Source organism: Trifolium pratense, linkage group LG2 (genome assembly GCF_020283565.1).
Source record: "Trifolium pratense cultivar HEN17-A07 linkage group LG2, ARS_RC_1.1, whole genome shotgun sequence".
Taxonomy (NCBI): Eukaryota; Viridiplantae; Streptophyta; class Magnoliopsida; order Fabales; family Fabaceae; genus Trifolium; species Trifolium pratense.
Window position 1 is genome coordinate 28356896 of NC_060060.1, and position 71857 is coordinate 28428752.

General features: G+C 32.4%; 7 protein-coding genes across 13 annotated transcripts; 5 read left to right on the forward strand and 2 right to left on the reverse strand.

Moving 5' to 3' along the window:
* Window positions 1–2197: 2197 nt before the first annotated feature.
* On the forward strand, window positions 2198–9406 carry LOC123905511 (protein FRIGIDA-ESSENTIAL 1-like). Of its 4 annotated transcripts, XM_045955144.1 has the most exons (9): window positions 2797–2814; window positions 2845–2956; window positions 3871–4125; window positions 5108–5275; window positions 6551–7076; window positions 7253–7461; window positions 7544–7575; window positions 7664–8827; window positions 8930–9406. In XM_045955144.1, exons 2-9 carry the CDS (start codon window positions 2875–2877, stop codon window positions 8957–8959), a joined length of 2466 nt encoding a protein of 821 aa, XP_045811100.1. In that variant the 5' UTR covers window positions 2797–2814; window positions 2845–2874; the 3' UTR covers window positions 8960–9406. The 4 variants fall into 4 exon arrangements, with proteins under 4 accessions (XP_045811099.1, XP_045811097.1, XP_045811098.1 ...); XM_045955143.1 differs by having other exon boundaries at window positions 2198–2956; window positions 3877–4125; XM_045955141.1 differs by having other exon boundaries at window positions 2199–2956.
* A 2582-nt stretch (window positions 9407–11988) lies between these two features.
* LOC123905512 lies at window positions 11989–12926 on the reverse strand. The gene has a single exon (XM_045955145.1). The coding sequence runs from the start codon at window positions 12872–12874 to the stop codon at window positions 12266–12268; it is 609 nt and encodes a 202-aa protein (XP_045811101.1). The 5' UTR covers window positions 12875–12926; the 3' UTR covers window positions 11989–12265.
* Window positions 12927–14930: 2004 nt separating this feature from the next.
* Window positions 14931–18483, forward strand: LOC123905513 (DNA-directed RNA polymerase I subunit rpa49-like). Its single transcript, XM_045955146.1, is given in 7 exon segments — window positions 14931–15059; window positions 15659–15835; window positions 15837–15882; window positions 15884–16045; window positions 16136–16282; window positions 17214–17528; window positions 17846–18483. Coding segments are annotated over 6 exon segments (1260 nt in total). The 5' UTR covers window positions 14931–15059; window position 15659; the 3' UTR covers window positions 18260–18483.
* Window positions 18484–19202: 719 nt separating this feature from the next.
* LOC123905514 (dormancy-associated protein 1) lies at window positions 19203–20650 on the forward strand. Its single transcript, XM_045955147.1, has 3 exons — window positions 19203–19543; window positions 19697–19907; window positions 20413–20650. Exons 1-3 carry the CDS (start codon window positions 19453–19455, stop codon window positions 20447–20449), a joined length of 339 nt encoding a protein of 112 aa, XP_045811103.1. The 5' UTR covers window positions 19203–19452; the 3' UTR covers window positions 20450–20650.
* A 3993-nt stretch (window positions 20651–24643) lies between these two features.
* On the forward strand, window positions 24644–31708 carry LOC123905516 (glyoxysomal processing protease, glyoxysomal). Of its 3 annotated transcripts, XM_045955148.1 has the most exons (13): window positions 24645–24820; window positions 24897–24943; window positions 25056–25230; window positions 26168–26278; window positions 26684–26827; window positions 28310–28402; window positions 28550–28653; window positions 28864–28949; window positions 29033–29127; window positions 29427–30174; window positions 30450–30654; window positions 30947–31038; window positions 31230–31708. In XM_045955148.1, exons 1-13 carry the CDS (start codon window positions 24755–24757, stop codon window positions 31490–31492), a joined length of 2229 nt encoding a protein of 742 aa, XP_045811104.1. In that variant the 5' UTR covers window positions 24645–24754; the 3' UTR covers window positions 31493–31708. The 3 variants fall into 3 exon arrangements, with proteins under 3 accessions (XP_045811106.1, XP_045811104.1, XP_045811105.1); XM_045955150.1 differs by lacking the exon at window positions 30947–31038 and having other exon boundaries at window positions 24644–24820; XM_045955149.1 differs by lacking the exons at window positions 24645–24820; window positions 24897–24943; window positions 25056–25230 and adding an exon at window positions 26001–26083.
* Window positions 31709–36429: 4721 nt separating this feature from the next.
* LOC123905517 (squamosa promoter-binding protein 1-like) lies at window positions 36430–38918 on the reverse strand. Its single transcript, XM_045955151.1, has 2 exons — window positions 38463–38918; window positions 36430–36869 (listed from the first exon to the last, which is right to left on the reverse strand). The coding sequence occupies exons 1-2, from the start codon at window positions 38762–38764 to the stop codon at window positions 36755–36757; spliced, it is 417 nt and encodes a 138-aa protein (XP_045811107.1). The 5' UTR covers window positions 38765–38918; the 3' UTR covers window positions 36430–36754.
* A 14974-nt stretch (window positions 38919–53892) lies between these two features.
* LOC123905518 (dof zinc finger protein DOF1.4) lies at window positions 53893–55936 on the forward strand. Of its 2 annotated transcripts, none has more exons than XM_045955153.1 (2): window positions 53893–54180; window positions 54458–55936. In XM_045955153.1, the coding sequence occupies exons 1-2, from the start codon at window positions 54121–54123 to the stop codon at window positions 55268–55270; spliced, it is 873 nt and encodes a 290-aa protein (XP_045811109.1). In that variant the 5' UTR covers window positions 53893–54120; the 3' UTR covers window positions 55271–55936. The 2 variants fall into 2 exon arrangements, with proteins under 2 accessions (XP_045811109.1, XP_045811110.1); XM_045955154.1 differs by lacking the exon at window positions 53893–54180 and adding an exon at window positions 54238–54332.
* Window positions 55937–71857: the final 15921 nt, after the last annotated feature.

The window sequence follows — 71857 nt, forward strand, 5'->3', positions numbered from 1 at the left end:
GTAGATATTTTAAGGTGAAAAGAGAGTCTAGTCTACCTCGGTTTAAGTGAAAAGGGTATCTATATTCTATCGGATGTGAAAAGGCATACTTATATTGGCTCGGACCAGGGACGGATCTGGCGGGGGGTAAACAGTGGCCAAGCCCCCCCCTCCCCACCATCTCTTACATACATAAGCATATATTATATATATTATATATTTGTATTTCACTCCAACTCTAATACAATATATACTTAGTATTAGTATATTATAATTTATTTTTGTAAATATTGTTTAGTTAATAGGAGTATTACATGTAATATGTATGAACCGGTATTAGAACTCTTGTACAATCATTTTTTTCATCTTAAAAGATGAAATTATAATCACTAGACTACTTAACAAAAAAAAAAAATACACTCTTATCAACTGTTTGGTCCCTTAAGTAGGTGTGATCAAAGGTTCAATATCGGACTTATGCGTATGAAAAAAATCATTCGAGAGAAAACTCCATACTTATAACATGGTAAAATAGGTTAGATAGTTTTTGGCCCCCGGTGTGATATGTTTTTGGATCCGTCCGAGCCTCGGACATAAGCTATTAACGTGTAATGGAGGGGCCATTACAAACATCGCCTTTAAATGTCTGATTTGATAACTGCTAAGAAGTGTTATGAGCTTCTGAGACATTACATATATGAGAGGATCTGAAGCAAGAAGTTTTTTAGGTAAAATGAAAGTGTATATCTCTATTGGATGTGAAAAGGCGTAAGAGTGCTAATTAGGAGTTGTTTGAGAGTAATGGAGGGGCCGTTACGAACATCATCTTTCAATGTCTCATCTGGTAGCCATTAAGAAGTATTATGAGCCGCTAAAACATTGGATAAATTAAATATTATTTTTAAGCGTAAAAAACTTATAAAAATTCAAAGATACACATAAACCAAGGACTGAAAATGCTAATTGAAAACATTTGAAGAACCATTGTTTAATAAATAAATAAATCAGGGGGACTAAAAAAATACTATATTTATAGGAACTAAAAAATTATTTAACTCGTTATTTTTTAATAACTTCATTTATTTATTATAATTATTTTTTGACATTTTTTATATAGTTTTATTTAGTAATTTACCCCCTTTTTTTTTTAATCTAAATCAATTATCCACTCTATTTGTTTTAAATATACGTTTTACTTGTGTCAAAAAGACAAATATAGGTTTTACTAAAAACTTAAATGTTGACTAAGTTATTTTACTTTCAATTCTCAATGACCGAATCATTGCGGCCGCTCCGTTCTCTTTTATCGTGCAAAAGTGCTTTAGTCGCCATCGTTTTGTTCCCTTAAAAAAATGTATTGCAACCACTCGTTCAACTTTTCAGGTTTCCCAATCCACTGTCTCTTCTCTACTACTTACAATTTATATTACCTAATATATTCGATACACGTCTGAACATCATAAAATCAAAGCACTTAATGTTAACATTTACGATGCCTCCTATTTTTTTTTTAGGGTTTCTGGATATCTATTTGTTAGATTCACATCACATCTTCAATATTCTTGATTCGTCTATTTTTTTAAATACTTATTTTTCTAATATATGATTTTATGAATTCCACGTTTGAAATTATTGCAATTCCTAATTTTATCCATACAATTACTCCTGCAAAAGGAATATTGAAGCATTATTGTCGGAGTTGTTCGTTTATGGTTTGTTCCTTATTTAAATGCATATACAAATTTTTTTGCTATTGCTATGCAAATGGTTCTTATGTTTGACTACAACTTTAGGTGCGCCCTTTGCCCGATTTGGGCGAGGGTTCTTATGGTATGTCCGTTAGGTTTTTTTGCTATTGCTATGCAAATGATTCTTATTGTCTATTTATTATTATACACCACTTTGCTTTCAATTTTTTAGGCTAATACTCAATAAGCACTAAATTCTTCTATATGCGATCATTCTAACACTAATACATCATATCCCATCAAAACTCCACAATTAAATTGTCTTTGTAATAGATTAATAGCATGATGAACAATCTTATGAAAAGTCTTTATATTGAACCTACCCGTGCTCGTGAAAAAAAGGAGGAGATAGAGTGGTGCTACCTGTAACAGCCCCCGGGCCCCATCATAACTATCTCTTCTAACCGTCGTTCTGGTCATAAAATATGTTTTAAAGTAGTTGTTCGACCATTCAATGTATTTTTTGTCAATCAAACTAGTCAATAAAAAAATTCTAATAAAATAGATACTAAAAATATATTTCCAATTTTAACACATTTAGAAATCAATATGACCTTCAACAAATATGAAGGGAAGTGCAAAAATGACATAGTATGGTGAGAATAACAAAAAATGGCTAAATAGGATGAAATAAATGGGCTTGAAGGTGACAGATATTGTCGGTGGGGTCCACCTGTTGAACAAGGATTCTGATGTGTTTGCTGAGTGTGTGTTTCTTTGATTCATTCATTCATTCGTTGTTTTTTTGTTTCTGTTGTGTTGGGTTTGGGCGAAACCTCTGTACACTGTAACCCTTTCATCCCCTCTCTTTCGATTTGGGGGTTATTGCATTTCAATTCGGCAACCCTCTTTTTCGATTTCTGCAATGTCAAATTCAGATTCTCCTGTAGAAGATGACCCATCTCTTCAAGAAGAAGAGGATGATGATGACGAAGAAGAAGAAGAAATTGAACAAGTAGAAGAAGAAGAAGAAGAGGATCAAGAAGAGGAAGAGCAAGTTGAAGAAGAAGAAGAAGAAGAAGAAGAAGAAGAAGAAGTTGAAGAGGAAGAGGAAGAGGAAGAAGAAGTTGAAGAGGAGGAGGAGGAAGTAGAAACGGTGGAGGTTGAAGAGGAGGAGGAGGAAGATGAGGAAGAAGAAGCAATAGAGATGGAAGAGGATGAAGAACAAGAAACAGTAGTAGAGGACAAAGATGAAGTTCTAGATTCCATGCCTGTTCAACATAGAAAAGGTTTTTATGTTCATTCCTTTATGTTTTGATTATTGATTTAATTCATTACTTGCACATTTATTTTCTGTTTTAATTCATTTATTATGCCTGTTATTATTGATTAAATCCAGTACCTGCACATTTGATTTCCTTAATAAGTTTGGTAATCCGGTTTTGACACTGTATTGTGTCGAGTCGTTACAATTACAACTGAAACCGCTGCACCGGGGTTTCCCTTCAAACACCTTTACTAGTTAATTAGTTAATGGCATTGAATTTTGACAGGTAGTAGTATTGTGGAATGACTAGGTATGCCTTATAGAATAGGACATAGCCATGTTGAATATATCCTGGTTTTGTCTTAGGATCAGCTTGTTGTGTTTCTCCTAATTGAACCGATATCAGGTCTTGCTATACTTTGTCCTTGACCTTGGCAAAATCAAATATGTAGTGGCTTGAAGAAAGGCGATACAATCTTTTGCAGTTTATATAGAAGGAACTGGAGCTGAAGAAGAACCTCAGAGGTTATCAATGGCAAACTTCTGTAGCGTTCCACTCCATAGATGCATCTGACGTCCAACTTGAATCCATCTGCAAAGGAGGTGAACAACTCTGCATTGAGGCTGAACCACATAGTTATAGTTCTCAGAACAAATGAAGTTATAGACAAGATAACATTGAACCTGATAGGTCAATGTGGTGAAAGAACCTGATTCCGCTGAGCTGGAACCGGCTCATCAAAATTGCTTAGCTTTATTCAGTTGAATCCAGCTCCAATGAGTGAAGCCCAATTCTTCAATCAATTCTAAATTCATCATGTTCTTTTTACATGTTTAGCTGTGAACCTATCTTGTGTTTTACTGCTCTATGAAATTTTCATCATTTTTGAATTGTGATGTCGGTCTGGTCTGAATTTTTAAATTTTACCATTGCAGAAACAGTAGAGGTGGAAGAAGAAGAGGAGGAGGAGGAGGAGGAGGAGGAGGAGGAGGAGGAAGAGGAGCAGGAAGAGGAGGAGGAGGAGGAAGAAGAAGAAGAACTACAACAACAAGAAGAAGAAGAAGGAAAAGAAAAAGAAGAGGCAATAGTGATGGAAGAGGAGGAAGAACAAGAAACAGTAGTTGAGGAGAAAGATAAAGACAAAGATGAGGTTCCAGATTCTCTTCCCAATGCGGATAAACACAGCAAAGGTTTTTATATTCATTCCTTTATGTTTTTATTCTTGATTTAATCCATTACTTGCACATTTGTATTTTCTATTAATTCATTTATTATGCTTTTAATTATTGACTTGATCCAGTACTTGCACATTTGTTTTCCTTAATAAACCCTGTAACCTGGTTTTGACACTGTATTGTGGGTCATAACAGCTGCAACCGTTGCACCGAGGTTTCCCTTCAAGAACCTTTATTAGTTAATTAGTTAGTGGTATTGAATATTGATAGATAGTATGAGGGAGTAATTTTACGGAATGAGTAGGCATCCCTTATAGAATAGGAAATGGCACTGTTGAGTATATCCTGGGTTTGCCTTAGGATCAACTTGTGTTGTTTCTCTTAATTGAACCAATGCCAGATCTTGCTATACTTTGTCCATACTTTGTCCTTGCATTGGCAAAATCAATTCTCTAGTGTCTCGAAGAAAGGTGATACAGTTCTTTTGCAGTTCATATAGAAGGGACTGGAGCTGAAGAAGAACCTCAGAGGCTGGCAATACTAAACTTCTGTAGCGACTGACTCCATAGATGCATCTAACACCCAACTTGAATCCATCTGCAAAGGAGGTTGAAAACACGGCATTGAGGCTCAACAACATAGTTTTCGTAACAAACTAAGTCATAGACAATAAAACATGAATAAATTCATTTTTGCAAGTTTCAATGAACTTGATAGGTCAATGTGGTGAAAGAACCCAATTATGATGACCTGAAACCAGCTCATCAGAATTGCCTAGCTTTATTCAGTTGAATCCAGCTCCTTATGAGTGAAGCCCAATCCTTCAATCTTTAGTAATTTTAAATGTTGTGAATGTCAATTTGTCTATTAGTTCTAAACTCATCATGCTCTTTTTACATGTTTAGCTGTGAACCTATCTTGTGATTTATGAATTTTTTTCATCATTTTTGAATTGTGATGTTGGTCTGGGCTGAAGTTTTAAATTTTACTGCTGTAGAAATAGTAAAGGTGGAAGAAGAGGAAAAAGAAGCAATAAAGACGGAGGAGGAGGAAGAACAAGAAACAGCAATTGAGGAGGAAGAACCAGAAACAGCAGTTGAGGAGAAAGACAAAGACAAAGACGAGGTTCCAGATTCTCTTCCCGATGCGGATAAACATAGCAAAGGTTTTTCTATTAATAAGTTATTGGTTATGCTTTTATTCTTGATTTAGTCCACTACTTGGACATTTGTTTTCTTTGATAAATAAATCTTGTAACCTGGTTTTGACACTATTTTGCAAGTCGTAACAGCTGCAACGGTTGCACCATGATTTCCCTTCAAGCACCTTCATTAGTTAATGGCATTTTTTTGACCAAAGTATTAGTTAATGGTATTGAATATTGATAGGTATTGTATTGAATATATCCTGGTTTTGCCTTAGGATCAGTGTGTGTAGTTTCTCCTAATTGAACCAACTGTGGTTCTTGCTATAATTCATCCTTGAACTAAGGGAAAATCAACCCTGTAGGGGCTCAAAGAAAGATGATACAATTCTTTGCAGCTCATATAAAAGGGAGGGATTGAACCCAAAGAACCTCAGACAGAGGCTGCCAATACCAAACTTCTGTAGCATCCGATTCCACAGATGCATCTAACATCCAATCTGAACCTATCTGCAAAGGAGGTGAACAATGCTGCATTGAGGCTCAACCACATAGTTCTCATAATAAACGAAGCCATACACTAGAAAACATGTATAAACTCATCATTGCAAGTTTGCAATGGACCTGTTAGGTCAATGTTGTGAAAGATCCCACCTCTCATGTGCTGAAACCTAGCTTTATTTAGTTGAATCCAGCTCCAATGTGTGGAACTCAATCCTTCAATCTTTTGTAATTTTGAATGTTGTGATTGTCAATTTGTACATCAGTTCTAAACTCGTCATGCTATTTTACATGTTTAGTTGTGAACCTATCTTGTGCTTCATGAATTTTCCCATCATTTTTGAATTGTGATGTTGGTCTGGTCTGAATTTTAAATTTTTATAATTGTGGTTTGCTTTATTACTAAGTTCGAATTTTGAATATTTGCTGCCACATCATAAACTGTGTTTACATACTGTGATGTGTATTTTAAATATCACTTTTTGTATCAAGTAAACTTGTAAATTCAAAAGTTTACGAGTCAGGTCTTGTGGGAGATAATACACTTCCATCTACTGTCTCTTTGAATTGATTTTTTTTTTAAATGTTAGATTATTAGTTTTTCTACTGAGGATGTGGATTGAATCCTTGACCTTCTTATCACTCTACTCCTCTTTTTTTTTTTATAAGCATTATCACTCCACTCCTTAACTCTTCCACCCAAACCACCAAGTCATCCTTATATTCCCCTATATGAAATGCTTTATAGAAGAGGATTTGTTCCCTTCATAATTTAGCTCTTATTTTCTATTGTAGATTCAAGCCAGCATATGGAGCTTGATGAGAAAGAGGACAATTTGGGGTCAGTTTCTTCTGTGCCCGAGAACCCTGAAGTAATACGGCCAGAACATGATATGGACGGGAATGATGCCATGCTTAAAGCATCTGTTCCGTCACATGAGGAATTGACATTGAAAAAGGAGGAGTTCCCCTTGAAACAAGAAGTTTCGAGTCCTCCAAAACCAAGTGAAAACTTGATTCCTGCTGAAGATGGGAAAAATCAAGGCTTAAACGTTGATGTTGAAAATTCCGGACATCTTCAGAGGAAAATCTTTGGAGGATGCAGTGAACCAGATTGCAATACCAAAGTTTCTTTATCTGATGTTAAGGACATGGATTCTAGGGCCACCAAGTCATCTAGTGATATGGAAAAAGATGCGGTTACTGGAATCACGCCGAGGGGTAATTTTGTTGAAGATGCTGATGGCGGTCAGAACTCTCGGGAGAAAATTATGCAGTCAGAGACGGAGCCACGGGTTGATGTAAAACAAAAGCAGTCAAGGTCTGGTCACGGTAGTTCAGAATGTTCTTTTAAGTTTAATTACAATATGACCAAATTTAGTTTTCACTGCATGCCTTCTCTTTCAGAAGTAGCTTCTTTTACTTTAAAACCATGTTTAAATTAGTCCACACATAGTCTCTAACCAATATGTTTTGCTGATCAACTCTTCCTGGTAGTAGGATTAGAAGTCTGTCCCCCAGTGCTGCGATTAAAGATGGAAACAAAAGGCCTGCAATTACATGTGCTTTTTTCGCTCAAGGTTGGTGCATCAGAGGCAGTTCATGTAGCTTTCTTCATATAAAGGATAGTGTGAATAATACCGACCAGGGGGTTGAAGGAGATCTAGTTACTGCACATCAGAAGAGAGAATTGAAATTGGAAAAAGGTATAACAAATAACTTGTTTGGCCAACCTCTTCAGGTATCCCCTCTATGCATGTTTCTAATAAAAGTATTGCCCTGTAACAGGTGTTAAGGAAAATGTTGATAGGTCAAGAACGGTTAGTACTCCAGTTCCATTTACTGCTTTACAATTACATATAAGCATAGCTTTGCATTCTTCTGATTTTTCTTGCAAATGAGCTGCAGAATGAGGGAGAAGCAAGTCCAAGTTGGCATTCATCTCGTGAAAAGGAGAAGTTTCCAATGAGGGACAGCTTGTTTCCAGAGAATAGATCTGCATTTAATACATCAAACAATTATTTCGGCTCAAATCTTTCCTCATTTTCATCCCGTGAAGAGGGAATGACTGCTATTCGAAACCATCATATGTACAGAGGATATACATCCAGAGAAGATTTTAGTTCATCTTTAGGTGCAAGTGCTTTGGACTCTCAAAAGCTTTTGAACAGTGAGAAGGAATATCACACTCATAAGTCCTCTTTCTCTTCAGATTGGGAAGATTTGCATCGAGTTGGTTCATCTAGGGTTCCACCACATGCTAATGGATATAAACTAAAAACTGGCTCTCATGATTGGGAACCTTCTGTTCCATTTCGACCATCCTTTTTTATCACTTCTATGAATGTATCATCCCCCGGAGATCTTTATGACCCTCTACGTGATAGCGTTGAGATACCTAATATTGGAGACGGGTCTTTGAAAGCTTTTCTAATTCGAGGGTCATCTATCCAGGCTTCATCACAGGTACGGACATATGATGATTCTGCTGCAGGTGGGAAACACATGTCTGATCTTAATGATGAGAAAAGTTCTGTATCTTCACATAATAAAATTTATGAAAATGAGCCAAACAGAAGTTCTGTTCCTCGTGGGAACGATTCTCTTGCAACCAAAACAGAGATAACATCAGGAACTTGTGCAAACTACCATAATGGTAACATAGGTGTGGGACGACATGCCTTTGGTGCTGAAGATAGGACGGAAACAGTGAAAAAACGGACTGAGCCTGATGCCATGCATCATGGTGATGGATCAGAGCACAGAAAGAAGAAAGTAGCAAAGGATAATAAAATTCATGAAATGGAGGTTGACTTTCCGACGGATAGCAGTGTGCACAAAGAAACAAAGGCGCTGAAATTTTTTCGGCCAACCCTTGTTGATCTAGTGAAAGAGTTGCTAAAACCATTTTGGCACGAGGGTCGTGTCAGCAAGGATGCACATGTACTGATAGTTAAAAAATCAGTTGACAAGGTTATTAGCACTTTAGAGCCACACCAAATTCCGACCACTGAAGATACTGCTAAGCAATATGTTTCTTCATGTCGGCAGAAAATTGCGAAGTTAGTCCAGGTAAGTGTCCTTTTTTGTGCAGTGGTTGTGATTAAGAGTACACAGACTTTGTTGTTTGAATGTGGCTTGTCCTCCATTTGACAGAATATATTTTATTTGCAGGGATATGTCAATAAATATAGCAAACCTTGATATGCTAGCCCAAACACCTTTTTTGTACAGTTTCTGATAAGTTTGGCTGATTCCAATTCATGACAACTTCGGTCAGAGACTATCTGTTTCAAAGTCAAGGTTGATTTGGAATATTTTGAATTCTCTTTCAAGATGTTTGCTTCATTTTTTTCCCCGCACTTTCTCTTGCTTGTTCCATTCTAAAGTAAACTGGCTTGAATTGCATGGTTTATAAGGATATCTTATTTATTTTAATTTGCATAATTATGGTACTTATTTAGATATACTAGAAAATACCCGTGCATTCGCACGGGTCCGTGGATTTGTTTTTGTAAATATATTGGTGTACTGTGCTGTAGAGTTTAACAAATTGTGACATAGCTAGAGCTAGGGTTTTAAAAGTTGCAATATGTTGGAAAGGTTTCAAGGTCCCAATTGTCAATCTTAGCATTTATATTTTTCCCTGTTTCATATGTGTTTCTTGTTATCCCTATTGTTGCCGGAGAAAATTTTGTCAAGTAGCGGCAAGTGTAGTTTGGAAGTGTAGTTTTAAACTCAATAGTATTTATCATCTGAAAATATGAAGTGTAGTTTTGTTCTCGTATCAATTTATAAGGAAAAACTCAACTTTATGCACAAAGGTACTTGTTTCATTGTGCTTATTCGCAAATACTAATTTGTTTCATCATTTACACACAAGCTCATGTAGATGCTATTTTTCTCTTAAAACATAGTTTGGTAATTTTTTTATTTGGTTTATGACATTGGCATGTATAGTCTTGCTAGTTTGTGTGATGCATTATGTTCTAAATATTGTCTCCAATTTGTGAATTTCTAAAAGAAGTTTCATTTTGTCCCCATATAATACGATCTTGCTGTTCATATTTGAAACTACATATCACATCACATCACAGTTAAGACACACAGAAAAATCATTTTCAGCTATTAGATGATTTTTAGAATTTATCCTGATACAAATTTGAGCGGGAAAAAGTGATAAACAGGAATTCCAATGAAATGGATGTCTTTGATTATTAATCAAGGTACAATTTAACCATACACATTTTGGATCTTTTACTTTACCATTTTTTTTCCACATTTGGCCATCCCATAGTATCTCTTTAAATTAATTTAGGGTGTATTTAAATGATCAGTTCCACATGACATTCTTGGAATTTGATCATCTCATGTTATTTTGTAGGAAATGGCTTGATTCCATTAGATCAAAACATGATAAGGTAAATAATAATCAAAATTTTTCCATTCTGTTAATTTTTCGTGTATCTTTAATTCTTTTATGTATTCGTGATTATAATTGTTGAAGTTAGAGTTTTATTGGAAAGGAAGAAAAAAGACTTTGAGTTTTGAATATAGTTTTGATGTGATTAGTTATACTAACAGAAGACGCCAAACCATAATTAAATAGCGAAATAGATTATGATAGTAAATAAGAAATATGGAAACTGATCTTAATATGAAAACAATCCCATGAGAAGGAGAACAGAGGTTCAAGGTTTGCAAGAAGAAAGTTCTTATGGCTTCATGGAGAAGGAGAAGAACAGTGTTCTTCTGGGTTCGCGCAGAAGGAGACATACAGAGGAAAGCACACAAACTAGTGAGAACTGTACACGGAAGAAAGAGAAACAGAGTAAGAAGAAGAAATATGAGGAGTTGAGGACCTGTCGTTTGCTCGAGAAGAAGATATAAGTCACTTAAAATATATATATATATATATATATATATATATATATATATATATATATATATATATATATATATATATATAAAACCAATGTACCTTAAAAAAGGAACAATGGTTAAAATAAAGGATAATTCAGGGGTTTCGTTTGCAAACCCTTATAGCAGATGTGAAACGCGCAAACTAGGCACAATTTCTTTGCCATCTTGTCATGATTTATGGCTGTGACCGCCATACCTCTTTAATGTGCACAGCTGACCAAACGCTTTGCACCGGCCGCCGCCACACTGCTTTTCCGCGATCACCCGCTATAGCGGCATGATTGAAAATATAGTTGCCATTGGCAAGAAGAGTGAAGTTTCAAACTTTGGGGAACTCGTTAAAGAAAATAGTCAGACAGACCGCAAAGATGATAAGGATCTGATGCCATGTTGGAGTTAAATATGATTGATGATGATGATGATGATGTGATGTAAACAAAGCACTAAGCCTTATTTATACTTATACAAGACTCTGAATCCTAATTAAACAGGGAAACAAATAACCAAAAAGGATAGGATGAATTTGTAGAGAAGTTCTTTGCACAAAGAGAAAACTTGGGAGAGAAAAGAGGCATGACTTAGTGTGGGACTGTCGTTCTTTGAATAAAGAAAGAAGAGAAAGGATAAAATCTTTGAATCATGAATATAGTTAAATATGATAGTTGATCACGATTTGATGCGAACAAAGCACTGAGCCTTATTTACAAGACTCCAAATCTAAGCTTGTCTAAGATAATATCAAGATGTTATATAATATTTTCATATATGCTTAACAATAATAACTTGTAAAATGAATAAAAATAAAATTTATATGTATTTAATGATTAGAGAGAAGAGAGAACTTAATGAATTTGAGAAACTGAATGTATCTAATGATTACTGATAAGTTCTGTTAGTGTGAGTCTATATATAGTAAGTTAAAGACTAACTATTAGAGGTAGTTAGCCTAGGCTACAGCACTCCTAGAGTCGAAAAGAGAACCCAGGTTCAGACAACAGTTTTTCAATTCAAATAATGTAAATCAGTAGCTTGAGCTAAGATTGCATATTAAGCTTCAATGCTAGAACTTGCCACAGCTGTCTGTTTCTGTGATCACCTGGATTCCAGGAAATCAGATTGGGCTGATAATTAATTGCAGCCCCTGTAGCGGACTTGTGGGTCAGCAGCACAGTCCTTGAACCCAACGTGCGTCGTGAACTAGAGTGCTTCTCAGTCGTTCAAACCGGGTTGTTTGGGAGCCATATAATCACAGAAAAATAGTATATAAAAAAGTATTATCACAGAAAAATAGTATTATCACAGAAAAATAGTCAATAGCAAGCCATATAATCAGCAAGTTTATATAAAAAAGAACGTTTATAGCTTCGACTAAACCAAATAATATAGAAATGATAGAAAATATCCATAGCATAGAGGTTTATTATTTTGATCAGTTGATGCTAATATAACCTAATACTGCAGTAACTGACGCTGAAATGAAGCATGTCACTCGTACGCACACTTTTCACTTATAACTATAAAAAGGCAGATTCCTGATGACATTTTCTTGTCTTGCAAGAAATAATTGCATAAAGGATTAGTCTTGCATCAGTATATTTTGATGTTTTCTCTTTGAACAGTTTGTGCTTTAACAGCACCAGGCTTAACAGTTCGGCATTCTCGACATGGTGATAGAAAATTCTTTATTTTCTTGAAAAATCCTGTCTTCATCACACTGTTTTGCTTGTTAGTATGTTTGCTTGCTTTGCCAAGTTCATGATATTTCATATTGCTGCCTGTTTTCCCACTTGACATTTCACTACCAATATGAGTTGCTAGTAATGATCTCGAGGAACTGGTCGGATTTATGATCAAATTCTGAGTTGTTTGAAATGCAAATGCTTGTGGTTGAAGTTGACCATTGGAAATAAGCTGATCAGCAGGTGTGGTCTTGATTGGATTGACAGCCGAATTCAAGTTTGCTTTCGTGTTAGTAAACTCGAATTCTAGTTCATTTTTGCTTACTTGGAAGTGTTTAGTTTGGTTAGGTGGAGAAGGGAGTTTTGTTTGTTGGTCTTGAATAGAAACATAGCCACTAAAAGAAAGTGAGTCCATTGAAATGCTATCAGACACAAGTTTTGAGGGAAGCTTGTTTCCTTTTCGGGTATCCATTGATTCATGATCCAAAATGGTTATGCTGGTTGAAAACTTATACATGATGAAACTTGCCTCCTTCAAATTGTTTTATTTCTATTGACCCTTTTGAGAAGGAGGAAGGGTAAGCTCATTTATACAATTTACATTGTCAATTCTCTTTGATGCTGACAATTTAAGTACTTTCCGCCGTTCCGGCCTCTAATTTAAGTAGCCAATTGAACTGAGTTTATGAATGAAGTTTGTCATCTATCATTGGGGTTGTCACATAGAAGATTTGGCCCATACATATCTATAGAAGTGTCACAGTATTTGTGGATATTACCAAAGTATAGATAGTGGTATATCATAGTTATTTCTTTCTCAAGGTCATTGTCAAATCTTAAAATCTTAATAATCATATATGACATATTTATATCTTAAACTCTTGTCTTTATTGTGAGTGTCTTTTGGGTTTATGTGAGGCATTTCCACCCATAGCTTTTACTCAAACGGCTGATCCCACGAGGATGTTTGGCTAGTCTTGCTATTTGAAGAGTGAAGTGTGTTTTTTTGTTTTTTTTTTGTTTTTCACCACCAGTTGAATCTAGTTCGGGGGTCAGTTCTGGCATCAAGTAGTTCCAGCCCTCTCCCGATCGCAGTTGCGGGGGATCGAACCGCGGTCCTCCCTACCAAGTTCAGCGTCAATCACCACCGAACCAACTAACGATTGATAGAGTGAAGTGTGTTTTGTTTATTCATCTTTGATGTTTAATTATTATTGTTGAATGTTCACTGTCTTCTCCTATTATGGTTTTTAATTAACCTTGTTACATCACCGAGCGGCGGTGACGATTGTGGCTGAAACCAGGCTCTAGCCTTCATTCAAATGTTAGGTTGATTTCCATTTGCTAACAAGTGTATATGCTTGATTTCTTGAAGAGATACAAGTCTATTTGTGACTCTTCCTAGAGTTGAGAAATAATATTGCAATTGCACAATTTTTCATATATATAAACAAATTTAGCAAGGGAGCCACATCTCTATGTAAGACTAATGAAAATCACATAATCTCATTGAGAGCTTATTGTTAAATTGATGTATAGTTTTCAATGGAAGAATTTCATATTAAAATCTTAAGTTAAAACTAGTTTGAGTGAAATTTTCAATCAATTATCTAAGTCAATGTTTATTTTTTTGGGAGAAATAAATATGATTGTTACTCCTATAGTTTGTTGTTCATTTGGATTTCACAAGACTCGAAAGATTAATTTATGCAATTGTGCGTAAAAAATACCTAATTTACATTAAAAAATAACGTACCACAATTTTTTTTTATATTTTTCCAAATTAAATGTACAACCTAGAGATACCATCAAAAGTACTTAAGAGGAGGTTATTCTTGAAACCTACATAAGAATTTCTACATTTTTAACAAAGAAGTAAGCCATTGCCAACAGTTGGCTTCTTGAACTAGAGAGGTGTGACATCTCTCTTACCCTTTTTTAAATAATAAATGGACAAAACTTACATGCATTTTCATACATGCATTTCTTACTTTTCCACTCATAAAGAGGTGGTTATTTGTGTTTTTTCATTTTAAAAAAATAAAAGAAAATTTTTTTTAATAAAAAAAACTACCTCTTTGTGAGAGGAAAAGTAAGAAATGCATGTATGGAAATGCATGTAAGTTTTGTCCATAATAAATTTATCTCTTGCCTTTGCGGGGTTGCAGTTTCTTGCCGTAAAATTAGTCACAAATCTTTTAAAAAAATCTTTAAAAGTAATGATCATAAATCTTTTTAAAAAAAAATCTGAAAAAAATTCTTTAAAAGTGTAAAATTCCTTGTAATAATAATATATATTTTTTTTACATTGTTCACCCGTACTTCACAATTTCAACGCATTCTCTTATCATCCCATTAAGTCCTTACTCTTCGACTTTCTTTAATCAATAAAAAATTTGTTTATACACATTTGTGCATATCTTTACAAAAAAAAAACTGTGCATATACTTTTTTAAATAAAAATAGTTAAATAAAAATGTAATCTAAGAAAATAGTTAAAATAAGTTATTTTTTTTTAAATAAAAATATTGAGTTTTGGTTTTGATTAAACCCAACACTACAGTACATGTAACAAAAAAAAAAAAAACCGACAGTACACAATCCGTCCAGAGTCAAACTGCAAAACGGCGGTCTTGTATCCTTCACCAGTCGCCGCCGCCACTGGAACACAGGAAACCACCTCACCATCTCCTCTTGCCACTGTAAGTTGTGTTTTTAATCTCTTTCCATTTTGAATCTCCACTGCGTTGGTTTAATCTCCACCCTCTCCTCATGAATTTTAAATAGTGATGATTTTTTTTTTTTAAAGCCATATTGATGTTAGAACAAATTAGGGGTTTCATGAATTCCATGTGGTGATGAATTTGTCTTTAAGTGTCTGTCTAGATATTGAGTTCATTTGTTCTATTTCAGAACTATAGAGTAACAAAATTGAATGAATTTTATGTAATATGTTACAAACATTGTGATTTGTTTTCTGAGTTATGAGCTTAAACATTGTGAGTTATTACAACTTAGATGTTTCATTTTTTTGTATATTGCATACTTCGGTTTATTACTTTTAAGTATTACTTGCTTTATAAGTTTTAGTTTATTTTAGTGGCTATCCCTAACTTTTTGGCCTGTCTCCGCCACCGACATTAGGGATTTTTGCTGTTGAGGATCTGTTTCCATTACTTATTATTATTATTATTATTATTATTATTATTATTATTATTATTATTATTATTATTATTATTATTATCATGTGAAAGGTAAACCCTAGCTTGATTCTCATAAATTTTGCCATTTTATGGTGCAGCATGATGGAAAACTCCGAGCCACAGTCAAAGAAGAAAATGAAAAACAAAATGAAAATCAATACTGAACCAATGCCTGAACAGGTTCAAGCTAAAGTTGAAGTTGTCCGTTCCGATCCAGACAAAATGCCTCCATTTGTTGGTTATTTTCCTTCTGGATTTGATCCTGTTAAGCAAACGTTTGACTGGTATCCAAGTTTATCGAAACAAGCATATGGATAAGAGGGCTGAGCAGTGAGCTTGTTGTTTGTCCTGATGGGTGCTCGGTTGAATTCGTTGGAACGAGTCATGCGGGCGAGGCATCGGCTGGAAACCAATCAATGTATGCGCTTGGTGTCTTTGACAGGGAAGCTCAGACACTTAAAATTATGCATGTTGGTGCTAATAAGGTAAGCTTGCGACGAAATGTAAAGAAATAAGTTATTGTTGATGTTTCGGAATTTGTTATTGTGTTGTGTTGATTTGTTGGTGTTGTGTAGATATTCAGATTGGAACCAAAAGTTAAAGGTTTGGAATGTAGCATGCCGCCTCCGACTCCAACTGTGGAAGAGATGAGTCCGGATCAGTGGACAGAGAAAAGGCGAAAGACTGATGCTATTTTCGGAAGTATGAGGCAAATTGTGATGGTATATTTTGATTCCTGTTTTTACCTTATTTTCTAGCTGTGCTAACAAGTAATTACATGACAATCCTTATTTCAGTGTGATTTTTTTTTGGCAAATTTAGCAAGTGACACATGAATCTAAGCTTAGAGGTGAAAAATAAGAGAATACTAGTATACAATACCACAAATTTATGGTTGGATTGGAAAAACACTTTAAATTTCAAAATCATTGGACTTCACTTTTCAATACTGCCAACCAATTGTTTATTTTAAGATTTGACTTGCACATTTTGATCACAACCAAAACACCCTTTGTAGGATAAGATTGTACTTTGTATGATTTGACCGCTGATCGTTAGAAAGGGAAAATATTGTGTTCTTATTTATTTTAATTAGCCCGTTGGTGATGTTTGTTGTCTTGGATGAATTTTTGTTCTCAACATATTGTCGGTAATTCAATCTCAAAAGTTAGCTTAAGAATTGCAAGGATTAATTGGGCCATATCTCTAGTCCATGTGGGATCTCAACATTCAGAATATGTTCTGCTGTTGAGCTTGTTCTGTTTTAAGTTGCAATTTGATATCCTAGTAGCTTTGTTAAATTATCTGCTTTAATTCCCATAAAGGAGTTGAATAGTTTTGCATGAATTCTACAACTCTTAACTTTGGGCAACAACTGTAAGTTCTGGTTTTCTCCTTACATGATTTCTTTGATATAGTAAACCTTCCTAGAGTACGTAATTTATCTTGTGATTATTGGAAAGGGTTGGAATACATGACCAAAAAGAAAAATAGGAGACATATTATGCCGTGGCATTAGGTAGTATTTATAGGTGAGGATATCACTGTTGAATTTAAGTGATCGAGTCTTCTATTAATTAGCATTCAACAAGGTATACCTGATTTTTATTGGAATTGTTTTATACTAATATTGGAATTTGTATTATTCTGCAGAATAATAAGTGGGAGGAAATCAGAATAGATGAAGAACCTGAAGCTAAAGAGAATCTGGCTGAGAAAATGAAAAATGTTGAAGTAAAAGAATCTGTTCTCGCAAATACAGAAGCTCATGTTACTCGCCATATACCACCATATAATGCTTCTGCAACTACACCTCAGGAGGCTTATGTATTGGACCAAATCATCCTTTCAGAAGAATGGAATCATCTTCAAGACATTTATTATACTTTGCGGAAGGGAGAAGCAGCAGACTTCAGTATTTATCCAACTTTTATCCGCAACAGGATTGACAGATTAAAGAAGATTGAGGTATTTATACAGATATGAACATTTTGCTTAAAAGATAACTTTGGAGTTCCTAATCATTGGTCACTGGAACCGTAAAATAGTTTTGCTTTGCCAGTAATACTATACTTGCTTATATTGTTATTGAACGACTTGTATTACAAAATATATTTTAAAAGCGTCCAATCTTTAATCAACGATCAATATACCTTGACCTGCTTGTTTTTTGTTTTAATGGCAGGGAATCTGTGTCTGTGCTTTTTAGCATAAAGTTTTATTTTCTGAGATTTGTTTTTCCTTGTTAAATTATTATATCCGTAATCTATTGTCTATATTTACAGGACGAGTCTGAAAAGATGAAGCTTTCTTGCATACTCTCATTCATCAATCATCTTGTCAAATTCAAAGATCAACACAGCATGGATGGTGTTTCTTCTTCAAAGCAACATAAGATTCCCAACATTCTACGTCATAGATTTTCGACAATGTTTGCTGTTTCTGAATCAAGAAGGATGCCACCTGAAAAGATTAATCTTCTCATTTCTTATATTTTGGTGCTGACACTTTTCTCCGACGAATTTCAGACTGACTACAGCGATATATCAAAGGATTTAAGGATGAATAAAGGACCGGTGAAACAAATCTATGAGCATTTGGGTTGCAAAATTTTAAAACAGAGGCCTTTCTATGCCACACTTCCTATCCCTCTTACATTTCCTCAGTTAAGGCAAAAGAAGAGGCTGAAAAAGAATTGATCACTTTTTAAGTCTGCTTTTGTTACTATTAAGCAAATCAAGTTGTTTGTTAGTCATTTTGATGCAGTGATGTCAAATTTTGTTATCAACCTTAGGAGTTGTTAGATACTTTAGTTTCTTTTTTTTTTTTTTTTTTAATTTGATAACACTTGAACTAGGATATTCTTCAAAGGTAAATTGCCCCATCTATTTTGCCACTCCTATAAATTATCTTTGAAAGTTTACCTGATATTTAATTAAAACTAGTTATATGACTAAATTTGCAAGTGATATCTTCAAGCTAACTTGACTTCACTTGAATTTTTTTTGTTTTCACCACCAATTTAATCTGGTTCAGAGGTTAGTTCTGACATCAATTACTTGAAAATTTATTTCCAACTAATTTACCTACAATGCCTAAGTCCATCATACTATACTAATTTAACACAAACAAATTCATTATTCTAATCAAGTTGATGATGGGATAATGGTCACTTTTCTTCCTTGGGGGGTAATTATGATAATTCACACTATTGCATGATTAATGTCTGCATTATTATTAAAATGGAGTGTATTGATTATGTCTTTCCCACAAAGATTAAATCTATTAAAATGGTTGTGGAAATTCTATACCAATAACATCATAAAAGAAGAAAATGTGGGGTGTATTGATTATGATTTCAAATAGTTAATTATAAATGATCCTTGCATCTTGCTATTATAGTAGAAAATTCAAATAAATCTAATGCTAATGCATATACACACATCTCCCTAAAAGAAAACATATCAACAAGAGTGGATCCATATCAACTATCCCACATATATCCAATTTCGGTGGACCCCACATTGTTATCAAGAATAGGGCAAAGGACAAGCCAAGTGTACATTTTTATTTGTACATTTGTGAGGTGACCCACAACTCACTATAAAGATATTAATATAGAGGGTCCCTAGTCTTCATCCTTATCTAATTTCCTCTCACTATTTCCAACCCTTGTTAATTTTACTATATTGCCACTCAATAATATCTCCTCAAAATAACTTACACTTGGAAGCAAGATAACACTTGATCAATTTTAACCGTAGATATTTTAAGCATCACTCTCTCTAGTTTCTATATATAGAGTGTGTATACACATACCTTTGTTATAAGAACCCTCTCATATTAGATATTTATCATCAATATTAATTTCATACAAAGTCTTAATTCCAAAATGTTAGACAAACTTTGGGATGATGTTGTTGCTGGCCCTCAACCTGAGCGTGGCCTTGACAAGCTTAGGAGACTCACAACCAACATCAAAGGTATAATAAAAACATTAAATTCATAATAATTTTCCTAAGTCCTAACCATAATATATAAATATATGCACAACTAAATATAATTTTAGATCTATGTCATGATGTACATGTTGTATGATATTAAGGTTGTATAATTAAATTTGAATTTGGATGTAGTGGATGAAGGAGGAAGTAGTCAATTAGTGAGGAATTCATCGTTGCCGACAACACCGACGACACCAGCGACTCCGACGACGCCTCAATCGGCACGTAAAGTTGACAACGTTTGGAGGAGCGTGTTCAATCCTGGAAGTAACTCTGCTACTAGGAGAATTGGTGCTGATGTTTTTGACAAACCACTCCCCAACACCCCCACTGTCTATGATTGGTATGATCTACATATTTACTTATCCAACCACTTATATTTTCATGCATATACTCCATCCGATCTTTAGTATGAGATTTTCTATATTTATGAATCAGACACATTAAATATTCTATAAAATTAAAAAGTAAATTTTTTCTTATATGCCCCAAATAAATAGAGTATATGAGTATATAATTATGATCATGATATTAATATTGCTTATTTTGCACTCCTTTTCTTACTAGAGAAAGAAGTTGGGGATCAAGTAAATTTTATTTATAATCAAATTATTAAATTTAAATTATTAAGCTTGAGATCTGAACCATATGATTTGATAATTACACGAGTGCATTTAGTTAGTGACAATAAAGAATCTTTCTCGAAAGAAGAACTATATATGGGATATGAACCGTTAGATCTTTCGAAAATCTTCGATCTAGGCTCCGATTTCATGATGTATTAAATTTAAAGAGCTGTTTGTGATTATGGTTGGTGCTAATATGAATTGGGTTGTATGTAATTGCAGGATGTACAGTGGAGACACAAGGAGCAACCATCGCTAAGGTGGCGGTCAACCTCCCATATGGCATGTAAATATCGTTGTGCTGTTCATCGTCTTGCCACGTGTCTGCATCAACATCACGTGTCGTGATCTGATTGTTCGTTGTATCGTGTTCTTTTTTCTTCATATAAGCATCTAATCTGAATCTCTGAATGTAAAATGCTTAAAATAATAATTAGTAGTATGCTTTAATTTCCTTGTATTTGAGTTTTGTTATATCTAGTTCTTCCCTTAATCGGTTTATCTTGCTTCTTTGCTTTTTCTCCTTCAGTTAAGTGATGGTTAATCTACTATAGAATTAAAATAAAAGTGTGTTAGCCTCTATCCTAATATTGTAAGACATGTGGCGAGTAGTGACATGGTGTGATAATGAATGTAACTATGCAATTTGGTAAAAGATTGGATTGTAACAATTTTATAGATTGGACATTGGAGTTATAATAACTCATACTGAAGTGTCATGACTCATGATACAAGTTTCATCTTGACCGTCTATTATAATAATTCAGCTGAGATATATACTTATCCTAATCTCTTAGCAATAATTAAAGTTTTGCAGGCAAAGTCACTAGGCTTGATCTAGTGGTGAGAAGTTTGAGTAGTATCTTATAAGTTTGAGGTTCGATTCCCAGCTCATTGTAAATAAAAAAAAATAAAGTTTTGCGGGCCACCAACACCAAGTCCTTTTATAAGTGACAAATAAAATATGATGTAATGGAGATACTGAGAGCTTCATCTTATCCTTCATTTTTTTTAAAAAAATAATTTGGTGGTGAATTTTTTTACTCTTAAGATGAATAAGTTAAATGTTAAGAGTTTAAATCTCAATTCTTACATATATATATATATATATATATATATATATATATATATATATATATATATATATAATGTAATGTTTGTACCAATTAAACTAAATTTATAAAAATATTCTTAGGATCTGTTTGGTTCGGAGGTTTTGGAAGGGAGGAGATATTTTAAATTAAGGTGACTACTTCTCTACCCTCACATAAATTGAGGGTATATGCCCTATGCTGACATGACCAATCAAATTCAGCCATATATGTGTCCAAGTCAAACATAAATATTTTTTTATCAAAATATAATTTTGACTACTTTAATTTTCAAATAATTATACTTTAGGTTACTACTTTTCATTAATTATATTTTAGGTTACACATATTCTTATCATTTACTAAAAAACACTTTTCACAAATCATATTCATCTTTTCTTACGTATTCATCTTTTCTTAAGATCAAATTTTTTCATCGGCGCTTCGCTTGTCGCCGCCGCTTCACTTGTCGTCGTCGCTTCGATTTAATTCCTTGAGGAATTTGTAATTGCTATTTGAATTGTTAAATTGACAAATAATGATTAAAACGTACAAGAGAATAAAAAATAAAATCAATGTTATCTAGATGAACCGATTCTGGAACAAACGTAGCCGAAACAAAATTCTGAAAGACAATTGTGAAGAGACCGATGATGGAGAAGTGATTCCGGAGCCTAAGGAAGCGGCGATCTTCAAGGATCACAAGTGAAGCAGGGACGACGACAAGTGAAGCAGCGGCGACAAGCGAAGCGCCGACGAAAAATTTGATCTTACGAAAAAAAAAAGATGAATCCGTAAGAAAAGATGAATAATATTTTTGAAAAGTGTTTTTTTAGTAAAGGATAAGAATATGTGTAAGCTAAAATATAATTAGTAACAAGTAGTTATTTAAAAATTAAAGTAGTCAAAATTATTTTTGGTAAAAAATGATTTGTGTTTGACTTGGATACATATGGCTGAATTTAATTGGTGTCATGTCAGCATAGGGTACTTAGCTCCATTTATGTGAGGGTTAATTAGAAAAAACCTTAAATTAATTGTGTTTGATTCAATTTTTAGGAGAGGAGGGGAGGTGAGAGGAGGTGAGCAAAATCCCTCAAAATCCCAATTTTTGTTTCACCCCAAATTGGGGGGATTTGGAGGGGAGGGGAGTGAAGGAGAAAGATATCATTACAATTTTAATTATTTTGACATAATTGTCCTCATAATTATTTTAAAATGTCAAAATCATCTCATGTTGACTTTTATATGTTTTGCAGTTTTGCTAATACAATTTATTTACTTTTTGTTTATTTTTAATGAGCCTCCTAAAGAGTGTATTAAGAGTATTATTTAAAGTTTTATATAAATAAATTATTTATTGAAAAATTAAATATTTGATTTTAATGTACAATTTTTTATAAAAATTTACACACAATTTTGGATTTAGATAAAGATGCTCAATCTAATAAAATTATCAGCTGAGTTAGAATTCACAAATTTACACTTAGTATTTTTATTATTTTTTGGGAGGATCTTATTGCTAATTTGAATATTGACGATAAGAGATTTGTCACCGGTATCATCTAATCCTTGACTTTTATTTTGTTGAGCTACTTCATTTTATTTTATTCTTTGTAAAAAATAACCTCCTAAGGAGTGTATTAAGATTTAAGAGTATTATTTAAAGATATTTTTAAGTAAATATTATTAAAAATATCAACGATGAATTGATCAAAGTGGTAAGGGTCTTGGTTCTTTTAAATATGTGATCATATGTTCGATTTCTGGCTCATGCGTATGAAAAAAATTCGGTTGGAAGAGAGAACTCACCTTGTGTGTCTCACAGGTTCCCCGATGGAGATTAATCATTGCTAATGACGGTGGTAACTTCGTACCCAATGTCTTTGGCCAGCAAGAGGCCCTTGAATGTCAGATGAACCTTGAATGAAGCCTGAGAAGTTTGCAAGATAGTGACCAAATGTGTTTCTAATAATGCCTCCAAATCCAGATCGAACGGCAGAATCGAGGCAACTTCCGTCCACATTAAAAATGACACAAGAATAGTTATTATTGTTCCACTTGATATATCTATCAACTAGCCCGTCACTTGAAGTGGGGGAGAAACAATTTCTGAAGGATTCAACCAAAGTTCAGATGTTGAAGGAGAGCCGGCCGAAGGACCAAGTCTCACTGTTTATGTACATCAGGTTGCAATGTCTGCAAGACCACCAGACACCGACCAAGAAAGTGAGAGCCGGTGAACCTATGACACTCAACATGAGCCAATCGTACACATCCAAATTTGAGAAGAAATCCTGATTGTGAAAATTAATGTGGTTCCAAAGGCTACGAGAAAACTCGCAACCCCAAATGCATTGACGAAAAGATTCATATTGGAAGCCACAACGAGTGCAAGTGGCAGAAGGACTCATTTTCCGATGATTGAATAAGGGGAGGTAGGCACAAAATTGTGACAAGCCAGCTAAAAGAAGAATATGATCTTTTCAGGAAGTTGAAGTTTCCATATCCAAGATCAAAAGTGTAAAAGATTATGATTTATTACCGGGTCTGTTAGGAAATGTTGTCAGTTATAACCATATTTAGTAGTGTAAGTGTGACTCTTGTTATTGATCCAAATGAATGCGTCTTCGATTGAATCATTGAACTCGATGTTAGTGTTGTTAATGACATAAAAAACCAATGGAGGGAGCTGAGTGTATAGACTTTAAGTACGAGAATTTCGTGTGGAAAACACATCTTTTACTTAGAAATACATCTTTTCAAATTATAATGTAACATTTTTTTGGTTACAAGAGAGAAAGAAAATAAAACAAACAAAGGGACTAGTCCTTAACAACAGTCATGCCCCAACATCAGCAAGGAGTAATGTAGACATGTCAGAAGGTGGAGCTTTTAATATCACAAGAGAAGATTTCGACGAAGCTCTTAACTTGGCCAAGAAATCAACACATGCATTTCCTTCCCGAAGAGTGTGATCAATTGACATATTTCAATCCCTGCCTATGAGTTGCTGAATTTTGTGAATCTCATTTGCAAAAATATGATACGGCGAGACACCATTCTTTATCAAACTGATAGCTTGTAAGGAGTCGGAGAAACAAACAAAATTTGTGTATCCATCATTCCAGCATAATTCGAGGCCGTGCAGGATCACCATGATCTCGGCATGAAGAATGCTCGGCAGCATCGATGCAACATCATAAAAACCTCCCAGGAATAATGTAACATTTTAAAAATACAATATTTATAAAAATATTAATGGATATGTGTACCAAAAAAAAGTAACATATTTATCAACAAATTATAAAAGAAATTGTTACATATTTAAATTAAAAAAATAGTAAATAAATAATTTTATATTGAACCATTTGAGTCTATACACTGTTGCATAGCTCCTGCTTCAGATTGAAACGCACCTCACCTCACCTCACCTCCAACATCAACTTCAATCCTGATTCATTCTTCACAGAATGGATCACTCTGAAATCTTCAATTTTGCTCGGAATTTCGCAGTTATGGTCAGAGTTCGTGGTCCTGTAAGTCTCTCTTCCTCTCTTTACAACCCCATTAATGCATAATCATGATCACTCACCTTTCAATTTCCTTTTTCAGGACCCAAAAGGGATGAAGATGAGAACACACGCTTTTCATCATTACCGGTTCATATACTTACTCATTTATCGAATAAATTTCATTTTTTTTCAATCAAAGTTTCGTTTTTTTGCATTTATGGTTATGTGAGTTTTGTTTTCTTTTTCTGGGTATGTGTAGTTCTGGTGAAACAACTCTTTCAGCTTCTGGGTTTCTTGTTCCTGATACCCTTTTTGATACTCAAGTAGCTAAGCGTATATATGGTGATAATTTTGAGGATAGGGTATTGGTTGTGACTGTTGCTTCTGTTGTTGAGCCTTTTCTATCTCCTCAACACAGAGAGAGTATTCCTCAGGTTGGTGTTAATGGATTCAGTTATAGATAAAATATGCTAAGTTTAGTTGATTTCATGTTTATATTAGGGATGGCAAAAAAATCCAAACCCGAGAGATCCACCCGAACCCAAACCCAAGTCAACGGGCGAAACCCGATTTGACTGGGTTTGGGTTTGGGTTCGGGTGACACCCGATAATATGGGTGTGGGTTTGGTATCAGTCAAACCCACACCCGAAACCCATACACCCACCCGAAATATTTTATAATTACCTAATTACCCCCATAGTCTCCCTCAATTTCCTTGGAAGACCTTAAATTTTAGTTGTAATTTAATTTCTTGAAAGTCTATGTTTGAATTTTCTTGGAAGACCTTAATTTTAGTTGTAATTTAATTCAAAGTCTATGTTGAAATTTAATTTCTTAAATTTTCAAATTATTTTCAAATGTGTTGCGGGTTTGGGTGGAAAAAACCCGAACCCAATGGGTGTGGGCGTGGGTGTTGTTTTGCCACCCGAACAGCCTTTGGGTTTGAGTTTGGGTTTGGGTGATGATTTCGGGTGTGGGTTTGGTAAGTGTCAAACCCGCACCCATGGGCGCCCGTTGCCATCCCTAGTTTATATTTAGAGTCTTGCTAACAAGTGCCCTAAGCACACAAGTTAAGGAATCAAAAATAGAAGTTTTAGGTTGAAAAAAAATCACTTTTTTAGTTAAGGAATCAAAAATAGAAGTTTTAGGTTGAAAAAAAAATCACTTTTTTAAACTGTTAAGAGTCCCACATCGGTTTTGTAGGGTCGAGTTAGATCCAATTCTAAGATGGTATCAGAGCCTTTTGAGGAATTGACTACACAAGTTCCAAGACAAAATTACTATATGTAATTTCTTAACTGTGCCCTTAAGAAACTTGTTAGCATTATCCTTATATTTATTTTGATTAATTTGTGTTTTATGATTTTCAGGGTAGGCCTGACTTGATTTCTGGCGTTCGGATTGATATTATGACTGAGAAAACCAACGAAGGATCTGATCAAGGCAACCCTTGTTTGCTTGAGGGGAAGCTTTTGTCATTAGTAGGCTTTTTGAATTTCCTTATGTAGTTTCTTACTATGTGATTTTCTTAAAAATTGATAATGTGGTGCTCCTTATAGTTTATAATTTTAATTGACTGATTTAGTTTTATAATGCGGTCGTCCATTTGAATTGCATGTGTTTAGTTAGTGAGACTCGTTAATGTAAATGACTAGCTTAGTCTGTTGTCATTTAATAGTTTCTGGATTTGTATATGGATATTATTCATGATTTCTGGAGTGTTTGGATTTCATTTTCTTAGAAAGATAACAATATATTTTCATTCCATCGGGTCATAAGAATTAAGTATTTCATGAATAGTCGTTGTGTACAGCTCATATAATTACATCTGTGGTTAAATTTGATTGTTTGTTATCCACAATTTGTAATCATTTATTTTCACACAGGTTGACATTCCTGCTTCAGCCCATTGTGTCCAGTCACTTGTTGAAGCATCTCTAGGCTTGTCAGAGCATGAATGGGAGGTTGGTTGGTCTTTGGCATCTCACAATAACGATTCTCAATCCTCCAAAGATAATTTTCAAACTCAGGTTATCCCTCTTTGTTATTCATAAGCGTGTTTTATTTTTTCGCCATTAATTAGTTTACTTTATGAATTTATACGTGGAGTGATATCCCTATTCAACAAAAACACTGGAAGCATGATCCTCGTACCGTAAGAAAAGTGCACTTATAAAGTTGATGGTATGACTTATGTGCAACTTTGTATTTTATTTGGCCAAGTCTAAGTGAATTAGTTAATTTCTGAAATTAGATTATAGCATGCATACAATTTTGCTTTAGGAAGAAAACACTCAATTTAAACAACCGCAAAGTTTTGTTTGTTGGTTATGATATGATAATGATATCAAAGAATGTTAATCCTTCCATAACTTTAGTGGAATAATTTGCAAAATGTTTTGTTAACAGATGAAAATGAGAAAAAATAGCCCAGGTGTAAGGCGTGTACTTTTGAACTCAATTACAGCTCGGGCCCTAGCTTGTTGTAGTTCTTGCCTATCTGCATTTGTTTCTCTTTATTTTTCTCCTTCATATGAAGTGCTTAATGAATTTAATATTACTTTCCATATGGATTATTATGAACGAAAGGGTTAGGAAGTTATGCCATGATAATTATGTTTAACAGACATAATGTTTTTTTTGCTGAATATTAAGTTAAACCGATCATGTAGTTTCTGTATCAGATCCAAATCCAGGATTTACCATTGTTAGAAAAGAAACTTGTATTGAAATGTTAATGTCTAGGTTCTAAAAGGTGGATGAAGGTATCCTTTTTTTTGGATAAATTTATCTTGATTCTTAGAGAGATTGGAATAATGAATGACCAGTATGCTATATTCATGAATGAAAGACATGTAATTTAATATAAAGAGGAGGACTTGTGAAGAGTTGAAGCATCTCCAAATGAGTGGGTGATCAATTGCAGTGAGACAATTGTATTTATCATTTCTTGTAACTCGAATGTGGTACTTGGGTTTGTAGGGTGATACATATGTTGAGTGAGTTACGGTGATGTAGTCTTATTTGAGATATAAATAGTTGAATACATTTTATTGAGGCGTTTCTGTGAATGTAGGCAAGAGATGTTGTACCTTCAACCACCCAATTTTCTGTGTTCTCTTTGCGTTGTGCTCATGTGTGATCTATCAAAGATCCTTAGGTATGAGGGTTAATTCTTGGAGTGTGAAGGTCAACATAGTATCATAGCCTCTATCATCTAGCAGTCTAGAGTTTAATCATTCCTGCCCTATCTTCCAATTAAAAGTTTGATTAAAAACACAAGTTAAATTGATTCACACTTCATCTAAAATTTTTGTTAATTTGTAAATGGATTCACACTTCATCTAAAAATTTGTGTTCTTAACACTTCCGGTCCTTTGCTTATATTAAAGTTTCGTTATTATTCTACCTTTTGATATTTGGAAATATCGTCCCCATAATCTGATGCATAAAAGCAAACTCATTATTTCGGATGGACTATGGAGAATGATAAATCATCTTCGAAATGTCAGGGGAGGTTGGCAGTCGGTGGATCTGGAAGTGCAAGTATTATGTGCAAATCACTAACTAGAATGGCCATTCTTAGCGTTTCTTTATCTTTCAAGGTATTTTTCTGCATTTATTAATCTTATTTTTCTCATGCAAACAATAATAACATAATGATTGCACGTGGAATTATTTTTCTACTGGTGTTCTTTCTTTTTTAGTCTATCTAGACTCATGAGAATAACAAGTTGATGCTTGTAACATAGGATATGCTGAACTATAAAAAATCTTCCATAAATAAAAGGGGTGACTTTCTTCTGGCAGTTGGCTCTCCATTTGGAGTCCTCTCACCAACACATTTCTTTAACAGGTATTATTTTCTTGTCTAGCTAAAAGAAAATAAAATAATATAGATTAACCTGATCTGGTAGTTACTTACCAAATGGTATCTTCTAATGGTAAATTTTCTTAGTCACCTTGATGTAACACGTTTGTTGTTATTATATGTCAAAAAGTTTTGGCAAGCTGTTGGGATCACTCAGTCATTTGATTTGGTTGCTTGCTTGCTTGCTTGAATCAGTTTATCTGTTGGTTGTATCGCAAATTGTTATCCTCCTAATTCATCTGACGGATCATTGCTGATGGCGGACATACGCAGTCTTCCTGGTGTGAGCTGTTTCTCTGTTGCATAAATAATTCGTCATTTATGCAATTGGTTGTTGCTCGATTTTGACACTTTTATCTGCCAGGAATGGAAGGCAGTCCAGTTTTCAATGAGCACGCATGTCTTACTGGTGTCCTGACCAGACCATTGAGGCAAAAGACAAGTGGAGCGGAAATTCAGGTAGTCCCTTGAATGTGTTCTCCTCTTGGGCCTGTTTGGATTCACTTATTTAAGCTTTTCTACTGACATTAGCATCTGTGGAACTATTTGATTGAGAGGGCTTATCGAAACAACTTATGACATGTCATAAGCTCTCCAGGATAGCTTATGAAATCAATTGTTGCTATTTTATCTTTTGTAAAAGAAATAGCAACTTATCCTATAAGCACTTAATTAAGCTGTTGATCCAAATAGTGCCTATATTATATAAACCTTCTCAAATTTAACTCATCATGCAAGACTGTAGTCTTTGGTAACAGCTGGTGATTCCGTGGGAAGCTATTGTGAATGCTGCTAGCGGATTGCTGCAGATGTGGCCTCAGAACACAGTAGAAGGGTTATGTTATCAGGAGGGAAACTCTAATGCTCTAGGAAAGGAAACTTTTATCGACTGTGAAAAATCAGAACCTCATGTACCCTCTAGTAATAGACACAAGCATTTAAATTTTGGTAGTTCTTCCCCATTACCAATTGAGAAAGCAATGTCTTCTGTTTGTCTTGTTACTATTGGTGATGGAGTTTGGGCATCTGGCATTTTATTAAACAGCCAAGGTCTCATACTCACAAACGCCCATCTGTTAGAACCTTGGAGATTTGGGAAAACACATATAAGCGACAGAAGATATGGAACCAATGCAGGGAAATTTTCTTCCGTGTTGGAAGGAACTACATCTCATGGCAATACGGTTGGAAACATTCAAATTAGTCAAAAGTTACCTTCAAAGATGACAAATCTTTATCCTTTTGCTAATGATGAGAAGGGGAGATATAAATCGAATCCAACTTATGACATCCATAGAAATATACGTGTACGCCTTGATCATGTCGAGCCTTGGGTTTGGTGTGATGCTAAAGTAGTTTACATCTGTAAAGGACCATGGGACGTTGCGTTACTGCAGCTTGAACCAGTTCCAGATAATCTGTTGCCTATTGTAACAAATTTTTCCAGGCCATTCACAGGATCAAAGGCATATGTTATTGGCCATGGATTATTTGGCCCTAAGTGCGGTATGTCTTGCCAACCTAATTAATTCCTTTTTTTTCTTGCTTAGGTGTCCTGTCATGACTGCAAGTGATATTTGTTCAAAATGATATATTCGATTCGATAATTTTTTGTGGCTATGCCATTTGTTAATATATATGTTATATGCGATAATTTTTTGCTCGGTGATTGGTTAGGAATGTCATTGGTTATACCCAGTTTTATTTCGAAATGATTTAATTACTTTGCATTTTCTTTTTATTTCCGTAGTTTAACCTTGGCAGTCATCTATTTTCGTTAGAATTCTCCCCATCAGTCTGCTCCGGAGTGGTAGCGAAAGTGGTTGAAGCAAAGACTCCTCAATCTTATCACTCCATTCAATCTGAGCACATGCATTCCCATGGCCGTTTCCCAGCCATGCTTGAAACAACAGCCGCTGTTCATCCTGGTGCTAGTGGTGGGGCTGTGATCAATTCGGACGGTCAAATGATCGGCCTGGTTACAAGGTAATGGCACTAACCTTTTTTCTTTTTGGATGTAATTCTTTATCTTTGGCTTTTATTTAATGTCCTTTTTTCTTTTTGGATGTAATTCTTTATCTTTGGCTTTTATTTAATGTCTCTTCTGCAAGAGTCTCTCTTTTTTTTCGCCCCTACTCACTCACAGGTCAGCCTGCTCTGGTTGGTCCTATTGTGTTTCTGCTCAACATAAGCTGCGATTTTCATTTTCTTTAGTGATTGTTTCTGAATGTTTGTAGATTGTGCTTAGACATTTAATGAGATAATGTTTTTGACACAGCAATGCAAGGCATGGTGGTGGATCGATAATACCCCATCTTAATTTTAGTGTTCCATCTGTAGCTTTGGCACCAATCTTCAAGTTCGCAAAAGGTGCGCTTTCTAGTTTTAGCATAAAAAAAGAACTCAACACTATAAATGAGAACTATTAGTAACATATTTGAACTGAAAATTTTCGGAAAACCGGTTCTCACAATAGACAAAAATACAATTTTATTTTTTAGTTTACTTTGTTCCCATATGGTAGTTTACTATTATCAGTAATACCTTATCTCTCACTGCAGACATGCATGAATTATCACTTTTGAGGATTCTAGACGAACCTAACGAATACATTTCATCTGTATGGGCGTTAATGCGGCCATCATCTCCCGAGCTCAATCAAGCACCAGATCAATCGCAATCTGTTTTAGACAATAAAAGTAAAGAAGAGAAAGGTTCTCGGTTTGCTAAGTTTATTGCTGAAAGAAAGGATATTTTCAATGGCCCTTCTCCTATTGGAAAGAGTGGAGTGCTTTCTAAGGATGTTATTCCTAGTAAGTTATGATGCCTGATGAAAATCATTGAAGTTTTCTTGTTCTGGATGAAAAATCATTATTGCCAGAAATTAATGGCGTGTGTATTTCCTTGTAATCTATGCATTTTGCATTGGGAGATTCTGTGCTAGATTATTAGTGGAAAGAAAATCCATGAAATACATTTTTATAAATCTCTAAATGATTATATTTGTACCTTCCTAAACCTAAAAGCTGATTTTGCACAAGCAATTTTTTTGTTTGTTTAACTTAATCACATTTTTAGTTTCGTACTCGTAGTTTGGCAAATGAGTGATTTTGTTGGAATCAATTTTATGTATTTGGAGTCACTTTTGGCCCTCCCTACCATGAAACCATACACACACATAGTAGCTGTTTGGTTTGGCGGTGGGAGCGCCAATATCACGTCCCAATAACCAATTGCTGTGATTTTTAAGAAGCTCCAAATATAATCTTCAGTCAAACGCGCTAGGCAATGATGCACCGCGAAAACAAACCAACCATTAACCTTGTTTGAAAACATTGTGCCATCTTGCTGAACGCACATTCACCGACCTCTTTAATACGTAACGGCGGTGCGAAATTGAGTTATTAATTTTTGCATTCTATATTACTTATATTTATGTTTTGTTTTTTTGAAAGAGATACTGCTTATATGTTAATTCATCTTAGGAATTAAGCATGGGTTGAGGTTTGTGTCTAATGTCTTTCAAGTGTAGTATTATGAACTTTATTATGATCAGTGCTCATCCAATTTTTATGCATAGTCTGCTGAATTTTTTTGTTGTAGATAATACAGCATCAAAACTCAAGTATGGTTACATCAATGTCATTATTTTGATTTTTGATTAAAACTGAATAAAGAGAAGGATGCTTTTAATATATGACAAATTTTTTAAATTTTTAGGTGGGGTTGTTAATCTTTTCATAGGGAAAGATTATATCCCCACAAGCACAGAATGAACTTTTTCTAAAGTCTAGCCTTATCCACAAAAATTAAGTTTTAATTTGTGTATATATGATATGATTTAATTTGTGTATATATATAAGATATGACAGCATCTATGGTTGAGAAGTGTCGTGATTTATGATAGACTAAAACTTGAAAATGGTTTGGAACTAACTAACATCAATTGATGTTTTTTTTTTGTCAAGTAGTTTAGTGGCTAGAAAATTCATCTTAAATGTGAATAAGTGGAGTGTTCTGGGTTCGAACCCAGGCTCTGTACATATATGTGCAATGTCCCTACCAACTGAGCTAAGCTCACATAAACTCTATTGATGTTGTTCTATTACCAAATTTTCTTTATGTTCATTGTAAATAGTAAGCTTATAGCATAGTATTACTTTTCTTCACTAGAACTTTGACCCATGCGGTGCATGGGTCTAATTAGTCGTAACATGTAACAATAAAAAATAAAATACAAAAATTCTAAGAGCATTTTCAATAAGAGTAGTATAGGGAATTTCATGGACTAATTATTTTATATTTGTTTATGTGGTTATTTTATATTTTATATATTTTTTTAAATAATTTTGGAACCACATCGTTTTGATTACTTATTAAAAAAAAATTGCTGATAACTAAAGGTTAAAATATTGATGATAATTAAAAAATTAAAGACACAATCAAAAACATAAACTTAAGTAGACATCCATAAATAAATAATGAATGTGATTAGTGACATGACTATGGTTATGTTTGGTTGTATTGCAAAAGAAAATTGATTTAGCAGAATTGAGTTTGACAATAACTTTCCAAATTACACGTGATAATAACTTTCCAAATCTCACATGATAATTATTCTCTAAATTTATGATCCGGTAGAAAAAAAATCATTGATCAGGAAAGACATAAAAATATTTCGTGATAAATAATATAGTTAACAATAATTTTGATATGATATACTTTTAAAATTGATGGTGCTTATCAATTATTGCACATAATTTTAATCACAATTGGTATACTTGCCATAGTGGTTGGAAATATTGTCATGTATTGAAGGGTTGTGGGTTCGAATCTTAGTTAAGACAAAGTTGTATTATTTTTTAATAAAAATTGCAAGATAAAATGGAGGGAAAACAGAGAAAACAAATTAGGGTTTAGAGTTTGCTTATGTATACAAGCTTATAATATAAAAGATAAAGTGACTCAATTTGTGTTGACTTGTCAAAAAAACAAGAAAAACAATTTTATTTTGTTTTTTATTGTCGAGTCAACATCAATTAGGTCTACATTTCAAATGAAAAGACACGTAGGAATCTAAACTTTCACTTAAAAATGATGACATCGGTCGTTGTCGAAGTTTGAAACAATTTTTAAATATCGATCAACTGTAGACTATCTTTTAAATATTTTTAAACGATTTTTTATTTTAAAATTAATTTTTAGACTCAAATTTATCGTTCAAATTCACTTTTATATAATTATATTCAAACACAAATCATTTTATCTTTAACTCATTTTTAGCTATAATCCATTAATTCAAAATTAATTTTTTTTAAGCCAAAACTATTGGCAATTTCCATAAGGTAAACTTCATAATTTTTTTTCCCCCTCTATATATCAAAATAAATGAAACTAACAAAAGCTTAAATAGACTTAACTCATAAACCACGTTAGGACTGAGTCTATCAGAACCATCTCCGATGGTGGTAATTACTTTCTGGTTCATGCTAACCGGTGCCTTCGGAGTACTGGTTAAAGAAAAAAAAGTTTTAAATAGAAAATAATATTTTTTTAAACTTTTGAGGAGTTGATCGCAAATATTTCAATGTCAAATTATTATTTTTGTTTTCTTAACCAGTGTCCTGGGGGCACTGTTTAACATTTTCCTTATTTTTTAAGTATTAGTACCTAAATAGATACCACCATTGAAGCAAAACTCAAATGAGTGCCTATTGGTATTGGTTTTATAATAAGTTGTACCTATATAATTTTTGTCGAATCTATTTATAATGATGTAGAGTTATTGGAAAGATGTATTATTAGTGAGATCCATTTTTTTTTGGAAACAAATTAGTGAGATCCATTTAAAACTTTTTAATAGGTGTCGAGTTGGAGGAATTGAGTGTTTATTAGATATTAGGGTTCGACTAACATGTGCCCTAATGACACATTTTAAGGTGTAATTATTGAACTAGTATCCCACTTAATGTGTTTCAAATATAGTAATAATCAAGTTTATTAATTAAAAGATATCATCCACAATATTTATTAATGATTTAAATCAATTACAAAGGCAAATTGTGATACTTGCCAACCATGATTACACGCGCCTGATTTGTTAACAATCACCGATCTGGATATCCTTTTGTCAAAAAAAAAAGAAGCATAATATGGCCAAAAATTAATCATTCAAGTATTTTTTGGATTTAATTAATCATTTAAGTTTTTTTTTGTTTCGGTGAATAAGACTAAATATTATAGTATTATGTTGTGATGACAACTATTGTTAGTGCTATTTTGGATTTTGAATTGCTAGTATGTTTTGGAATTTTATAATACTTATAATTTAACTCTTTTAAGTAAAAAAAAATTAATTTTTTGTTTTCAACTTAAAAAAAAGATTTGACAAAAAAAAGTTGCTTTTGTACCAAAATAATTTAGCTGCGCATGTAATCATATGATGATGGTTGACAAGTATCACAATTTGCCTTTGTAATTGATTTAAATAATTAATAAATACTTTGAACCATATCTTTTAATTAATAAACTTGATTATTACTATTTTTTGAAACACATTAAATGAGATACTAGTTTAATAATTGCATCTTAAAATGTGTCCTTATGGCATAGGTTAGTATTTGCCTAAATATTATTATTAAAAATTATAAATAAGTAATATATACACGTGAGATTCAATTAAATACTAAAAAAATTGAATAACTCCTTTGTAAATTCACTTATTATTACTGTATCATGCAATTGCATCTAATGGAAAAAGAAAGTTACCTGAACTTTTGGCCATAAATACCAAGGCTTAATGAGACTGACAATGACATTACATTTTCACTTTCCACCTTATGTGGGGCACATTGGCATTTACATCCTAGTTTTACCTTTGACTAGAGCTTCTCTCTCTCTCTCTCTATATATATATATATATATATATATATATATATATATATATATATATATATATATATATATATATATATATATACCCATGTTTATAGTGTTTTAAACACTCATCACATCTTTGTTTTTGATATTATTGAGAATGTGAATCCACTTGTTTTAAAAAATAATAATTACTCCTCCACTAGTTTTATAATTTTATTCTTCCTATTTTCTTTATTTTTTTTTTTGACAAAATTCTTCCTATTGTTAAAGCTGAGAGTATAATTCAGCACTTCAGCCATCAGCCATGAATATGAAAGATACCAACGTTTCATATGCGAATTATTGCCCAAGTGAATATGGGCCACATATTAATCCAATTTTCCTTTTAAACAAAGTGAAAGTCAATAAAAAAAAAGAAGAGATCAATATGTTCAAAATTGAAATTGTAGTTATGAATGCATTATTATTGATTTCTTGATTGATTAAGAAATAACATGCTTAGCTTAGCTTTACTATCAACGAAGCTACATCATGAATCATCAAAGATAAATTATAGGAAATAAAATGAATTTAGAAGAAAAAATGAAATTGATCAGTAATTTTTCATTGCTAAATTTAACGGAGAATTTTATATTCTTTGTCGTTGATTTAATATTTTTAGTAGTTAGAGTGATTCTTGATAAAAAAAAAAGGTTGACTTGATGATGATGTAAAAATGTTACTCCCTCCTTAAAGATTCTTTAAAAACTTTGCTTTAATTTGTTGTTTAATATAAAACAATTTTTAAAATTCAACACACATTATGAATTTTTTTATTTTTAATTTAAAGTACTATCCATAATTTTTGTTGAAATTTCTTGTGATAACAAGAGACCGAGTTAGTAACTTGGAATGGCACATCATTAATGGACAAAAAGTACAAGTTGGAGAGAAATCCATGATAAAAAAAATGGAACAATAAGAACAAGAAAGAAACACAAATACACTTACAAAGGCATGAACTCAAGCAAGATTTTTTTTTATTTATAATTTCAGGTAAAACAATTCTGGTAGATAACTCCGAGAAGTAAACATAGCATAACAAAATAGAGGTTGATGACAGAAGAGAGAGAGCTTCCACAAATATCACCGATTTAAATACGTAGGATTCTTGATTTATTTCAACTATATATATATATATATATATATGCTGCTCAACATCTACTCATTAATGAACTTCTCCCTGATAATCCGATGCACTTTTGCGACGCCTCTCATTATGTCCAGCCAAACGCCTTCTACAACTTCTTTTTAAGTCATCAAATTCTGATAGGTCATGAAACCTATAAAAAAAATGAAATTCCAAAAGCTATGTTAATTAGTTGTCAATCAGGGAAAATTTCTGCACACTTGAATTTTGCTCGTTTGAAGAAGATTTGGGAAAATACAAGTGACTAAAGTGGAAATGCTAATTAAATATGTATATTTGGCTTATCAATAAACACCAATCATAGTGATATAGTGTGCTACTTGACTGCACAGATCAATGTCCTGTCTTAATTAGTACAAATAGTTGGTCATATTAGGGGTAATTAATAAAAACGGGATTCAATTTGAGCACATTACATCAATTAATGATTTTTATAATAAAGTCCCCAATGCACAATGCAGCACCATAAGGAGAGATAGTGTCAAGAATCCTGTTCCGAGGTCCAACAACTTTTTAATTTCCAATTGGGCAGTTGCTAAATCTTTCACTATTAATTACTGGTAAAGTTTAGCACTATAGCCAGCTAAATACTAGATGCTGTCCTTTCATAAGAAACCATTAATTTTTTAGGTTGATTGAATAATTGATGTATTTAATCTATATTATATATTAGATGTATTAATTATTTAATGAATCTAAAAAGTTTAACTATATCCTCCGAATGAGTGAAAATCCAAGAGTTAAAATCAACAAAATTATAAACAACAAACTATAATGCACGAGTATTCCATTTGAGGAAGAATACCAATACTAGGTACATACTCGTACTAGTATCGGATACATACCCGTACCTTAATTTATGTCCACAGACGTACATTAGTTTTTATAAAAATATCGTACCCTGTACCGATACCCAGTATCGGGTACCAGTACCGTAACCGCATCTAGGCAACATAAACTACAAATATACAAAATACAAGTTTAGACACATACATATCTAATTTTCATCTAAAATGGATTATAAACTACAAACTATAATGCACGGGTATTCCATTTGAGGGAGAGTACCAGTACTGAGTACGTACCCGTACCCGTACCATTATCAGGTACATACTCGTACTAGTATCGGATACATATCCATACCTTAATTTATGCCTATAGACGTACATTAATTTTTATAAAAATATCGTACCCCGTACCGATACCCCGTATTGGGCACTGGTACCGTAACCGCATCTAGGCAACATAGACTACAAATATACAAAATACAAGTTTAGACACATACATATCTAATTTTCATCTAAAATGGAGTAAGAACTTTTTTTTAAAAAAAAAGTAGACCTTACTATTTTTAGTAAAATATCATATCTACTTTTATTTTTTACAGAATTTATTATTTAATGGTAAAAGTATCTTTATAAAAAAAATGGTAAAGACCCCCTTTTAAAACTATTCTTGAAGTGCAAATTAGAAGGAAAAAAAAAATACACTTCAATCAAGATCATCCTAGCTAAGAGTTGTCTCTTGCTAGGGCTTAATTATAGTAATTATTTTGACTCAAGGCCTTAATTATTGAAAAGAGCAAAGTATATAAAAAATAAAAAATAAAAACTCTTAATCTTCCCTCATCCATTTCACATCAAAGATTGATCTTCAAAATAAGAAAATATGAAAATATTATAAAGAAAATAAAATATTGATTAGAAAGAGATTAGGGTTTATGTACCTGCTACATTGCTGGCAAAACCTTTGTTGAAGCTCTGAAATGAGTACGGAATGAGCCTTAGAATGGTTTTCACAAACCTTATGACGTTTATGGTATTGCTTAGCACCACTTAGATCAACATTACAATTATCAACTTGACAACAAGGTGGCACTGATCCACCAGCTTTAGATCCTTTCTTGTTGTAACCATCATTCACAACTCTTTTCTTCTTTCCATCTCCATAACTCAAATCTTGCTCTTCTTCTTCTTCTTCATAATCATTTTCATAGTTTCTCTTTCCCTCACCCCAACTTTCATCCATAAGTGATAGGTGTGAAAGATAGAGATTATTTAATGACTTAGAAGAAGGTTTATGGTGAAGTCAAGGAGAAGACTACAACAACCTTTGGTATATAAATAGAAAAAAACTTAAGGGTAAATAAATAGAATGAATATGTGGACCACAAAAGTGTGTTCATTTAATTTATTGGTTGCCAACTTGTGATGCTAATAGTGATAGGTTGCAAACTATAGAGCACTATAGCTATATAGCGACAATGTTTATGAATAGGACAAGAATTGAAGACAAAGACCTAGCAAAGACTACCACAAAACCCTTCGATTATATATATCGCACTAAGATGAATCGTTTCGAAGAGTAGAAATAAAATTCTTAATCAGACTCTTTGCTGAATTCTAGACTTTTTAAGTTCTCTTCTCCGAAAAACAGAGGGTTAATTAATACAACGAGATTATGTGTTTCCTCATATCCAAGAAGAGAGCAAAACTATTAAAAGGGTGAAAATTTTATTTTACTATGTTGTACTATATATTTGATTCTCATGTCTGGACATTTCTCTATTTTATGGCAAAAAATTTAGGCGATAGTTGGTCCTAAGGGTGTGTTTGATTGTAAAGAGAAAGTGAGAAGAGAGAAAGAACTGAGAAAGAGTATGAGAAGAGAAAAAAGTCTTAAGACGCTAAGAGAGTTGACAAACATACTACTAATTAAATTACAATACACTATCTACTGTCCTCACATCAACATCGAAATTCAAGTTCAGAATTTGTTTTTGAACAACAAAAATAATTAATAAAAATATAACATTAGAATAAGTACAAGTTGAAAATATTCAATCCACCTGTATTTGAGCTAAATCATCCTAACAATTGGATTATAACTTAAATTGACCTAATTGAATTATATTTTTAAATTGAATTAGTATAAGTATTGTTGGCGCAGCAAGAAACATCAAACACACACTGCATAATTTGCATAGGCTCAAGGCAAGCCTATGAGTATGAACTCTGTTTCGAGCAACTGTGCTTCGAAAGAGTTGAGTGAACTTCGAATGAGGAAGAAGAGAATACTCAAGATTGCTAATGAAGAGAATTTTTTTTTTTATTCTTCCACTAATAAGCCATTGAATCTATTTACAAAGGTGTTGTATCAAAGAGTACAAATGATCACTATTTATACAATCTAAAACACACTTGCTTAGAAAGCAAGTAACAAACTTTCTAACTAACTAACTTGGTTTCTAACTAACTCACTTAGTTAGTTATAACCAACTTATTCAAAACTAACTTCCAACTAACTAAGTATCAACTTTTTCAAAAAAAACTAACTAAGTATCAAAACAGTTGAGAATTATATCACATTCTAACAAGTATAAATTATAAATAGTTTAGAGAGTATATATCACCCTAATTCCTTTTAATTTGATAAAAACATGTTTCCATATTTAGTGGCTCTTAACAATCGAAGGCTCGGAGCCAAGCATTGATTTGAAAGGAATTGGGGGAATTGTGTGCTTTAATTTGTTCATTTTCCTTTAGATGTCGGCTTCCAATTTATTACCAACACAATGCAAGATACCAAAAATTCAAAAAGAAAAGTAAAACAAAACAAAGAGTTTCTTAATTAAGTGATAACATATTTTATAATTGGTGCACCCAAAATCATCCTATTGATAATAAAATTTGATCTGACCAGATTTATAAATTTTAGTTCAACTAAAAAAATACAAAAATTGTTAGGTTGAATATTATGATTAGGGTTTGAAATATGATTTTGTTTTTAGTCAAACAAACATTTAAAAACCCTAAATATTATTGAGTACATAAAAGTCAAAATTGACATAATCTGAGTCCGGCGTGGACTGAACAGTAAATTTTTGTTAATCGATATAGCTAGCTTATTTCTACTCTTACTATGAAGATTACTTATTATTTTTACCCTCACCATATTTTATTTTAAGAAAAATGCTAACTATTTTAATTAAGAAGCCATGTAGTGTTGTTTTTTAATTAAGACTTTGTAACTTTCCCTTTATGGCTGCTCTTGCTACAAATATTCGATTTGGAAAAATAACCAAAGTAGAAGGTATCTCCACATTATATGGATTAACCAATCACGTTCAACACATTAAAATTCATTGTTACAAAAAAGAATAAAAAAACACATTAAAATTCATCACACATAGTAAAGAATAAAAACAACACATATATCAAGGTATGGGTATGGTTTAAAACACCTTGTCGTATTTGTGGACAAATTTATTTTGTCACATAGCCACAAATAAATGGCAATAATTAGAAAACAACATAAATATGTGATGAATTTTTTCAAGAAAAAGTGGACCCCCATTTTTGTATTTTATGAACTGCAACATTAGATGCATGATAGTCCTTTTCGTTAAGAGGAAGAGGGTGTGGGGGACGATTCTTGATGTTCAACCAAAGCTAAGCTAGTGTTGCTTCGAGATTCATTTGTTTGGGCACAAACATTTGAATGTAAAATTTAAACACACACATAAATCAAAAAAATTAAAAGAAGAATAAAATTGTCATATTAATTTGTATCACTTTAATATTTTTTTTTTTCATTTTTATAACATTTAATATATATGTAGTGGAAAGATAAAAATAAAAATTTATAAGACACGCGAGAAACTAATAAGATAATAAAAAAAAATCTCGAAAGAGAAAGATACGTTGAAATTATTGATTTAACAAGTTTTGGCTTATGTGGCTACGTACGATCGAATATCTACTATTGCATGTTGTTGTTATTTTGGCCCTCTTGCTTAATTTGTTCTCATCTCATTATATGCAATTTTTGATGTATAGCCAACTTATGTCCAACAAAAACGACAGCTAGGTAGCTCCATATATCTCTCTCACTTTGGCTGATTCATTATCGTCCTTATTCTTTCAAAATCCATTATTTTCTAGACAGGACCACTTTCATTTTGTTTGGTTATATGGTGAACTCTATTATTAAAGATAATAATCCTCTAACATTTGGATTTTTGCATCGGTTTACACACGGTGAACTCTATTCCTAAGGAATAAGAATCCTCTATAACTTTCATTCATTTTGTTTGGAACCTTTGCATTTTTTATAGTATATAGCTATATTATTAAGAAGGTCTCCTTCTGGTATGACATGCAGTGATTTGAGTTCTTTGGTGCATAAGGAACGGATTTTTTTTCCTCTAATATGAAACCGGTGTTAGGTGAAGTTTTCTATAGGATTAAAGTCACTTCTTGAAAATGGTTATTAGTCAAGAGAGATAATCCTCCCTTTAGTTGTATAGTATAAAGTAATTTTTTGGGTAGACCTTTGATTGGCTTTTTGCTTCTTTTGTATAAAATCTTGGGTCGAGTACTAAATGTACTTATGAGAAAACGTGTATTAAATTCAACCATTCGCATGGTATCCCTAACCTAAGACTGACCCCTTTTCTAAATGAACCGAACCTCGATACCACATTTATCAAAGAGAGACGACCATCTCTCTAGGTTGCACACCCCTTTAGATTAGATTGTTCTATTCGTGCTTGAAAAATGACCCCGCTCCTCATCCTCAATCTAGAGGTCCCTCTCCTAGCACTCAAGGAGTTGCTTCTTTTTTGTTTGTTTTCTCTGTGCTGAGTCTATAAGCAAAGAGAGGGTCTCCAGTACACTGGAGATGTGTACTAAATTTATATTCCTCAATTTCTTTATATATATATATATATATATATATTATTCTTTGTTTGCGCTTAAAAAAAAAAAACTATATTATTAAGTGACAATAATTCTCTAACTTTTATTTATTTATTTATTTATCTTTTTCTACATTTCTTCATCGGTTACATGGTGAACTCTATTAATTGTCATCAAATTAAATAAAAATCAAACACAAAAAATAATGCGATCAAACCTCACCCATTCTTTGCAAACTCAAGTTTGAAAGTTCCTACCAATACCATAGAATGAAATAAGCACTAAACAAAAAGAGATCCAAAACTCTATTAATTGGACCACTTTTATTCAATATTGTCGTTTTTTTATTAATATTGGTCCCGAGTTGTACGAGGGAAACTATTTCAAAAGTAGTACTACTACTACTCAGTTAATTTTGTTTGTGAATAATGCTAGCAACACATTCTTTAATAAACACTTTTTTATTGGTTGAAATTTACATGTGTCCTATAAAAAAATATTGACCCATATAACTTTTATAGGACCCATATAAATTTTAACCAATAGAAGAAAGTGTGTTAGAGTGTGTTTGTTAAAGAGTGTGTTGCTATCACGTTTGTTTTGTGTATTCACTATTCAATGCCAATGTGTTTGAATTTTCAAAGTTTATACAGTGGAGTGTACGTAGTTAACTATTTTCATTTCTAACACTCTAGTCCCTAAAGCTAGTGTAGATTGAACTAACTTTTAATCTGTCCAAAGTTCTCGTCACTAGCTTTTGTCACGATAAAAATAGGTGATTAAGATTTCAAATATAAATAAAAAAAAATTCAAAATCACTCCTCATCAATGAATGAATAAAAAAAGAAGTTAGAACTTAAGAGAGAAAATTATTTGACTTAAAAACTAAGGTCGGCTTTGACATGTTGATAATAGAATGAAATAATATTAGGTTCGGATGGTTTATTGATTGATGAAATGTCATTAGTGGGGATTACGTACCATGACATAAAAAAATTGTACACCTCACTTGAAATACATCATCATGATAATGATGATATGGTTCGATGTTTTGGTGAATCAAATTCTCTAACAAATGACATTAATGTTTTGTCTGTTTTGCTGGGATGCATGATCCATGTAAGTGACATGATGGAATGTGTTCCTTACGAAAGATACTAATAATACGGATTCACATGCTGGTGGAATGTGTTTCCACTGCCATTCATTTTCTTCTTTAGTGAGTAAAGCTGAAATGTTGGATATAGGGTTATTCTGGATTAGGTTAGGCCTAAAGCATAATATTTGAGGAATTTGTTCGTCCATGTGTTGAACTCGGCCCGTTACGATATAGCTTCAAGGTCGCGTCTCTCTCTCCAACCGTTAAGGAATTCAGCCTTATGTAATGGCCGACATCGAAATAGTAAGAACGTCGTATCCGTCCTTCCATTAATGGTTTTGACTCTGCGCTGGAGGTTATATATATCATTCTCACGCAGAAGACTTGGGTATTTTATACCCGCTCTTTAAAACCTTCACTTCAAATTTTTTTTTTTTTGGTCTGTTTGCAAGTTTTGAGAGGTAAATATTCATAACAATTGGTTTTACTCGGCGAGTCTGATTTTTTAAGATTTCAAATGTTTTTCTTTTTGGTTGAAAACAAGATATTCCAACTAATTCGACATTTATTTGCATTAGATGCAGCTGGAACTATTGTGTCCAGACTAGTTTCTCTGTAATTTTTTTCGGGGCTTATCCCCTCCATTCTTTCAAAAGAAAAAAACAACAAAGCAACAACAACTATTGCAACCAAAAGAAAAACAAAGATACACATAAAAAGATCTAAACTAAACAATCAACCGTCAATACTTTCATCTCTAACAACAACATCTCCATGTGGTAATTTTCAAATGTTTTCTTAAATACTTCTTTAGACTTATTTTTCTATTTGGGCTTGTGGATCAGTTTAAGTCGCTTAGTCATGTGGTAATTTTCACTTGGGCCAAATCTTATAACAACCGGCTTAACTAGTTAGTCAATCCATTTAAGAATTTTTCTCTCGCACCTCCCGTGGGATATGCACGCCCCATGATATTCCCAATTTACCCCTCTCGCTACTTAGGATGCGAGAGTGTAAAAATGCAAAAACCACAATTCACATTCTAAGATGCAAACTAGTTCACCATATAAAAATCAATTTTGTTGTCCCCTTCATTTTATAAGGCAGTAATACTATGTATTAGAGAAATATCTCAAGACACGGAAACAAAATAAATCAAGCACAAATCATCATCATAATGTTATGCATATCTTCAGAAATTGAGTTTTAGTTAAAAATATTGTTACTCGCTGTTTAGAGTGCGAAAAGTGCTCGCATCTTAAAAACGAGGGAGTTAATTTGATAATTTTAGGGGCGAATAAGGATTTTTAGGGGGCGCGAGAAGTAAAACTCTCCCTTTAATTCCTTGTGAAAGTACTATATTCTAATCATTTCCTTGTGAAGTACTCCCTCCGGTCCTTTTTATAAGAAACATTTTGGAATTTTTATTTGGTCCTTTTTATAAGAAACACTTTGACACAATTTCATTTGTACCCTTATTAAATACAATAAAATAATTCATTATAATGCTAGTGCATTAATTAGAGAAGTCTATTTCCCATACTAGTCAAAGGTTAGTTTTGGAATATAACATAAAATGATAGAATCATTAATGAGAAAATTTACCTTCCTTGGTCTGTGTGATTTTGTCAAAGTGTTTCTTATAATAAGGACCGGAGGGACTACTATATTCTAATCATCACAGCAAATCCATTATGTACTTTTAGCAACTTCCTAGTAAAATCTTAGCTTTTCTGAAAATCTTCAATTTGATCATTACATTTTCATGATTTCAAAAATCACTTATTTTTTATTAAAGAAAAATTGTGCTTCACCTTCTTCACTTATTGAACTTCCATGAACAGTTACATTTCTTCATCAAACTTTCTTTAAAAGACCACATGCATTATTCAATTTAAATTTAGTTTTACTTATTTCAAAGAAAATTTCAACTAGCGGACAATTGTAAAATCTTAAAAAAAATCATATTAAAGATGGTGTTTTTTTCTTAAATATATTAGGCAGCGCCGAAAGAAGCTCCCGGGTAAAAGGGATAGAGATTTACTTCTCGTGCCCTTGGATGTCCTCATTCGCTCCCAGAAATTTTAAAATACCCCTATCACTACTTAAGTAGCGAACTCGGGGGGTCAAAACCCGGAAAAAAAATAGTTCGTATCTTAAAATGCGAACATAATGTGAACCTTATAAAATATGGAGCGAATGAAGGGGTCGAAAAACAAAAATATTAGATTTTATAAGGTTCGTATTCTAAATGCGAACTTAGAGTGATGAGGGTATTCTAAGATGCAAATTATTTTTTTCTCCTGTTTTTACTATTTACACACCCGCATCCTATGTTACGAAAGAGTAAGATTGAAAGGCCGGAAGCGCATGTGAGATTCAGGGGTCACGAAAAGAAAGACACAAAGGGATAACACTTTGTGTGCTAAATGTTGGACTCAAAGTCTAAGAACCAAATCAATAATCCGGGGAACTTGAAATCCAAACCTATTTTTCCTCGTGTTGGGGGTCAAATAAAAACCAAATTAACCTCTTTTGACAAGTATCAGTTTCACGTAATTCAAAATGATCCTTTCATGTACCAAAAACAAAAAAAATCATTCTTTCAATACTTGCATTTATGTGTTTTTTTTTTTCCTTTCATTCTAGCTTATGTAATTGTTTTAGTACTATAAAATATGTAGTGTTTGAAAACATAAATAGATTTTTTAAATATATTTCTTAATTTTTTTCCGATGTCAACACAGTTAAACAAAACCAAATAAATATGTTATTTATCGATTTGGTATAGTTCAGTTTAACTAAATCTATAGTTAGTTTTGCAAAAAAAGAAAATAGTGATAAATGATAATTGAACAAAACTAACTAATTTTTATTGATTCATTTTTTCTCTTCTTAGAACCGAACCAACTAAACAAGTTACGTCCTAACATAGGTACTTTTATGATTTTTTTTTTCTTTGTAAACAAAAGATATCCTCCACTTGGTTAAAAAAAAAAAAGATATCCTCCACATGCAATAATAAAAATTAATTTTTTTTAAGAAAATTAAGATCTATTTAATAAGTTAATATCTTCAAACAAATGTTATTCCATACACACGTGCCTATGGTTTTTAACTACCATAATTCACGGGGTTCCAAAAACAGTTTCTTTTCTTTGTTCTTGAGTCTAATTTTTTTTTCTATCTGGTAGGGCATGTTTAATGAAGGAGTGGTCACATGCAAGCCCATAATATTGTAAAATATATTATGTAGGAGGCTCCAAGTACAAGTAGGATACCACGGTTTGATTAATGTGTCATGTATTTTATTATTATTTTAAATTTTGGTAATATGTCCGGGTATTTTATTTTTGTTGACAATAATTACTAATTATCAACCAATAAATAAATTAAATAATGTAGCTCTTATATATATATATATATATATATATATATATATATATATATATATATTATTATTGTCCCAACATTAATTCTCTCATTTCTCACTAGATCCAAGCAGAGAAATTGCTTCCTGATCTTCCCAATCTCTTTAGCATTATTTATTGAACGGCTATTCTTTGCTCTCCTTATATTGGTTTTTGTTCTTCGCTTTCACTATGTATTTTATACCGTAAATTTTATCGAAAGATATGTTTTTAGTAATAATGTAAAACTTATCGGAAAATATTTTTTAAAAGTGCAAATCTTAAAAAATGTCTTCTTATAATAAAAATTTTTCGGTGTGAGTAAGGAAACGAATAGCGGTCATCTTACTTATTTTTTTTGTTATATAGAAGCTTAAGTGTCACTTTGCTGTTTGGCTCATTTTTCAAGTTGTGGGAGGCTACCTGCTAACTATCAAGTGGGATTTCAATAGGGGCGGACAATTAGGTTTCTACATTAGAATAGGAAAAAAAAACATGTTCACTATCATTATCATGATGGAACAATTGTCAAATTTCTTGGATATTAAATTCCAAAGTTGGTGGGTGATTGAGAAGCCAATCCCAAAAATTATCCTTTGCTATGGTGTACTAATTAATTATTATGTCACTGAATAGATATATGCTATCACAGTTTGTCAAAATAAAAAATTAGAAACATTAGGTGAAGTTGTGTGAGATTTACAAAATAATAAACTTTTTTTTTATTCAACAAAATAACAACATAAAATAATTACATAAAAATAATATGTTGAAATATGACAATTATCTTTTAATATCAATAAGGTGCAAAAGATGGAGATGAAAATGTTCAATTTTTTTTAACTGTTGTCTGCGGCGGTCTAGACCGTCACAAAATACTAACATCCCCGACTTAGATAATCTTCTTATTGAAATGGTGTGAGAGTCTCAACCATCAAATCAACAATTATAGTATATAATGCTTCGGTATGTAATACGAGTTTATCTACAAATATATGCACTTTGAATGTGGAAAATAAGAACATAAAACTAATGTCAAATGCACTCTTTAAATATATGGTCAGAGTTTGATTTTTATACCGCTCCTACGTATAAATTTATTAAAAGTTTGATAAATTTTTTAATAGAGATTAATTATTGTTATTATTATTATAAACAACACTAAAGACTTTTGTGTATAACATAAAAACATATATATTAAATTATTTACGATAAACAAATATTACTGACATCTCATCCTCATCCCAAATATTATAAGAAAAATGTTAAATAGTGCATCCGATACACCGGTTAAACACATAAATAAGAAAATTTTGTCTTAAAACTCGTGCATTCAATACATTGAAAGTGTAAAAAGTTGTTTTTTATCAACATTAACTTTATATTTTATTTTTATTTTATTCATGTTTAACAAATGCACTGTTTAACATGACCCATATTATAAAACTAGAAGTGGAATAGAATAGTACCTCCCAAACATTCTGAGAAACCGAAGAATTGGGGATAGTTCAAAGTTTGTTGAGTAAGCAACAAAACAGTAGAATTCCAATCCATAACGTGATTTTATTCTATTGATAGATTCTTTATCAAAAGAGTGTGTAGTGGAATTTCATATGCTCATCTTTCTCTGTGGTCCAATTCCCAATCCCAGGTGTAAGTGAGTGACTATTCCCTTGTGGCTTGTGTTGTGCTGTGCCTGCTAATTACTGTCTCCCCTTTTGTCGTCACGTGCCCAATTTTTTTTGACAAGAACATGGACTAAATCGAGAGATATCATCAAATGGAGGGAACCTTGACTCATTTTATATAGGTATAAAGTAAAAAAAATTGTTCAAAATATCATTTGCTAGAATTGGTTTGGAGTAGTTCGTAAAACTTAGTTAATTGTTAATTTTAAAATTGTTTGGCTCTATTAGCTGAATATTTTTCGTAGTTATTCGTGTGTTCGAATTTGAAATATCTTATTTATGTTGTTGTGAGTTTTTAAATACTTTCTCCAGCCCTTAATATAAGAGAGAGTTTATTTTTTAGATTCACAGAATGTTAAATATATTTAGTCAATTTTAGTCCAAATACATAAATCATTTCATGAATCTAAAAAATTAATTTTGTTTTATATTAAAAACCGGAGGGAGTAATACATATCACTATATTTGCGGATAAAAAAGTTTATTTAGACTTGTAAAAATAAAAAAGTTTATTTAGAGTGATGTAGTTGTACTTGGCAAAAGAGCTAGTGTGGATAGATACCCTTAAAGTCATACAATCATCCATGGGAAGTTCTCCAAGATTTAAAGATATGCAAATAAATTTTATGATCTATAAATTATTTTTCCTTGATATATAGCAAAATGTTATTATTAATTAGTTGAATTATGTTTTGGGAAACTCACATCACAACCATCATCTTTTCAATCACTATATGAACCATAGCATGCATCACTAGCACGATAGCATGTCTTTTTCCTCTTATGGCTACTAATATTTTTGGATTAACCATAGCATCACTAGCACAATAGCATGTGTTTTTCCTCTTATGGTCTACTGGTATTTTTGGATTACAAGACGACCATCTATATCTGAGAATGTAAATAATGGCTACAAATATAGGTTAGCCAACTAAATACATAGTATTGTTTTTTTTTCTCGGATGGTTAATAAGATCTATTTAAGGATTGGTGTCTTTTGGTGGTCTGAAATCTAAGGGGTGCCTTGCTGATTTTGGGATTATGAGGTGGACCTCTTTTAGTTGGTGTTTGTTTTGGTGTTATATTTTGGCGTTCCGCTTATATACGGCGCCCTGTTATGTAGTTATTTTTATACCAGTCTCTGTTCGTCTTGTGCAGAGACTTGGTTAATAATATATTTGCCGTTCAAAAAAGATCTATTTAAGGATGAGTGGATGACTCGTTCGAGAATATATAAATTCAATTGTTGTGTGAAATAATTTTTTTTGAAATTTTATTTATCTTCGAACCAAATTTCAAATTGTTAGATTCATTTCATCTGAAAACCAGATTGTTGATAAAAACTCAAGTGAGTCATATTATAAATTCATCATGTGAAGAGTCATTAAACAATGATGTTTTCATTTTTCTTTTAATCAGAAAGTCATTTTATTGGTTAATAATAAATAATAATATACTCAAAGAAGAGTCACAATTTAAACTTTTAAAACTAATTGTGATAGTCCAATTTTCATCAACTAATGAGGTCATAACTTCAATGACATCTCAAAGTAGATTGTCCAATTCCCATGAGAAGGAAATCGTACAAGTCATTAGTTAATCCCCAAAAACCATGCAAGGAAAAAGAGAAAAGAAGGGCATCATAGTATTTTTGATCTAGCTAGAGACATGAATTATTCCAAGTAAAAAAGTGAGTGTCTAAAATAAGTGGTAATTGATAATCAAATCAAATACTACTAAATCTCAAAATGGAGAGTGAGATCTTTGTCTATACATTTGTTTAGTGTGCATTGTTGTCAGCTTTTGATGGGTTGGTTTTGATGCTTTGGTCCCCATAATAAGGTAACTTTATTTTATGGCCCCTCTCTAATTACGGGTGTATATTTACATGCTTCCCCTTTAAAGTGGGCGTTGGGTTTCTTTCATGTTTGCCAATTTGGAATCTCTTTGTCCACTATTCATGGGGGTCCTATGTGAGTAGTGGGTATGGGTAGGCACTAGAAAGGTCCCACTTCCATCTCTTCCTTTCTAATTTCATTTTGTCACAAAATTATTAGATCCTTGGTCACTACTCAATTAGACTATTGAAAACTTATTTGAAAAAAGAGTTAAAAATGTTATGTATTGTAATGTCCTGATGTCTAGGTTTATGAATGTAATGTTTTCAAGATTGAATTTTGCTATTCAAAAAGGATTTGTTGGCTATTTATCTTTTGTTCATATGTAATTATTTTATATATATATATATTATATCTAGAAAAAATGGTTAAAGTAATTTGAGGTTCATATTTTGTTTTTCAGTAGATATAGATAAAATAACAATAGTTCCACCTGATTTGTATGATTTGTATTATTAGAATTGATTAGGGGGGTTGTTCCACCTGATTTGTATTATCACAATGTATTTTCGTTTGGGTCAGGTCTAATGTCCCCCAATTTCTGTATTTTTTTTAATATATGTTTCCTATTGCCTAAAAAAAATAGTTTTTGAAAATTCACATAAAAATGAAGAAGTTGAATTTGAACTTCATTTACAACGCCCGACCTAACATATTCTTTTATTCTACTTTTATATTTAAATTTTTAAGTTTAAAAAGTATATTTAATTATTTAATGTTAAAAAATTCTAATTTTTTTTTTTGTGGATTTTTTTTATAATATTGTAAATATTACTGAAAAATCATTCAAAAATATGTATTTATTTAACAATAAAGACAAAAACTACTTGTGAGATAATTTTTTGTCTTATAATGTAGTGGATAGATTGACACATTTTAAAATATGAAGTAGTTTGATATTTTGATTTAGAATTCTTATTTGTATTTAAGAAAAATTTAGAAGATAATTTTATGGAGATTAAACTATAATTTAACCTTATATCTGAATATAAAATCTTAATGGAGGCAATTGTCACACCCAAGACAAATATATAGCGACTTGTGTCTCTCCATCTATAGTTTCCCCATGTTTGTTTTTATTTCACATAGTAACAAACTACCCAAAAACTATCAAATCACTTCTACATGACACTAATTGTCGTGAAATAAGGATTTCAAACCTAAACTTGAGTGATTAACCAAGAGTCTAATGGTGTGTTGTGCAACTTTCAAATGTATATATACTGTTGTTGACATGATCAAATTTTTTAAGTAGATTTGAAATGAGTGTGATGATTGAGTAAAATCTTACTAACATTCACTAAAACTAATCAACATTGAATATTTTTAACATTCACTAATTTAAAATGAGTGTGATGATTGATTTAATATTCTAATTCTCAACATTCATTTAACCTAAAACTAATCAACCTTGAATATTTTCGACTCTATACAAAACAGAATTATATAAATATTTTAATACACACTATAATAGTACATTTTTCCTACTTCATAAATTACCATATTATAAACTATTTTCTTATATCCTACTTCCACCGTCCCAAAATATAAGCAAAAGTTTGTCAATAAAAGTGAATGTATTTAGTCCAAATTTTGAATTAAATACATCAAATTTGTTTGACTCATTTTTGCTTATATTTTGATAATCTAAAAATAATATTTAAGCTATTTAATGCATCTCTCACATAGAAGTGGATTTTGATTAATTACTCCTTATTTTGTTTTTTTTTTTTTAAAAAAACTTATTTTAGCCTTTTATATTTTAATTTATCTTATTTTCGTTTTTTTAACAAGGCAAAATTTTATCTTATTTTCATTAATTAAGTACTTATTTATTTTTTTAATTACTATGATATTAGTTAGAAATTTTCAGCACTGTTTAATGGTAATTAATCTCCGTCAGTGAATGTGTGGCACACATACATGTTAATTTCTTTTCTCCTGATCAAACTTGTTTATACACAAAAATCAATAATCGAACATCTAACCATTTATTTAAGAGAGCTCAAAACCCCGATAATTTGGACCCTCTTATGTTTCTCTATAGCTAATTATTATTTGAGTTTCAATTCTCTCCAACTATAATTCGTGGCAGTATGCATGTGATTTATTTAAATAATTGTACCTTGTACGCCATAATTTTTTCCCTATAAGTGTAGTATACTACCAAAAATCAAAGGTGGAAATAGATAGAATATTGAAGTGGTGAAGAATAATGATGGGGAGTTCAAAGAATTAGAAGAAGATCCCTTGGAAGACTACAAAATCCATTTGTTCTTTCATGTTATGTGTTTTGCTTTATCGTTCTAATTTTATTCCTTTTCCTTAGAAGATGAGTTGCTACCACATGGATCTGCACTCCAAGGCTCCATATACTCCCTCTGTCTCTCTCTTTGGCGAAATATGAAAATGAATCATTTTGATCGTATTATACAAATTAATAAATATAATTAACTATATGAAAAAAAAATTATGAGATAGTTAATAAAATTATTTTTCATTAATGGTATGAGAAAAATAAATTAAAGATTAAAAAAAGAGAATAATAAATAACTCTAGTATCATTTTAACCTACTAAAAAAATCAAAGTGAAAGTGGAATTTGATCTCATATAATATAAGTATATTGCATTGGACATTGGGCTCATAGGGATTCCTACGTACTTTGCACCAATGATAATCCGATGAATAATTCAATTATGAAGGAATGTTACCAAATGATGCACGGAACTAGTGTCGTTGTGTAATGCTGGGTGATGCATGTTTGAAAATTCTTTGCTGTCAGCATAAAAACCATTCATGCTGTTGGACGTTTCAAAGTCGTTCAATTTTCATCAAACAATGTAAAAAAATACAAATTTATTTTTTATAAATTTAAATTTTTAGAATTTAGATCAAAATAAAATATTCTATAAACATCTTGATTGCATGACTGCGGGATTTCCTAAAGAAAATCCCGTCCGTGCATACATTTTTTTTTCCTTCTTTGTCATTCATTTTCATCCTCTCTTCACCTCATCTTGGTCTTCGAGTCTCTTCTTACTTATAGAACCAGATAGTACTTTCATGTTGTATCACATTGTAACCAAATTTAATCGTTGATTTAAGATTAGCGTAAAGCAATTTGATGTGTAAAACAATTGACTCATAGGTTAAAGAAAAATAATTAATAAGTGAGTCTTACTCAAGTGGCTCATTTGTAAAAATAACCTAAGAATATAACAAATGATTCTTTTAGTTTTGCCTTAATGGCATGTTTAGTTCATTTTGTTTTTATAAATTTTAAGTTGATCCTCCATGTTTAAATTTTTTTAAGTCGATCTCCTACATTATTAATGTCATCATAAATTCGTCTTTTATATTAAATTTTAAGTTGTGAATGTGTATTATGAGCAAAGAGAAACTATTTTACTTAAAGAGTGTCCTAAAGAAACTCGGTAGCATTTTCCTATAATTTAAGTTGATCTTATTATGCTTCAAATAATTAACCCCCTCACACACTCTCCTATATTTAAAACCCTTCAAAGCTAGTCACCAACTGCTCTTTGTTGTCTCTATACTCTTCAAAAGGATTCCTTTGAGAGAACCAAAATGTTAGCTAACTGTGAGAAAATGGTTTCCATCCCTCCAACTACTAACCAATGGCCACAGGTATTTCATCTCTCTCTCTCTCTCTCTCTCTCTCCTCTCTCCCTCTCTCTCTCTTCACACACACACACACAATTATTTAGACAAAATGCATGATTAATTAGTCCAATTAATTTTGTTGCTTTGCTTTTGGAATAGAATATCAACACTATAGTGTATTATTAATCTTCTCATATACATTATTACATTTCATACCCTATAACTAAAACTTGATATATTTTTCCTTTTTTTCTTAATTATATATTCATCATTAATTCTTGTTTAATTTTCTATGATGTAGAATCAGATAGATGATGGTAAAGTAATTATGGAAAAACAAGGTCAAGAGCTTATGCAGCAACAAGCACTTAAGTGTCCACGTTGTGATTCATCAAACACAAAATTCTGTTACTACAACAATTACAGTTTGTCACAACCAAGACACTTCTGCAAAGCCTGCAAACGTTATTGGACAAGAGGTGGTACTCTTAGGAATGTTCCTGTTGGTGGTGGCTACAAAAGAAACAACAAACGCAGTAATAATAGTACTAATCCTCTCATCAAAAGACCAATATCCACCATTGATTCTACTACTACTACTACTTCGGCTCCTAGTTCAACCTTAAATCATATTAGTCCTATGTTTTATGGTTTATCTAGACTCTCAAGTTCATCTGAGTATGATTTTCATCCTCAGATGAACTCGAGTGGACTAGGCGGCTTTTCGTCATCCGGGTTTGGTCATAATGGATTTACTTCATATAATAACAATCATGTTTCAAGATATGATTCTTCAATCTTTAGTCCTGCATCTTCCTCCTCAACTTCAATGTCAGTTATGCCTTCTACTCTGCTTCAATATAATTTCAACAATGATGGTTTGAAATATAGTCAAGATGCAAGTAGCAACTGTACTTTTCAAGGTTTAGAATTTGCTTCACTTGAGCATATGCAAAGAGCTATAAGTAATATTGGGAATGGAAGTGAGAAAGGGATGAAGAAAGTTGAAGGACAGAATCAGATTGAGCATGTGAATGGTTTGTATGATCCTTCTTCATTTTTCTGGAATGATCAAGGTGCTAATATTGGTTCATCAGTCACTTCTCTGATCTAAACAAGAAGCATAATTCTAGTTCAAGTTTCAAGGTTTTATTTACTGATTAGGCTTCTCTGTCTTATTACTACTGCACCTTTTTTTTGTTTTGTTTTGTATTTTTGGTTTTAGTTTACTTACATTTAACTTTATTGGTAAAATAAAATGAAGGGAAAAGAAAAAAAAAATACTTGTTAGAAAAATGAGGAAGTTAAAGGTGACAAGAGAGGGAATTGAATTTTCCACTATAATTGCGTCACACAGTTACACAGCTCTCAACTGTCCGATCTAAATCGATAGTTGAAATCGTTTTATTGTGTGATTTGACGGTATGATCTATTACTGTGTTGGACCGTGTGAAATTTAAACAGCAGCCAATCATGATCCGAGAGGTTAGTTTGATCTATGTCTGAAAACTTCAGCTAGTTAGTTTGTTTGATCAATGTGTCAAATTAAGGTTGGAGAATGTTGGTCTTTCATTTAGTTTGTTTTGTGTATAATATTTGATTTTATGACATGATATTTACTTTGTAATGTATTGTCACTAGTTAGCTAGGTGGGGTGGGGGATTTAATTATTTCCTACATGATGTAATTGTAGTCCTTGATGAAAGGAACAAACTTTGTGATGATGATATGTGTTTTGGATAAGGATGGAAAGGTATAAAAGAGAGGAAAAACTTGTTCATTTTGGTTTAGTTAATTAATTAATTAATGTATGTATGTATTTATGTTGTTGCTGTTTTTCATCTATTGGTATTTTTTTTCCAAAATAATTTAGTGACTAAAAATTTCACTTTTAAAGTGGATATATGAGGTGAAGGTTCAAATTCCAATATAATTTATATATATATGGAGAGAGATCGAATTACACCGGTGTAACATTTGAGTAATGTTACACCGTTCAATAACGCTTTAACGAATACAAATTTTACAAAATTCACCGTTGGATTGAAAGCTTATATCGTATAGATCATCCATGTTAAATTTTACAAAAATCTAAAATCATTTGATATGTTATTGAGACCGATGAAGATTAATGGTTTATGTGTTTTTATTGAATACCGTTAATCTTGATCTATCTCAAAAACATATCAAACGATTTTAAATTTTTATACAATTCAACATAGATGATCTATACGATATAAGCTTTCAATCCAACGGTGGATTTTGTAAAATTTGTATTCGTTAAAGTGTTATTGAGCGGTGTAACATTACTCAAATGTTACACCGGTGTAATTTGATTCATCCCCTATATATAATGCAATGTTTCTATCAACTGAATTAAATTTACGGACTCTTATATTAATAATTTATTTTGAGAAAGTTTGGTCCATGTGCAGCATGATATTTTTTGCTGTTTCAATTTATTTTTCCATTATAGTAGTAGAAATGATTATGTTGAAAACCAATGAGCATATGTTAAAATAGTTCGTTACTGTACAAATAGGAACTTGACCAGGATTTGGACATATGCTGTCTTTAGAATGGATCTTGAAGAACTTATGAGTTTATGATCAACCAAAGCAAGGCTTAATTAAAATGATGAACCACATAAAAAAAGTGCATGTTTGAAATCGTGATCGTAATATGATTTTATTGAAATTTCAATGGGTAGTTTTTATCAAAAATTCCAATGACGTACTTTGATTCGGACAAACACACTTAATTCAAATATGCACAATATATATTTGGTGCCCTTTGTTTTGCACAAGAATTCCTCCACTTTCTCCATTCCTGTAAGCTTAGTTCAGTTGATAGGGACATACATATATTATGCAGAGTCGGAATTCGAATCTGCACACTCTACTTATTCAACTTTAAGATGAAATTTCTAGCCACTAAACAAATTTTTTTCTTCCTCTTTTCCAGAATTAAGGACAATATTTATCCACAAACATTCTCCATTCATATATATAATCATTATTTTTTCCAATGGATGGCAAATTTTTTTGAACAGTTACATTCTCCTATGAAATTCTCTAGCTTAAATACTCTCATAAGAGATGCTTTAAAATATTTACATGAACAAATATTGGGGTGCGTTTGATCCGCTAAAAAACAGGAGACTGGACTGAACAAATTTTTGTTGTATCCTGTTTGATTCGAAACTGGTTATGGGACTGGACAAATTAGGTAACAAGGGACATGACAAAAACAAGAATTTTTGTCTCTCGCTAAATCACATGACAATTTTTTGTCCATAGTACAACTATAAAAAATATGAAAATATCCATTTTATTTTCGAATATCTAAAAATATTATCACCCTATCTCTCTCCGATACATTTTTGTCATGTCATGTATTATTTATTTTGTCCAATACTTGCTGTTTTACGAATTTATAAACAAATAAAAGTAATTTTGACATCTAAGAATTTATAGATTAATTTTTACCCACAGTTCAACCGTGACTAATAATCCAAAATTCTTTCTATCTCCATCTCGTTATGGATTATTACATATCAAATCTCTTTTTTTAAGTATTCTGCGTTGAAATTTTGATTATCAAAAAAAGTTTATATTCCGATTAAAATTTGTAGGGGTGAAATTAAATGATAAAAATGATAAAATTTAAAAAATAATTGTTTGTAAGGGTGAAAGTATAATGTTTCAGGTGCAAAGAAGTTTTTTCCCATAAGCTAAAGTACTTATATTTAGCAGCCCAATAACAATGGGCTTAAAATGAATTACACCTAAATATTGTTGGTTGCTTCAACGGTGGGCACACCTCCACTTTCGTCCTTCCACCCTCCAGTGGATATACATTTCTTCACATCTCGTTATGGATATACAATTTTTACAAATGGAGATAAACAATATCAAATAATCTTCAACTTGTGTTTTTTTCCTCAATTTTTTAAAATTAATTTACAATTTTAATTTAAATTAATTTAGATATAAACTCTACAATATGAGCAACATTTATTAGACTAAAAAAAAAAAAGTAGTTTTAAGTCTTCCGCACCGTTATCATTTGATTCAAATTATAAAAAAAATATATGGTACCAATAACTTCTTCATGTTGTTTTCAAGTTTCAACAAACATAATCTAACATAATAATATAAGAATGATAATATATAGTATTTTATTGCCATTGAATACGATAGTATAGATTTAATAATATTTTCCACAACGTAATCCTCCCACCAAATTAATTGAACAAAATATACTACTAATATTTTAGATGACCAAATCATTCTCAATGGATGCCATTGCCAAGTAGAAATATGACAACTATTGTGACAAATCAAACATGGGCAGTTGTATGGCATGATGAGTGCGCTCATATATTTCGTCACAACTCACAAATACAACCTTTTTCTTAGGAAGACAATGACATCAAAGACAAAATATGCATGAGTGAAGGATTAAATTTGTTACAAAACTTCAGTTACAAGATATCCCAACAAAAAAAATACTTCCTCCTATCTTTAATATAAGAGACATTTTGCTTTTTAGATTTATTGCAAATTCAATGTATCTAGTCAATAATGTTTAAAAATGTTTTGTTGGAACCGAGTCAAAACAAGGTTGAAATGTGTGTTTATGTGGGAGAATAATATGACTTATTTCCTCGGATTGAATTAGTGATGTAGTGTGGGCCACTTAGTTTGAGTTCAATGTAGCATATTTCCATATGTTAACGGAATTTTCTACGAAGATTATCTATTTGAAGTTTTGAAGTCGGAGATTTTTTCCTCGCAAGATGGGGATGGAAGAAAAAGTTTCCCCCAACGACATTTTAGAGCGGTGATCAGAGAAATACTCATCACTACCACGGATTGTTGAGGCAAATGGAACTCTAACTTTCGTTAGTGATATGCTAGGCATGTATATAGCCAAAGCACAAGTGTACAAAACGGTTACAACAAACTAATCGCATAAACCACGATAGCTTGAGCCTAAAGCAACACGCGCGCTTAACCATGAGCTTGCCAAGCCAAACACACGCACTAGGCCTAAGTAATGCAGGAATGTACACTTAACACTAACACATATCTAACACGGATTTCTTGATCCGACCATATTATTTAAGTTATATATCGTTTTTTTTTTGAACAAGCCAAAATGAGATATTTATATAAACAAAAGTCTACTCAGCACAAGACGTACCAAGGAAGACTAAGTAAGGTTACAAAAAAAAATCAAAATACAAGGACCAAAACAAACTATACAAAGCCCAAACAAAGCATGAGACTAGACCACCAACTATGGCAGTTCAAAGCTAAAGTACTATACTTGTCGCTTTCAACCACCTAAAAGAAAAGTCTTGATCTTGTCCAACATATGATGCATTGTGTTTGCTGAGCCTCTGAATAAACTGTAATTTCTTTCGGTCCACATAACCCATACACAAGCCAGCCATATAAGCTGCATGAAAGAACGTCGTGCTCGAAGACCACCTGCTGAGTATGTAAACTGAATAAAATGATCGGGAATAGTCTGAGCTATCACTAAAAAAGAGGCAATCCAATGGAACTTAAAAAATTGTACTACTATTTTTCAGAGCGTGGTAGTTAATTGTAATATTTTAACCGAAACTTTTATCTTAATACATAGAGTGTATTGTAAAATTTTATAGCACTCGATCGATGTTAATTTCCATATCATTGGTACAAAATTACAGTCATATTAATTTGATAGCACGTGGTCCACCACCACTTGTTCATGCTAACTAGTTAATGATACCTTCTATAACAAAAGCAAAATGAGAAGAAAAAAGTAACACACAGACGTATACATTAATGTTGTGATAAAGCCAGACAGTGGATTATTCCTCCATGCAAGTGTCACTAACAGCTTTAAGTAAAGACCATTATTTAGATGGTCATATATATGGAAAATGATATTCTAATACATACTTTTAAACAAGAATACGATAATATGCGTACTTGTGCACTTTTTAATTTTTATAATATTTTTTGCATTCCTTAAATACCGTATATAGAGTGGAACAAAATACAATATTGTATTTTTGTTATTGAAAATATGTTTAAATAACACACATACAGTATATATATATATATATAGACATGAAGTGTGAGGAAGGAATGGAAAATATTCTCCTCTCCTACATTCACTGATCCTATATGGTGACTTGGATTCAAAGGTTCTTTTTGACCAACATGGATCATTTTTTGGTTGGAAATTGTTGATCAAATTATTATTGTTGACAAATGTGGTATCCACTTTTAGTCCCCAAAATTAGGGGTGGACAAACCCGCACAACCCGTTTAAAACCGACCGACCCATGTGATTCGGTTCGGTCGGGTCGGGTCCGTTCGGTTCGTATGGGTCCAGCTGGCAGCCTTTTGCGGTTTAGAGTGTATAATAGGGTCGGTAGCGGTTGTTTAAATGTGATCCGCTGGAACCGAAACCCGAACCGATAGTAATATATATTATATTATTAATATTATTATTATTTTGTGAGAAGCCCAACATCGGCCCAATTTTAAAATATCCAATTTAAACCCTAGTTTTCTTCTCTATAAAAAGGCAAGTTTACTACACTTCAAACCATTGTTCCTTTCCTAACTTAGAACCAGCGGCGGCCCTTTCATCTTTCTGGGCGAGTTCTCTCCTCGTTCATTTTTCTTTCTGTTGTTGCTATGTTTGTGTTTCTCTGTTCTTTCCTAACTTAGTTCTTTATTTTCTATTAGATCTATATTTTTGTTTCTCTATTCTTTCCCAACTCAGTAGATCTATATTTTTGTTTCTCTGCTCTTTCCTAATATTTTTATTTACTTAGTTTTTTCTTTCCTTTCAACACTTGTTTGAAGTATTGGAGTTGCCAACTCAACCAGCACTTGTAAAAGAATTTGAATGCATTATTAGTCAAAGCATGTTTGAAAAATTTAGAAAATAATGGCCAAAATATTTAAAAAAATGGATAATAAATTGAATCAAAACACTGCGGAGAATGAAAAAATGGATAAAAAGTAGAAAATAATGGCCATGGTTTATGGCCCATGAAGTGAAAAAAAATTGGACAAAAAAAGCAAAGTAAAATTGTATTGGGCCAAAAAATCAAATTAGCCCAATAATCGGACCAAACCGTTTAAACCGAACCGGACCGACTCAACCCGTGAACCCGAAAACCGATGAAACCGATCTTGAATTAGGTTCGAGTTTGGGCTTGTATATTCAGCCCACCGGTTCGACCGGTTCTAGGATTTTGGCCCGAACCCGAACCGAACCGATGCCCAGCCCTACCCAAAATATCATTCATTTTAATGTTTTAGAATTTTTAGACATATTTTTTAGTGTCAAATTAATCATTAACTTATAGTTAAAAATGTTTCTACCGTCTTGACCAAAACATATTTGTCATGTTGAACCGAATATACTACTCTTTATTCTTTATATATATTAAAACAAAATGTATATGTTTTTTTTTTTATTTTTATAAATAAGTCAAAATGAGATATATTAACAAAATAATCTTCCCAGCACAAGATATACCGAGGAAGACTACCAAGATTTACAAAGGGTCAATGAAAGAGAACCGCAAACAAATCATACAAGGCCCAAAATGACTAGACCACCAACTATGGTAGTTTGAAATTAAAGTCACTCGTCGATTTAACCACCTATAAGAGAAAAACTTGATATGGTCGAACAATTGATCAGGAGTGCTTGTTGAGTCTCTAAACAACCTATGATTACTTTCCGTCCACACAACTCAAACGCGAGCAAGCCAAATGAGTTGCAAAAAAGATCGGCGCGCCCGAGATCCACCTGTTGAATGAGTAAACTGAACAAAGTGATCACGTAAAGTAGTGAAATCCACCAAATTGGCATGTCAATCCACGAACGAACTAAAGCCCAAAAAGAACCAAAATTACTCAAGAGATGAACAAGTGTTGGGCCGACTCGGCCTCTCCACATCCGGAAACGTAAAAGTGGGCTGCAGGAGATAAGATGCCACGAGGAGATGAACAAAATGCATATGTTAACAACAATGAGCGCCTAATTTGGAGGGAAGTAAATGTAATTACCTTTGTAAGCGCTCTTTGAGCCCTACGACCTTCCCTGCCTTGGACTAGGGCATCCCCTCACCCTAAATTTTCTCTATAAAAAAAATAAGGGTTAAATATGTTTTTGGTCCCTATCGTTTCCCAGAATTTTCGGTTTAGTCCCTGAAGATGTTTTCACACTTTTTAGTCCCTGAAGTTTCTTTCGTCAAGGTTTTAGTCCATACTTTTAATCAAACTATTGTATACTTTCACATTTTTGAATGATTTTTTATATTCATGTTTATAATATTATAAGAACATCTCCTATAAAAATTATTAGATTTTTTTAACATAAGATGAATTTTTTATGAATTTTTATGTGCAAAAAAACTAAAAAATTCATATTTAATTCATCTCTTGTTAAAAAAATTTAAACTTTTATAAGAGAGATTCATATAATGTACTAAACACGAGCGCATAAATGTTTTTTTAAATTTCGAATGATATGCACGAGTTGAATGAAAAGTAGGGACTAAAAACCTTGACGGGAGAAACTTTAAGGACTAGAAAGTATGAGAAAAATTTTCAGGGACTAAAACGAAAATCTGAGAAACTATAAGGACCAAAAACATATTTAACCCAAAAAACAATTAACGCCTAAACTTTTTCAAAATTCCGCCCAAAATCCTTTCTACATCATATCTTTCTTTCAAGAAAAAAAGAAAAAGAAACCATCCGTACTCTCAATTCTGGGGAAAAAAAACCTTGGCACTATTTGCATTTGCATTGACGGTCAAAAAATCATCTCCCCTCTCAAATTACATTGTGATTCATTCTCTCATTCAATTTCACCTTTTTATTTCATCACAAATCATACTTTTCTTCGGCCTCCTAACCCCCTTTTTTCCTATGTTATTCCATTTGACTAAATTGACTATTTAAAAATAAATTCAAGAACCAGAATAATTAATAAATAAGATATTTGTATATTTGTTTATAAATGTAATATATTTAATGAATAATGTTTTTTTTATAAGCAAAGATTGAATTATAAGGAGTACAAAGGGTACTCAACTCTTACAATTCATATACAATCATCTTAGATACATTGAAAACAACCTAAATGATTGTTACACCGGTCATGGAATTCGAAATTAACAATAGTCTCAATACGACCTATAAATCAAAGCAAAAAAATAAACTTAATCTGGTACACTAAAGAGGCGACATTAACAATCACACATTTAAATAAAATATTATTACGTGTACGCCAGATACTTCAAGTTGTTTGCTAACGTGTGCGGAAACCTTTTACTATTAATTCCACCGAATAAATCTCCAAACAGAATAAAATGACTACAAATATTACTAAAAGATGTATGATTAGTCCCCATCCAATTGAAAATCTTGTTCCAAACTTGAGCAATCACGCTACAGTTGAAGAAAAGATGATTTGTATCTTCCACTTCCATAAAGCAGAATACACAACATCTATCGTGGACTATGTTGCATGGGTATTCCATTTTGGACAGAGTATCACTACTGGTATGCATATGATACTCTTCCGGTACGCACCGACGCCGTACCTAATTTTTTTTTTGTTTTTTACAATGGGTACATGTGTGGTACACCTGTGGTACGCGCGACGTGGTACACCAATCCAAAAAAAAAACACAATTTTTTTTCTTCTCCTTTTTTTCTTTTATTAGTATTTTTTATAGGAAGATTTAAGTTTTTTATTTGTTTATAATATAAAAGTAGTAACTACTACTAAAAAACAATAACAAAGTATCAACTATCTAGTTTTTATTCATAGCAATCTTCGTCTTCTCTCGAGAAAGAGAAATAGTAATACTTATAATGAAAGTGCAACAAAAATGTGTGATATTCGTAGAGATGAATGAAATTTATTTAATATATAGTTGATATTCTTGAAATTGCTAGTCGTTCTCGCGGTGAATCTAACTTGAGGTCGCTCTTTTTAGTGATGATGAAGAGGGAAATCATTAACTCTTTTTGAGCTAATTGCTTTTTAATTTCATATTTTGATGTTTCGAACAATTTAAATTACTTTTAAAGTGTGATGTGATATTTTTATGTTTAATTATTTATTTTAACGATATAATTCTATTATTTAATATATATAATTATATTTTAAAAAAATTATAAGGACGTACCTCGTACCGGTACCCGTACCGGATACCGGTACCGTACCCGCACCCGGGCAACATAGATCATGGATATTTATGATTATGCGTTTATTATAAAGAGCCTCCCTAGTGGGTAGTTTATCAAGCAACAATCTCCAACCAAAAATACCAACCTTTGACGGCACATTATTCAACCAAAGAGACTGCAAAGCTTTCAACGTGGTGGTTTCTATGGCGAGAATTTCATCAGACCTGCCCAGCAAGGCCTGGTACGCTGTTTTAACAGTGAAGAAACCGGCAGCATGAGGAATCCATTTTCTTCTATCAAACACACCCAATCTTGGCCGAACCTCATGCAAAATTAAAAGTAAATCAAGGACAGATTCTGATTCTAACTCAGTTAATGCCACAGTCCATGTAAACTTCCATTCCCACATGTTGTTATTCCAAACACCCATAGAAGAAATCACATTATCAGGATGCATAGTTTTGGTGTATAACGACGGAAACAATTCACAAATGGGTGCCGTACCTATCCATTTAACAAATAATGTAACATTTCCATTTTCCTTATTAGTATTATGGACCAATTAAGGACTTCATGAGTAGCGCATTGTGTCATAACTAAATATTAGAAATATATATAGCGGATACATTACTGATATATTACCAAGATGAAATATCATGAAATCTCTAGTAACCAATTAATCAAGGATGTGGACCCCACACCACATTAAGAAACCAACCTACTAGCTACTAGTATCACTTTGACTTCTCGATCTCTGCAAGAATCTCCAATGGTGTAGTATCTATTAAGTACTTATGATACTTATTAGATACTACGATTGAAGTACCATTCATTTGAGTACCTATTAGGTACTACTTCTAAAATAAGAATCATCTCTGTCCTCTTGGACCCACCTTATTTTGCAGGGGGGTAAATGATCATTTACCCTTAAAAAAATTATAAGGACATACCCATACCTTAGTTTTTCAAAAAATGACGTACCTCGTACCGGTACCCGTACCGGATACCGGTACCGTACCCGCACCTGGGCAACATAGATCATGGATATTTATGATTATGCCTTTGTTATAAATACCCTCCCTAGTGGGTAGTTTATCAAGCAACAATCTCCAACCAAAAATATCAACCTTCGACGGCACATTATTCAACCAAAGAGACTGCAAAGCTTTCAACGTGGTGGTTTCTATGGCGAGAATTTCATCAGACCTGCCCAGCAAGGCCTGGTACGCTGTTTTGACAGTGAAGAAACCGGCAGCATGAGGAATCCATTTTCTTCTATCAAACACACCCAATCTTGGCCGAACCTCATGCAAAATTAAAAGTAAATCAAGGACAGATTCTGATTCTAACTCAGTTAATGCCACAGTCCATGTAAACTTCCATTCCCACATGTTGTTATTCCAAACACCCATAGAAGAAATCACATTATCAGGATGCATAGTTTTGGTGTATAACGACGGAAACAATTCACAAATGGGTGTCGTACCTATCCATTTAACAAATAATGTAACATTTCCATTTTCCTTATTAGTATTATGGACCAATTAAGGACTTCATGAGTAGCGCATTGTGTCATAACTAAATATTAGAAATATATATAGCGGATACATTACTGATATATTACCAAGATGAAATATCATGAAATCTCTAGTAACCAATTAATCAAGGATGTGGACCCCACACCACATTAAGAAACCAACCTACTAGCTACTAGTATCACTTTGACTTCTCGATCTCTGCAAGAATCTCCAATGGTGTAGTATCTATTAAGTACTTATGATACTTATTAGATACTACGATTGAAGTACCATTCATTTGAGTACCTATTAGGTACTACTTCTAAAATAAGAATCATCTCTATCCTCTTGGACCCACCTTATTTTTCATTAAAATATTATTTTCATGAGCTCACTTTATTTTATATATAGGGTATTATTTAGCCGATGATATTTATCCACAATAGGCTACACTTGTCAAGACAATTCTAATGTCACAAGGAGGTAAAAGAAAATTGTTTGCCCAACATCAAGAAGCAGCAAGAAAGAACGTGGAGCGTGCATTTGGAGTGCTTCATTCTCGATTCACAATTGTATGTGGCCCGATGCGTAATTGGAATATGGATACAATTAAACATATATTATATGCATGCATTATATTGCATAGCATGATTGTGAAAGACGAACGAAACACATATGCTGATCATTTTAATTATTCTTATGATCAGCCCCCCAACAATGATGTTTCAACAAGTGACACACATAATGGTCCTCATCCAAATCTCGCACTATACCTTCAAAGAAGAACACAAATTCAAGATAGGCGAGCTCATCTTCAACTTCAACATGATCTTGTCGAGCATATTTGGCAACGTTTTGGGCATGATGATCAACAAAATTAATTATTTTTAAAATTATGTAATGTTATTTTAAATTATTTTTTAATTATGTAATTCTTAAAATTTGGCAATATTATTTTAAATTAAATTTTGAATTTTAATTATTTTTCGAATTATAAAAAAAATAGTACATACTAATTTTGTAATTTTATCATTCAATCAATTTATATTATAAAATATATAATTAAACAATAAGTTATTGTAATAATGTGAAATTATTGATGGGACCCATTTTAGAACTTTTTAAGAAGTGCACCATTGGAGGGATTGAGTACATATTAGGTATTATTATTAAAAAATAATAAATTTGTGATGTGTCCATGTGAGACTCATTTAAGTACTCAAAGTTAGAGTGCTCTATTGTGAATGCTCTAAACAAGTTTAGAAATAAAAACTCTCTCCATTCTCACCTTTCTCTCTCACGCTGCATCACCATAATCTTCATCTTGTACTTCTCAAATTTAACATGCAATCATAGAATATCAATCCTCAGCCCATAAGCTCTCTAGTAGGTAATTTTAATTGTTCATATTCCTCTTAAATCTCTCAAATTCATGCTCTATTTCACCAGCCCCAAAAGACACAATTCTGTCTTGTGATTGCAGCAAGGTTTTTCACTCATATAAGTGAGTTTTTTGGTAATTGTAGGAAGAGGATTTGAAGGACAAAGCTCAAGAAGGAGTTGCAGGAACAATTCCGGTTCAGTAATCAAGTTCTGTAGTTAGAATCAAAGCTTCTAATTCAGGTGGGTTCTTAGGATTAAATAGTTAGTTTCTCTCAAATTATGATTTGCATGCCAACATTAAGAATTAGGATGAATTGTGTATGAGAGGAGCTTAATCCCAAAGTTTCTCTCCATTTTAAATATGTATTATATGTAGTAAGGTTCATGCTAGAAAGAAAAGGGAATTGTGGTGAGAATTTATATGAACACCCATGAAAAATGTGAAACAAAGTAGCAGGTCAATACTCTGCATAATTTTGAAAATATGAACTGTCTCACTCTTTTTGAATTCCTAATACTTCTAGATAATTTATGTGGATATTACAAGTACAATACGTAATTAAAATGTTAATTGCACGCTGTGGCGTCTCCGAGTTTTTGGAGGCTTTATGCGAAATATGAAAGTGGGCCTTTAATAAAAAAAATATAATTTTTTTTTTATAAAAGATCCATCATCGATTTAAATTGCAAATAACATAAAATTATAATAATTCTTGTAATTAACATAAAAAAGATTCGTAGTCTAACAATAACAACAAAATACATTATAGCAATTGAAGTAGAACCAAATAGACAACATTGAAGTTGAACCGGTAAAAAAAGAAAAAAATAACGTAATTAGCAATTAAAACAATCCAAATAGGACAACACATTATCAAATCAAATAGGACAATAAACATTAAAACATTATCATGTTGAAACTATAAATCTTCTCTCCACTTTATAGAAATAAAAGAACATCCCTATCAATAATTAACTTTGGGAGAAAAAGAATGATGAGAATTGGGAAACACAATTAAAATAAAAAAATTGTGATTTTACATTGCAAATTTTTGAAACCCTAACTTGTAAAATTTAGTTTTTACCTTTGTTTCAACTTTAATGGAGTTTTTGAGAATAGAAGGAAGGAGGTTAACCAACGTTAATGCCGCCGGTGATGGTGGCAGGTCGACGCCTAGTGGTGGTGAATTAATGGAGTTTTTGAGAAAGAATACGTAGAACGCAAAACGCAAAACGCAAAACGCAAAACGCAAAACGCAAAACGCAAGATAGGCTTCTCTTGTCTGCTATTTTTTTTTCCCTTAGGAAAACGGGTTGGGCTGGGCCTTACTGCCCTTACAACATTTTCTAACATAAATAATTAATTTTTACACCCCATAACTTACTAATACCCTATAATTTTTTTTGTGGCCTCATTTTTAAGAGACCTTGTGCCACGGCCCATGTCGCACATGGGCCTAGGCAGCCCCTGATTGCACCTTAGGAAATGATAATCAGGAAATTAGAATAAGTTAGTAATCCCCGGGAGGGAATCAAGGGCAGGATAACACTCAGGACAGTTTAGCAAGTCAGTCAATCACGATGGATACTTTTGTACCACGTTATGGGATTCGAGAAATCCAATTATGTTACAATTGTGAGCTTCATGTTGTGCCGATGCGTATAATCATCGACGACGTATATGTCAGGCCTCTGAGATCGGTTCACCTCAGAGTGTCTTATTTATGTTAAAATGAACAAGATAATAATTTATGATACACATTTATGATTTTATGTTATATTATGAATTATGTTATGGATTAGCATTCAGGTACCCCGGTGTAGTCACCATTAGTTGGGTAGTAGAACTCATTGAGGCTTAGTAGTCTCATCCCATACTTATTTTTATTTTTTTTTCTTTTTTCTTTTCAGATATGCAGATCACATGGTAAGCAGGCTATGAAGTAGCTGCTGCAGCTGGATCTTTATGTTTAGATGTCTTTTGTACTTCTATCATGTATTATGATCATGTCATATTATGTATTGTTCTTATGTCTGAACTTATGTATTGTAATCCTTATGTATTGTTGTTTATGATATTGAAAAAATATTTTTCTAAAAATTAGAACTAAAGTATTGTAATCCTTATGTATTGTTGTTTATGATATTGAAAAAATATTTTTCTAAAAATTAGAACTGGAGATTTTATTGGCTGAGTCGCGTATTAGGTCACTCTCTTTAAAACGTTTCGCGGTACTGCTCAAATTGTGCAAAGCAGACAATCAAATCGCGCCGTCCCCAGGATAAAACAGTCATGTTCAACACAGAACCGATCAATTACTGCACTGTAATGATCAGAGAAGGAACACCTTGAATGGTTCTACAAAACCACTCAAAAATTGATACAACAATATCAATCTCACTGATACAACAATATCAGTGCTGGTACAACAATAACAGTTCACAAAACCAATACCTTGAATGGTTCTACAAAATCACTCGAAAATTGATACAACAATATCAATCTCACTGATACAACAATATCAGTGCTGGTACAACAATACCAGTTCACAAAACCAATGAAACACAGCAAGAAACCAATAATATTTCGGTGAAGAAAATTTGGAGAAGAGAGAGTTATATGAATTGTAAGTAAGTTGTTTTGTTTTCGTGTGTTTTTCAAAATGAAGAAGCGGACTTGATTATATGGTTAGCACTCAAGCAAAAACTGATCATTATGTAAGGATTAATTGGAGGACAACCAAATAGTAACGTAGGGGACATGTAATATGTGAGGATTAATTGACTTTATTTTGGATCCGTTAAAGAATCGGTGAGTAGATTGGAAGGAGCTGGCACCATGATGCCTCCGGTCAAACATGAACCAAGTTTCTCCTTCAAATTAATTAATCAAAAAATTAATTAATTTTGTGACTAAAAAATAATGTTTCAGCTAGTCACTTTGGGATATAAATATATACACACTACTAAGGATAGTGTTCTTATCAATGTGGGACATTTTCCACTTTTTTTAATTCACATTCCGTAGTTTCAAGTCCTACAAGACCAATGTGTTCATCCCATTTCCAATCACAATGTTTCAACTTCCACACTTAAATGAACACTACTATGTTCATTTTCCAACATGTATCCAGTAGGGGTGGGCAAAAAAACCCAAAAACCAAACCGAACTGCCAAACTAGACCGAACCAAACAAAAAAAAAAAAACAGAACCATAACAAACAGTTTTAAAACTGAACTGAAACAGTTTGGTTCGGTTCATGATTATCAGTTTGGTTCGGTTTGGTTTGGTTTGGTTTAATGGTTTAGTTATTTTTAGTGAAAAATTAGTCATGGTTTGATTTAAAACCATAAAACTGAACCACTTTAACAGTTCGGTTTGGTTCAGTTCGAAAAACAAACAATTCAGTTCGGTTCAGTTACTATAAATTTTGAAAATAGTTTGGTTTAATTCGGTTCGGTTTTCTTCCAAAACCGAACCATGCCCACCCCTAGTATCCAGTACTTAATTATGAATGCTCTGGCTATATTCTAGACTATTTGGCATCGAGTGTTATAAATAACGTGACACTGAGTTACATATTTAAAGACCAAAATAATAATTTAATCGTTTAATATGAATCTTTCAAGATAATTGTGCGCTTAAAAATTGATTAGTTATGTTATCCTCTGCCTTTTGGCATTGCAGAGGACATTCTCAGTAGCAAACGTTGTAAGAACTACTATTGGTCCTATAAAAGATCATAAGAGTTCGAATGCTATGATGAATTTTCTACAACTTTATGGTCAAGTTGATTTGATTTTTTTTTTTTTTTGTCTAATAGCTTAGTAGTTAGAAATTCCACTTTAAATGTGAATAAGTGAAATGTCCATGATCCAAACTCTAACTTTTGTATAATATATGTGACGTCCTACCAACTGAACTAAGCTCATGGAGACAACTTCAAGTCTAATTTTAAGTCATAATAATAAGTGCAAAACAAATTCACTAAATGCTTTCAGGCTCCGTTTGGTTGAGTGGAAAGAAAGAGGAAGGAAAAAAATTACGGATTCCAATGTATGAACTACACATTTTATATCCAAGGGTCGGGGTTCGAATCCGAATTCTCCACTTATCCACTAAACTATCAGCCAAAAAAATAAAAGAGATTAATTAAAGATGACAAAAAACTTAAATTTAATAGAAAAAGGCATAACTAAAATCAACATTATTAAAAAAAATTGCCCATAATAAATGCTTTAAAAATTTAAAAATTGCATCAAAAGTTATGAAAATAATTAATCGAGTATTGAAAATCTTGAAATAATAAATAATATAGCGTTTAGTCAAAAAATAAAAATAGTAACGCAAAAATTCAAATAAACGACAAATAATAATTAAATAAAAAGTAAATGAAAATCAATTTTGATGCGTGAATCCACGTAATAGACTAATATAATCAAAAACATAAATTTAAGAGCAACATAATAAATGCTTTAAAAATTTAAAAATTGCATCAAAAGTTATGAAAATAATTAATCGAGTATTGGAAATCTTGAAATAATAAATAATACAACATTTAGTCAAAAAAT

What these genes read in the sequence shown, in the direction of transcription:
- LOC123905516 (XM_045955148.1), top strand. Translation starts at nt 24,755, where the DNA reads ATGGATCACTCTGAAATCTTCAATTTTGCTCGGAATTTCGCAGTTATG. An exon ending in GCGTTTCTTTATCTTTCAAG is followed by an intron (nt 28,403 to 28,549) that starts GTATTTTTCTGC and finishes CTTGTAACATAG; the next exon opens with GATATGCTGAACTATAAAAA. An exon ending in ATGATCGGCCTGGTTACAAG is followed by an intron (nt 30,655 to 30,946) that starts GTAATGGCACTA and finishes TTTTTGACACAG; the next exon opens with CAATGCAAGGCATGGTGGTG.
- LOC123905512 (XM_045955145.1), bottom strand. Translation starts at nt 12,874, where the DNA reads ATGTATAAGTTTTCAACCAGCATAACCATTTTGGATCATGAATCAATG.
- LOC123905517 (XM_045955151.1), bottom strand. Translation starts at nt 38,764, where the DNA reads ATGGATGAAAGTTGGGGTGAGGGAAAGAGAAACTATGAAAATGATTAT. An exon ending in TTTTGCCAGCAATGTAGCAG is followed by an intron (nt 36,870 to 38,462) that starts GTACATAAACCC and finishes TTTTTTTTATAG; the next exon opens with GTTTCATGACCTATCAGAAT.
- LOC123905514 (XM_045955147.1), top strand. Translation starts at nt 19,453, where the DNA reads ATGTTAGACAAACTTTGGGATGATGTTGTTGCTGGCCCTCAACCTGAG. An exon ending in ACTCACAACCAACATCAAAG is followed by an intron (nt 19,544 to 19,696) that starts GTATAATAAAAA and finishes ATTTGGATGTAG; the next exon opens with TGGATGAAGGAGGAAGTAGT. An exon ending in ACCCCCACTGTCTATGATTG is followed by an intron (nt 19,908 to 20,412) that starts GTATGATCTACA and finishes ATGTAATTGCAG; the next exon opens with GATGTACAGTGGAGACACAA.
- LOC123905511 (XM_045955141.1), top strand. Translation starts at nt 2,593, where the DNA reads ATGTCAAATTCAGATTCTCCTGTAGAAGATGACCCATCTCTTCAAGAA. An exon ending in GTAAAACAAAAGCAGTCAAG is followed by an intron (nt 7,077 to 7,252) that starts GTCTGGTCACGG and finishes TCTTCCTGGTAG; the next exon opens with TAGGATTAGAAGTCTGTCCC. An exon ending in AGAATTGAAATTGGAAAAAG is followed by an intron (nt 7,462 to 7,543) that starts GTATAACAAATA and finishes GCCCTGTAACAG; the next exon opens with GTGTTAAGGAAAATGTTGAT.
- LOC123905518 (XM_045955153.1), top strand. Translation starts at nt 54,121, where the DNA reads ATGTTAGCTAACTGTGAGAAAATGGTTTCCATCCCTCCAACTACTAAC. An exon ending in CTACTAACCAATGGCCACAG is followed by an intron (nt 54,181 to 54,457) that starts GTATTTCATCTC and finishes TCTATGATGTAG; the next exon opens with AATCAGATAGATGATGGTAA.